Genomic DNA, 71,430 nt, shown 5'->3' with positions numbered 1-71,430 from the left:
GTTCTTTCCAGGCATATATTGAACGTCACTAAAAATCATCAAGTATTAGGCCACAAGGAAATTTTCAACAAATAACAAAAAGCAGAAATCCCATCATCTTAGTTTGTTTGGCTTGCCTTAACAAAATACCATAGACTGGGTGGCTTGTAAACAACAGAAATTTATTTCTCACAGTTCTGGAGGCTGAGAAGTCCAAGATCAACGCACTGGCTGATTCAGTGTGTGGTGAGAGATGGCTGTCTTTTCACTGTATCCTCACATGGCAGAAGGGATCTCTTAGGGTCCCTTTCATAAGGGCACTAATCCCATTCATGAGGGCTCCACCCTCATGACTGAATCACCTCCCAAAGGCCCCCCGCCCCCCGCCGCCAAATGCTATCACATTAGAGATTAGATTTCAACACATGCATTTGAGGAGGGACACAAACATTCAATTCAAGCACCCATATGCCAAATTTATCTACCATAATATAATAAAATTGAAAATTAACCATAAAAGGATAGAAAACCAAATCTACCACTTGAGAATTCAGAACTACCCTTCTAAATATCTCTTTAGTTAAAGAGGAAAACAAAACTGTTTTCAAAAAACCTCATTTTTGGAAATGAACAGTGAGAGTGCTCCCTATTAAGACCTGTGGGATGTGGCCAATGTGGTATTCAGAGGAAAATGTACAGTAGCCTTAAGTACATGTATTAGAAAACAAAAAGGGGGCTGCCCCAGTGGCGCAAGCAGTTAAGTGTGTGCGCTCCGCTGTGGCAGCCCAGGGTTCGCCGGTTCGGATCCCAGGTGTGCACCAATGCACAGCTTGTCAAGCCCTGCTGTGGCGGCATCCCATATAAAGTGGAGGAAGATGGGCACGGATGTTAGCCCAGGGCCAGTCTTCCTCAGAAAAAAAAGAGGAGGATTGGCATCAGACCTTAGCTCAGGGCTGATCTTCCTCACAAAAAAAAAAAAGAAAGGATTAAGTCTAAATAAACAACACGTTAACTCAAGAAGCTAGACAAAAGAACAAAATGAACCAGGGGCTCGCAGGAGAAGTAGGACTTTGACAAAACAGGGTAGGAAGGGAATGGCTTTCTAGACAGAGGAAACAAAAGCCTAAAGGTAGAAAAGCGTTCAACATTTTGGGGAGCAAGTGTAGTTGGTTGATGGGTTGGGTATAAATAGGTGCATAGTAGCAGATAATGCTGGAAAGATCAGCTAAAGCCAAACTAAGGCAGGGCCTGAAAGCTGACCCTGTGAGTTTGTTCTTGATCCTGAAAGTAATGGCAAGTGGGGATGTTGGAAGGTGGTTCCACAGGCAGTGTGCTAAATGGTTTTGGAATTACTTTGATCTTGTGCCACGGCCTCTGAACATGACCATTATAAATTCTTCTGTGTTTTGCATTGACAAACAGCAAAGGGCATGATCCTGAAAACAAGTTTTACTGTGTTTCCTGTTCGACCAATGTTATATTTGGGGCACTGCCACCGGCTTCTCAAAGCTGGCTGCTACCCTGGGACCCTAGCAGCCGACCTGTTCAATGGTCACTCACTTATTATCTGCCCTGATTTGTGAAATTATTTTTCTCTGGCAAGGCTCTGGTTTCACTGGCCACGGGTTTTTACACCTGACACCTGTGTAGGAAAGAGCCCGCTGTAAGCCCGAGTTCTGATCTTGACTCCTCCTGGCTCCCCAGGTGACCGCAAGCAAGTCCCTTTCTCAGCTGTGAAGTGAGAAGAGCTGGACTAGAAGACAAAGCCTGAGAAGACGCCTGCCTAGAAGAACGACCAACTCCCTTCCACTCAGTCAGACAGTGTCTTAATGGAATATCAGGTAGGGGCGGAAGAGGAGCAGGCTGGAGGATCTGTGTGTTGCAAATTTGGAAAGAAATTGGGATTTGGGTTAAATTGCTGCGCTTGAGGTTTCACCTCCTGGCATCCTGGCACGTCATTTTGTGGCCATTTCCTTGTGTGTAAGTCAGGGGTAATGACCCTTCCTGCCTCGCCGGGTAACTATAGGAAAAAATAACACCAGGAGATACTTGGCAGGCGCAGCTGGTCAGTGTCAGAGGTGCCCAACCTTGACTCCAGCCCTGAATCTCCAGTCTTTCACGATAACAGAGTGAACAAGCCGGGGAGCTGTACCAATGCCCTAGAAGCAGAAACTATTATCATTTGAACCACGCAGGCTGCCGCAGACATGGTTCCCCTGCATGGTGACAAACGCAGTTCACCTTGTAGAGAGGGAGAAAGAGGATAAAGTGCTCAACCCAAACAATTCTCTAATCTGCCCATCCTCAGAGCAGAGCCCTGGGGATGCCAGTCTTTCTAGAAAATCCCACCATGAGCACGCCTGTGGGCAGTCAGGATCCTACCATCTTCAGCATCCTTGGATGACTGGGTCATTTCCACCTAATTCCTCTGTGTGTCTGAGAAGTAAAACCCAGCCCAGTTTCCTCTAACTGGAGTGATGCTTTTACATCCCCGGACAGAGCAGTTCCAGGCAAAATGAGAAGCCATCAGCAACTCTCGGGAGTGGTCTCAAAGTCTTATAGTCCAACCAAGCCTCTCTTGTATAAATCCCCCCCTGGCTGCCTCTCTCTGCAATGTCCACAGCTGGCAGGGGGCCAAGTCCATACAAGGTAGAGGGCGCTCTAAGGCAAATGAGTTCATTTTGCAAATCAAACATATTTTAAAATCTATTTAACATTAAGTGGTCCGGGAAATACAAACTCAGGTCCCTGCCCTCCCAGAGCCTACAACTGAACAAGAGAGATGGATCTGCAAACAGCCAGCTGTAGTACAAGACAGAATCACAGGATACGGTTTAGATGCAGAGCCAGTGCTAGGGCACCCCACGAGGGGGAACATGACTGACTCGGAGTTAGATGGGGCTCCATGGAAGGATGTGGGATCTTGAAGGAAGGCCATTGGTGGATGGGAGGGGCAGGAGAGCACAGGGTGCACTTCTCTGGAAGGAATGGCCCCAGTCTGACCCAGACGTGGGGGAACGCAGGGTGGGTTTGAGGAACAGGAGTCGCCCATGGGGCTGTGGTGGGGGGTGTGGGAAGGGAGGAGTCCAGATAAGGCTGGAAAGACAGCATGGCCAGAGAGTGATGCCCATGTGGGATGGGCAAGAGGCGAACAAATGGTCAGATGACGAGTGTTAGTGGAATTGAGAGGAGGGAGGGCAGGCATCCCTGAAGCCAGCACCATCTTGATCTCCAGACTACGCAGGCTCTTTCTGGTTCAACGCCTACCATGCTGCTAACCCCATGGTGGATATGCCTGAAAGCCCCGGGCCAGACTATCCGAGTGACCTCGGGAAGAACATATGGCTTGTCCAAGTCTCAGTTTCTTCATGTGTAAAATGCAATAAATAAGAGTATCTGCCTCCTAGAATTGTCTAGACAATTAAATGATCCATGTATGTAACACATTTTTCCCTAAACATGACCTATAATTTTAATTTTTATTATTCACCCTGTCTGATGACCCAAGGAAACATGGCCAAAGACTTCATTTGTTCATTCATGACTGTTTCCTGGACATCTGTGAAGTTTAGAGAGTTGTGCTTGATGCTATGGAAGACACAAGGATCACTAGGACAAGAGACACTCACAATCTGTTAGGAGAGGGAAAATAGCATCAGCGCTACCTATGATATAAGGAAGTGTCAGGAAAGTCTGATCTGGGGTATAAAGTACCCTGGGAACTGACATCTGAGCCTAGTCTTGAAACTTGAAGGGTGCATAAGGCTCACAGGCTGCGAGGGGAATCAGATTAAGATGCTTCCTCCTTCCAGTGCCAAAGGGGACTGGAGGCCCTGCGATGTGAACAATTACCAGGTTGTATGAGTTTGCTAGGGCTGCCGAAACAGAGTACCACAGACTGGTCGCTTAAACAACAGAAATTTATTTCCTCGAAGTTCTGGAGGCTAGAAATCCAAGAGCAGGGCTGGTGTCTTCTGAAAGCCTCCCTCCTAGGCCTGTAGATGGCCATCTTCTTCCTGTGTCTTCACGTGGTCTTTCTTCTGTCTGTGTCTGAGTCCTAACCTCTTCTTACAGGGACACAAATCATTGGACAGGGGCCCACCCATGTAACCTCACTTTACTCTAATTACCCCTTGAAATGCCCTACCTCCAAATACAATCATATTCTGAGATACTGGGGGTTAGGACTTCAACATATGAATTTGAGGGGGACACAATTCAGCCCACAACAAAGGTTGAATTTGGAATGGTGAAAAGCCTGGTCATCATTGAGAAGTCACACAGCGTTTTAGCCTTTAGATAAGAGGGACACCTCAGCCCACAGGAAGGTGGAAGGAGGGGCCAAGACACCACAACATCCCTGTGGGGGCTCCCAGCACCGAGGGGAATGAGGGCTGAGTGACATACAGTGACACTGTGCCCGGAAGACAAAAGTCACTCTCTCTCTACGGCAAGATGAGGCTCTCAACGCTGGTCACACATTAGCATCACCTGGGTGGCTAGTAAAAAAAAACCATGAATGTCTGGCCCCGCTCTGAGACTCTGGTTCAATGGCTCTGCAGTGTAACCCTGACCTCAGCAGTTTTCAAAGCACCCAGGTGATTCTAAGGGGCAGCCAGGACTGAGAGCCCCTGGGCTAGAGGATGTTCAAGCTCCCTTCCAGCCCCAGGCCATGATTCAAGCCCAGATTTGGGTTCTCCATTCTCTGGGCCTTTCGAATCGTTGTAAATGCTTTCATTTAACAAAATGTCCATTTACAGTATATTAATTACTCTTTATATTTGCACAGCCCATGACTGCTTGACCAAGTAATTGTATGAGCATTAACTCATTCAACCCTCATTACAGCTCTTTGGGGCAGGTAGTGAGATCTCACTATTCCTCTTCCCCTTTTATTTTCCAGAGCGCTTCCCACCCTCCAACATGCCCTGTCATCGGCTTATTTGTTTTGGTTTTCCCCATATAAGAATGTAAGCTTCACCAGGGTAAGGATTGTTGTCCCTTGTGTTCACTGCTGGCACATAGCCGGCACTCAGTAAATATTGGTTGAATGAATAAATGAATGAATCATAGAAGAGTAAACTAAAGCCCAGAGAGGTTAGGAGACCTGCCTGAGGTCACCCAGCAAGTAAATGGAATAGCCGTTGAACTGCATCTTCTCTGTGTGTGTTCTTTCTACTCTCGCTCTGCTCCAGGTTTCCAAGGGTGACGGTGACATTAGGGTGGACCCAGGAGGTACCAGGGGAGAGGGAATTCAGCAGCTGAGATAGCTGCAAATGGGCTAACGGCTGCCAGGAAGTGTTTCTAGAATTATTCTACATAAAAGCACAGGTTTCTTGCCAAGGTGAGGAAGCACAGCTTCTGCGGATTGCCAAAGGGCTTAATTTACAGCCTCTCATTTTCATTCTGGGAACAGAAGTTTCTCCCTTGTAACTACCCGCAAATGATTTGTGCTAACACTCTGAAACTGAATGGTGGGGTTCCTAAAAATGTAGTACAAAAATGAGGAAGCTGCCAGGTAATTACCTGGGCTGGCTGTTTACATGGGCAGTCCCGACAATCAAACTTACCATGGAGCTAGAAGAGACCAAACAGCCCCACCTGCCATCTTACAGATGAGAAAACAGAGGCCCCGTGAGACCAGGTGACTTGCAGGGGGCCACAGACCCCTGACTCAGCCCCCATCACTCTCTTCTTCCTCACCCTCCATCTTCCAGAGGTGAAATGGGAATTAACCCGAATGCAGGACAACAGCTCATGGGAAGGGGCACTGCCTCCTCTGGATCTCATCCCTGGGCACCACACAGTCCACATTTATCTGGGGAACAGCCATGTGAAAAATCGCACCACGTGCTGTGATCCATAAGAACCACGACTTGTGAGTCTCTTGGCCTCTGCTGCTGCCTCCACCTCCTTCGTTAGGAGGCAAGGAATTGATTTCAAAATCCATTGGCCCCGGTATGTTTGCTTCCTTTTTTTTTGTACTGGATTAATCAGTGTGGACTCAAGTCTGTCTGGATTCACGATTCCCTATGCTGGTCTCCCCGCTGAAACTGCATTCTAATCCTACATGACATTTGTCCTGTCTCCCCAGCAACCATCTCCAAAGCCATAAACAGCAGATTAAGTCTTTGAGGGGAGAAGTGAGAGGCTGCACAGTCCCGGCCAGGAGATAAAAACCCAGGTTCACAGCAACACCTTCTGCTAACAAGAAGGGGAGGGATCACTAGTTGCATTTGAGTATTTTCCATGCAGAATGAGTAGTTTTTTGTTATTTTTAAATCTCTCAGCACCTAAGAATCCATATGGTACATCTGAAACAGTGGTGGTTTGTTGGGTAATTTTATAAGCAATTTTCATTGACTTATAAAACTGTTTTATATAAACATTATCTTTACAGGAAAAAGAACATGAAAAATCACACTTTATTTACATTTAACCAAATTCCCTTCAAATCTTAATCAGTATACGGACATGTGTTTTATATAGTCGTCAGAGTTTGCACGTGCCGTTTTCACGTTCTGTTTGTACACTCATTTATTTATTTGGTGAGGAAGATTAGCCCTGAGCTAACATCTGTTGCCAGTCTTCCTCTTTTTCCTAAGGAAGATTGGCCCTGAGCTAACATCTGTGCCCATCTTCCATCTACTTTTTACGGGACGCCGCCACAGCATGGCCTGACAAGCGATGCGTTGGTTCGTGCCTGGGATCCGAACCTGTGAACCCGGGGCCGCGGAAGCGGGGCGTGCGCACTTAACCGCTACGCCACCAGGCTGGCCCCTATTTGTACACTCTTATGCTAAAACACTCTTGTGTCTCCTCTCCTTTCAATATCCTGCTTTACTTCTGACACTTCTGGTCACCAAATGTGTGTGGGGGGTGGGGGGGTGTTCTCACACCCAGCGATTCTGAGACACCAGTTGGGTGTCCTACAATTTAACTCAATTCTGACACTCTCTACCTGGAGTTGGCATCAGATCCCACAGGTTAGGAGCGCAGTCCCACAAGACTGCACTCCTCTTCAGACACCAATCAAACGTCCAGGTTACCTGTGCTTCTGACCAACCCGGTATAAATCAGGGGTTCCCACGATCCCCTCCTTGGGCTCGATTGATCTGCTAGAGCCACTCACAGAACTCAGGACAGCAGTTTACTCACTAGATTACCAGGTTATTACAAAGGATATTAAAGGAAACGGATGGAGAGCCAGATGAAGAGATACATAGGGCAAGGTCCAGAAGGTTCTTGACCATAGAAGCTTCTGTCCCCATGGAGTTTGGGGTGCACCACCTCCCCCTCTGCGCCAACGTGTGGCCATATTCTTGTTCACCAACCCGGAAGCTCTCTGAACCCCATCCTTCTCAGTTTATGGCTGCTTCATTATATAGGCATGATTGAGTGAATCATTGGCCATTGGTGATTGATTCAACCTCCAGCCCCGCTCCCCTCCCCAGAGTGTGGGGGAGGGGTGGCACTGAAAGTTCCAACCCTCTAATCACTTGATTGGTTCTGGCAACTGGCTCCCATCCTTAGGTTATCTAGGGGCTTTCCAAAAATCACCTAATTGACATAAACTCAGGTGTGGTTGAAATGGGCTTGTTATGAATAACAGAAGACAGCTATTTCACTTTCATCACTCCAAAGCTATTTTAGGAACTGAGGACAAAAACCAAATATTATAACAAAAGATGCCCTTATTGCTCTAATCACTTAGGAATTACAGGGGAGCTGTGAGCCAGGAACCTTGGATGAAGACCAAAATATACATTTCTTAGTATAAATCACAATATCACATACACACCTCTCCACCAGCGGGAAACGCCTGAGTATTTGTATGTGTGGTGCCTCTAATATGAAACACAATTGGCTTGGCCTTTCTCCATTGCTTGGAATTGTGGTCATTTCTAGTTTTTACATGCAGAATATCACCTGACAATCTTTTTTTTTTTTTTTTGTGAGGAAGATCAGCCCTGAGCTAACATCCATGCTAATCCCCCTCTTTTTGCTGAGGAAGACCGGCTCTGAGCTAACATCTATTGCCAATCCTCCTCCTTTTTTTTTTCCCCAAAGCCCCAGTAGATAGTTGTATGTCATAGCTGCACATCCTTCTAGTTGCTGTATGTGGGACGTGGCCTCAGCATGGCCGGAGAAGCGGTGCGTCGGTGCGCGCCTGGGATCCGAACCCGGGCCGCCAGTAGCGGAGCTCGAGCACTTAACTGCTAAGCCACGGGGCAGCCCCTCACCTGAAAATCTTGTTCTCTATTGCCTGATGTTGATACTGAACCACTTAATCTCAAGTTCATGTGTCCGAGGCAGAGCAAGCCAATTACTAAGACATCCGAGCTTGGAGATGGAGATTTATTGGAATTGGCCAAGATGGTGGGAATATAGTTTCTCTCAAATCCGCCTTAACAAGAGAGGAAAGCAGGGGGTTTTATAGAGCTAGGGGGTGTGGCAGGAGTTTCAGAGAAACAAAGGGGAAATCTCTGTTTCTTTCGCTCCCAATAAGACGCTGGGCCATCTGACTTCTGGCTGTCAAGGGCAACTAGGGATTGGTTATCTGCTGATCCTTGAGTTACCCCTCAGATTAAACAAGAAAACAGCAAATTGACAAGATGAACTTCTTTTCACTACAAGGTCAAAAGGTAATCTTACTGAATATTTACAGTAACCCTAAGGTACCCGGCTTCAATGTGGCACCTTAGATGACCTCTTCCTGGTTTGCCGAGGAATAAATCAAGGCCAGTGGGTCAGGTGGGTTCTGGACTGGGAGCTAGGGGACCTCTGCCTTTACCCGGCAATGAGTCACAGGCACGTTTCCCTGCCTCCCTGGGCTCAGACTCTGTGGGGGTAAAATCTGGGGGAGACCTGAAGGTTTCCAGGTTTCATCCAGCTCCAGCCAGAAGGAGGATCTGTGCTTCTGGTCATGGAAGGCTCCGCTGCGCAGGGCATGAATCGACTCGTCAGCAACAAATGGCCACCACATGGCCTTCTTTGAATCTTCCTCTCCGTCAGCAATTCCTGTCTGCCCTTCCTCCAGAATATATCTCAAACCTGACCACTTCTCTCCACTTCCACTGCCACCCCCCTATTCCACACCTTCTCCTACCTGGGCTCCCTTGATCCGTTCTTCTCAGCCAGCGAGAGTGATCTACTAAAAACATAGGTCAGATCAGGTCATTGCCTTTCTTAAAACCCTCCCATGGCTTTCCACAGTCCTTGGAAGGAAATGTGGACTCCTCACTCTGACCTTTAAGACCTCACAAGGTCTGATCTCTGCCTGCCTCTCACCTCATCCTGTCCACTCTGCCCTCAACTCCCACGCCGTTCAACCCCTCTGGCCTTACGGGCTTTCCCTCAGTCTGGAATGCTCCCCAGCTCCAGCCCCGCCGCACCTGCCTGCTTGTCCTCCAGGTCTCAGTTCACCTGGCTTCTCCTGGCAGATGGTCCTCACCCTTCTCCCCCTTTCTGAAGGAGCCCCTGTTCTCCCACTGACAATGATTAATGACAGCACGTTCTCATTTCCTTCATAGAACTTTTCACAGATTGCCTTTCTCTTGTGTTACCATCTTTTGTGCTTGGGTATCAGCTGTTCCCCCCTCCCCCACTGGAAGATGAGGTCTACGGGTAGGACAGGGCCCCCATTGATTCCGCCCCACCTCACAGATTGCCTGGCCTGGACTGAACATTCGGGAGAACTTAATGAATGAATAAACTGAGATGAAGGTTACCTTGAGCCGTTTTATGCTTCTGCCTCCCTGGGCTTGGCTCGTGTATCTGACCCTGGCCAACTCTTTATGGAGGAGGCTGATGAGAGGAAGAGGGCCCTTCCCAGATCCCTCATGGTAGGTGTGTGCAAACTCATTCTGACTTGGCAGGTGTCCTGTGGCTTGATCAGCCTGGGTTAACGGAGAAAGCAGAAGGTGGGGTAAAGCCATGGAAGGCAGAAGGCTGAAGACCACCGAATCCCACACAAGGGGACCTACCCAGAGATGCCAAGGTCCTCTCTGTGTCAGCATATTCCCTTCCCCAGCCTCTACCATTTAGCATAACTCTCCCATTAATCCAGCATTTTGCAAGCATTATCTCATTTTTAATCCTCAGCACAACTAGACTGAGGTAAGTATATTAGCTTCATTCAACTGCAAGAAACTGAATCTCAGAGAGGTTTAAAAAAACTGCTCCTGGGCCGGCCCTGTGGCTTGGTGGTTAAGTGCGCGCGCTGCGATGCTGGTGGCCCGGGTTCGGATCCCGGGTGCGCATTGAGGCACCACTTCTCCGTTCATCCTGAGGCCGAGTCCCGCATACAGCAACTAGAAGGATGTGCAGCTACAACATACAACTATCCACTGGGGCTTTGGGGGGAAAAAATAAAATAAATAAAATTAAAAAAAAAAAAACAAAAAACTGCTCCTACCTTGCAATTAGTAAGCAACAGATCCAAGATTGGAACCTGAGACCACCTGACTGCTGAGCCCTTTACCCCGTGTACAACCTAGCAAGAGCTTCTGGAAGCATCCTGAAGTGGCCCCATAGTGCAACGTTCCTCCAAACTCAGGTCTCAGGGCCAGAGCACTCTCACTGGGCTCTCTTCCCTTCCTTCATGGCTCCGGCTTTGTGGACAAGTCTGCCTCTCCCACCACAGGAAAGCTCTTTGAAGCCAAGGATTGTGTCTCATGTCTTTGGTGAAGCAGTAGAATCACAGAATTATACTTCCTAATCCATGGGTGTTAATAAATATCACCTTAGAGTTTCCTATAAAGACACAGTGGACTCTTAGCTCTCAGCCAACTTGGAAGTTATCAAGGCTTTGACAGCATCTCACAGGCACCCAGGCAAAGCAATGGACCCATAACCCAACAGTTTCTGGAAATAATTTGAAAACAGAATGAGGAAACCTAGCTGAACTCCTGGTTCTGTTACTAACCTGCTGTATGATTTAGGGCAACTCACCTCTGCTTCCTGAGCCTCAGTTTCCCTGTTTGTACGAGGGGAGGGGTTAGGATTCCCGTAAGACCTCTTCCCTCTCTCTGTAAATATTGACTGAGGACCTATTCTGGGCCAGAGAGAGTGCTGGGCTCCGGGGATACAGCGGTAAACCAGTCTGATGGAGGAGACGGTCCTTAATTCCACAGGGCGGAGATTTTGACACTTGCCATCTGTCAAACCTCCCGGTGTTAACACCCTGTGATTGTCTAAACCGCAGCCTGCCCTCAAACCCTTCAATCAGATTAGCATAATCCTATTTTAAAGACACCTACACAAATCCCCTGCAGCTCACATCCGGCCTGGTGTGTTTGTGAGGCCCCTTCCTCCTCTCTCGCCCTCGGAGGGGTTTGACCTGGAAGATGTGGTTTGGCGGCTGAGCGCCCGGGGATGCTAGAACCGGAATCCCAAAAAGGACCCAGGTCTGGAAGAGGCACGAGGACACCACGGGGAGGCGCCGCCACCCCAGTGTACCGACTCTGGCGCCCCCGCCGGGCGGCCCCCCGAGGCGGGGGGACCGAGGGGGCGAGCTCGGCCCCTCCCCGGAATCACCTGCGCCGGGCGGGGCGGGGCCAGGGGCGTGGCCCCAGGCGGCGAGAGCCCGGAGGCTGCGGTGGCGCCGGCTGGAGGCTGAGCGGGCGGCGGCCGGCGCGCGGGGCTCGGCCAGGCAGGTAAGGGGCGCGGGACGCCCGGGTCGCCCGGGTCTGCGGGGAGCACGGGCGGCCCGGCTCAGGCGGGGCGGCTCGCTGTCCACCTGCCGGCTGCGCTCGGCACAGGAGAGCCCGGGGTTGGGGGCAGGAGGGGTTCCCAGTGTCGTCCCACCTTCGTTGGAGGAAGTGCCTGGGGTCTGCGCGCGAGGGCAGTGGTCGGGGGTGGTGGCAAGGAGGTCGCTCATCCCCAGTGGGGTTTGGGGATGGGCATAGGGCTTGCGTCAAGGTGCCCAGAGTGCCAAACAAGCTCACGTGAGCGCGGAGAAGTGCCCTGGGAACCAGCCTGCATTTGAGGGTGGATATTCGGGGCATCCTGAAGGCAGGTCGTTTCCTTGTCCCACCCCCCACCAAGCCTGCCCTCCGGCGGAGGGCCCGAGACTCCCCGAAGAAAAGGGAGCTGACCCGGCCAGCCTGGTGGTACAAGGGACTTTGAACCACTCAGGACCTGGGTTTGCTTCATCTGTGAAATGGGCGTCTCGACGGGTCGGCCCAGTGCGAAGGCCCCTCCCGGAGGAAGATGTGCGATTCAGTGAAAGGAAACCCCACACCAAGGGGAGGAACCCAGGATTCTAGCTCAGATCCGCAAATTCAGTAGACGCGTTTGGAGCAGCTCCCCGGTGGCTCACTGGACTAGCTGCTCCAGAGGAAAGACACAGGGACCCCTCCAGTTCTGTGGTCTGGGTATCCCGGAGGGAGGAGATGGGTGTGTCACATACAAGGGCTGGCTTAGGGGACCAAGGGAGCCCTCTAGTCGTTGGAGTCCCTGCCTTGCCCCTTAGGGTGGTCTGATTTAGCCTTGGGCAGGACCCTTCATTTCTCTATGGTTCAGTTTGATGTGCTCTTTATTTTTTTGTGAGGAAGATCAGCCCTGAGCTAACATCCGTCGCCAATTCTCCTCTTTTTTGCTGAGAAAGATTGGCCCTGGGCTAACATCCATGCCCAACTTCCTCTACTTTATATGGGACCCGGCGACAGCATGGCTTGACAAGCGGTGCGTCGGTTCGTGCCTGGGATCCGAACCTGCGAACCCCCGGCCACCAAATCAGAGCTCGCGCACTTAACCACTGTGCCACCCAGCCAGCCCATGATATACTCTTTAAATGAAGCAATTTCTCTAACAGATTAAGTCAGATAATCCATATAAAGTACTTAGTTCAGTGTCTGTATATAGCAGGCACTCAATAAATAAAAAATTTCCGCTAGACTAGCTCCTCGAGGGCAGGGACCAATGTCTGTTTGGTTCACCATTATGTGGTGCCTGGCTATAGTAGGTCTCACTATGTATTTGTTGAATGAATGAAGGATGAATGAGTACGTAGTACAATGCTTGGCATGTGGTAAGTAGTCAACAAAGTAGTGAATTCAGAGATGGCTAGATCCTAACAGATGGGTATGGATATAGGCAACAGTGGTCTAGGTGGATGGAATAAGCCCAGAGTAACAGATTTGGGGCATGATAGGCATAGCCAGAGCACAGAGGTGGGGCACAACACCCACGATCTTGGAATCCTGAATCCCAGCAGCCACATGGGAGTAGGTGAACAAGCTGGAACTCCAGGGAGGTCGTATACCTTTTTCACGTCCTCTGAGAATCTGCCTCAAAGTTAGAGGGGAAAGGAGAGGAAAGAGAGAGGTGCCAAGAGACAGCAAGGGACCATGGGTGCCTGATGGGAGCGGAAGATGAAAAGGGGCTCCCGGCACCCCTTCGTGGAGGTGGGGCATTCTTCACCTTGTCCCTGCTGGTCTCTGGGCTGGCTGGTGGTGAGGTAGTTGAAGGGGGAAGCATGTTGCCAAGCGAGTGGACCCCTAGGTGTGTGTGTGGTGAGCCAGGCACAGGGTGAGCTGGGCTAGAGGAACGTGCTGGGTCTCTGGGGGGATCTCTGTAGTGGTTTCATATTGACAGCTTATCCCCTTGGCCAGTGCCTGTGCTCCACATCACCACTGTGGACTGACCACTCCTCCCTCAGCCCTGGAGGGAGCTGTGTCCTGGAGGTGCAGCCACTCTGAGCAAAGTTAGGGGCCTTAGCTTTTCTGCCTTCCTGGCAGGCGCCTTGCTGGGTTTCCGTCTCCCTGGGGTGACCAGGAATACGTGAGAAGCAAAGGTCTGAAGTGGAGGTGAGAGATTTAGGGGGAACATATCGACAGGAGACAGGAGTACCCCTCAAAAGAGCCAAGTTTGAGGCTTCTCGGTGTAGCACTTTCCATAATTGCTCATAATCATTCGTTTAATTTGCAATGTGCCCTTGACAAACCAGTCCCCGAGACCCCCCAGGAGACCCGAGAGGAGGAAAGCGGAAAGCAATGTCCACGCTGATCCCCATCTCATTGCTCCTGGGACACGGGGTCACAGAGTATTAGAGCCACGGGACCCCTAATGGTAATAGAGGCAAGGAAACTAGGGTCCTGAGAGAATGAGATATGCTCAGTCACGGAGAGTTTGGGGAGACCCCGGGTCTCCATTGTAGTGACAATGGCTTTTGTCACTACAGTGGGCTGTGACATTCTCTGGGAATTGAAAATACAGCAACACTTCCTTTTATTTTCCAATCTTCCAGTAAAACGGAATGAAACGTTAAAAGAAGAAAGGTAAAGTGGATTGTAAATTGCCCGATAAACCCTTTTAATTTTTAAAAAACCTCGTGTACGATGAAAATAAAGACTGCAAATTACATATGTCCACTCAGTTTCTTAAAGATATATGTTTGATACTGAAGAAAAACAATCCACAATAGGAACCTCTCTAACCAAGACTAAACTACTGCTGGCCAGAAGCGCCTGTATTAAGATGCACGGGGCGCGTGCTGCCGTCCGAGGGAGTCCGAAGGCGGCCTGGAAGCAGCAGCGTGTTTATTTCTCCTGGACGACCTCCAAGCCCCCTGCGTGCTGCCCCTATCAGTTTCCCCATCTCCATCCAGCCAGCTTCCTGATGCAGTCAGCATCTCGGCTTCCGGCATCCCACTCTGCTTTGGGATGTGGCAGGATGGATCCCTCTTTGTTTTCTCTCAAACGAATTCCTTATCAGCACTATAGATCCTAGGAAGACAGGAAGCGAGGAGGGGGACCGAGCCAAGCCAAGGCAAGAGCCAGCCGTGGATTCCTGAGCAGAGCTGGGGTGTAGGTAAAGCTGGGGGTGGCGGGGGGGTGGAGGGGCCTGGCAGCGGGGCTGGAACCTCTACTGTGGTTTGAAACTCCCTGGGGTGGTGGCTGGAGTTTGGCCTAAGGAAGGAAAAGAGGGCGTGCCAGTCTATAAGACAGAGAAGCCTGTTCTTCAGCCCGCTTCCAGGCTTGTTCTGAGGGGCCTCCTGCCTGTGCTGGATACTCCTGAGCTCAGTGGGACTGCCAGATCCTATGGTACCTGCCCGGGGCCTCGAGGAGGTGGAGTGGGTGGTGTTAGAAGCATTGGCATCTCAGGGGTCCGTGCAGCCTTGGGCAGAAGTACCAGCAGTGAGGATGGGGCTAAAAGCAGGGACTTAGGCCTCTGCTTTTGAGCTGTGGGATCTTGTTCAAGCCACATCACCTCTCTGAGCCTGTTTCCTAATTTATTACAGAGGATACTATCCACAGCAATCACTTATAAACGCTAGTTTCCCTTCCTCTTGAGAGAAACTTGTATCTGGGGATCTGTTGAGCAAGAACCTCCGGATTTTTAAATTCCTCCACAATTCACCCATCATTCATTCATTCATTCAGTCAGCCCACTTCTTCAGGGCTAACACCTGCCTCGGGGCCCACACTGGGAATTCAGAGAAGCTCTTTTTGCTGCTGTGTGTCTGGTTTCCTGCAGACCCTTAGCACAGTATGGCCTTGCTTTGAAGCTTCCGTCTATTCCCCCAGCTGGGGTTATCTCTTCAATCTGTTGCACAATAAAAAGCAGTTGTGTAACTTGTTCCCCTACTGCCTTAACCAATCCCATGACCCTCCTCCAGCCTTCCTAAGGTGTCAGCCTGCAGGTCACAGAGGGAAATAAGGGGTTAACTCCTGTTTACTGAGAACTTGCTAGAGCCCACACAGTGCTAAATGCTCCACATGCCTCAGTCTCTTTAACACCCACAGCATCTCAGGAAGTGACTAGTATTATTCTCTAGTTCCTTACTAAGGTTCAGAGACATAAGCAACTTGCTGGTTGTCACAGAGCTAACCAGAGACCCATTGTCACTTCCCTGGGCCCTAGGCATCTTTGCCTTTGTGGGCCCCTTCCTCTATAAAAAATGTTAAGAATTATGTTTATGACTGCATTGGTGTATTAAAACATTTTATTCAACCTAAAGGTCCTTTTTTCTTCTGATCTTGAAAGAAATGAAAACGTTTTGTAGGCCCCTAAAAGTATCGTGGGCCCTGGGCACTTTGTCTCCTGTGGGCAGTGGAGACGTCGGCCCTGGAGCTAAGGAGAAACAGGGCTGAGATTCCAGCCCACGCCCATGGCGGTGGAAGTTCTGACCTCCTCACCGTACTGCCCTTTAGCAATTAAAAAGAAAGAACCAGCAAAGAACTGGGGTAGAGGGACTAGTTATCTGAAATCTTAACTCTGTAGTGGTGTTAGTAGTTCTCTCTGGTAAATGGAGCTGTTTTGTCCCCCCGACCCCACTTGCTGCTTTTCGACCGAAACTTTTCTAAGAGCCAAGCCCACTCTATCCTCTTTCTCCAGAATTCTAGATGCCCCACTTCGGCATTCTCTCCAGTCATAGATCTTAAGGGTAACTGGTTTGCCCAGAGGACAAAAGGAGATTCATTTATCTTATAGATGCAGCTCCAGGGTCCTACCTGATCCCCAGTAACAATATCATTGGTCATAACAATAATAACAATAGTGAACTTTTTTGTACTGATGTCTTAATAGTTTATAACATTGTGAAATTTTAGTTGTACCTTATTGTTTGTCAGTCACCATATAAATACCTCCCTTCACCCCTTGTGCCCACCCCCCAACCCCCTTGCCTCTGGTAACCACCAAACAGTTCTCTCTGTCCGTGTGTTAGTTTATCTTCCACATATGAGTGAAATCATGCAGTGTTTGTCTTTCTCTCTCTAGCTTATTTTACTTAACATAATACCCTCCAGGTCCATCCATGTTGTTGCAAATGGGACGATTTTGTTTTTTTTTATGGCTGAGTAGTATTCCATTGTATATATATACCACATCTTCTTGATCCAATCATCAGTGGAGGGACACTTGGGTTGCTTCCACTTCTTTTCTATAGTGAATAATGCTGCAATAAACATAGGGGTGCATAAGCCTCTTTGGATTGTTGATTTTTTTTTTTTTTTTTTTTTTTAGATTTTATTTATTTTATTTTTCCCCCCAAAGCCCCAGTGGATAGTTGTGTGTCGTAGCTGCACATCCTTCTAGTTGCTGCATGTGGGACTCGGCCTCAGGATGAACGGAGAAGTGGTGCCTCGATGCGCACCCGGGATCCGAACCCGGGCCGCCAGCATCGCAGCGCGCGCACTTAACCACCAAGCCACAGGGCCGGCCCTGGATTGTTGATTTCAGGTTCATTGGATAGATACCCAGTACTGGGATAGCTGGATCATAAGGTATTTCTATTTTTAATTTTTTGAGGAATCTCCATACAGGTTTACATAGAGGCTGCACCAGTTTGCATTCCCACCAGCAGTGAATTAGGGTTCCCGTTTCTCCACAACCTCTGCAGCATTTGTTGTTTTTTGTCTTGGTGATTATAGCCATCCTAACGGGTGTAAGGTGATATCTTAATGTAGTTTTGATTTCCATTTCCCTGATGATTAGTGATGTTGAACATGTTTTCCTATGCCTATTGGCCATCTGTATATCTTCCTTGGGAAAGTATCTGTTCATATCCTCTGCCCATTTTTTGATCGGGTTGTTTGTTTTTTTGTTGTTAGTTGTGTGAGTTCTTTATATATTATGGAGATTAACCCCTTGTCAGATATATGATTTGCAAATATTTTCTCCCAGCTGGTGGGTTAAATAGTGAACATTTTTGAGAGCTCTCAGTGTGCCAGGCATTACACCAATCACCTGGCATTCATTGTCTCCTGAAAGCCTCAGTAATACGGTGGATAGATACTATTATCATTTACATTCTGCAGGTGAAGAAACTGAGGCGTAGACAGACTAAGTGTGGGCCGGCCCCGTGGCTTAGCGATTAAGTGCGCGCGCTCTGCTGCTGGCGGCCTGAGTTCAGATCCCGGGCGCACACCGACGCACCACTTCTCCGGCCATGCTGAGGCCGTGTCCCACATACAGCAACTAGAAGGATGTGCAACTATGACATACAACTATCTACTGGGGCTTTGGGGAGAAAGGGGGAAAAAAGGGAGGAGGATTGGCAATAGATGTTAGCTCAGGGCCGGTCTTCCTCAGCAAAAAGAGGAGGATTAGCATGGGTGTTAGCTCAGGGCTGATCTTCCTCACAAAAAAAAAAAAAAGAAAGAAAGACTGAGTTGCCCCAGTGGTGCCAGGATTGGGACTGGAGCCTGTTAGTTTGTTGTCAGAGCATAACCTCCATGAAGGCAAGGACTGTTTCCCACTGTCTCCCCGTCACCCAGCACAAGACCTTGGTACCTACAAGCTTTCAGTGTGGAATAATGACTGACCCCAGAGCCTGAACCAAGCCCTCCACTTTCCTGCCCTTTAGGGAAGCTTACCTGCTTCAGGTCCCTGTTCCCGGTCTTGAGACAATCACTACCTGCCCCTGTAGTGCAGAAATTGGCAGCTACAGCCTGGGGTTAGTCTGGGGCAGCTCAGAGCCCTATTGGAGTGAGGAATTGATCAAGACTGGCAAAGCCTCGGGGCCGGCCCCGTGGTGTACTGGTTAAGTGCACGTGCTCCACTGCTGGCAGCCCAGGTTCGGATCCCGGGCGTGCACCAATGCACTGCTTGTCAGGCCATGCTGTGGCGGCGTCCCACATAAAGTGGAGGAAGGTGGGCACGGATGTGAGCCCAGGGCCAGTCTTCCTCACAAAAAACAAAAAGACAGGCAAAGCCTCAGGCATTCACTCTTCCATCAGTGCCCCTCCATCCTCCTCCCCCACCCCCAGCCTGTGGAATCCCACTAGAGTCTCCCTCCTGCCAAGGCTGCTTCTCCCTGGGAACTCAAAGGTGCAGCCTGCCAGTCATACAGGCAAAGTGCCAGCCAGAAGGAGGTGGCCACAGGTGTCTGTGTGGCTTTCTGCCCTGGGGCTCGTCTTTTTGCTCACTTTATGCCTTTGGTCCTTCCCCAGAGCACATTACCAGACAGAAAATTGGTATTCCTGGGGAACTTGAACTCACCCACCAAAATAATTAGACACTTGAGAAATACAATTACTATAAAAGAAAGACAATAAATCAAGCTACATATGCCATCAGAAGTGGAATTATTGAAGCAGATGGACCAAGATTTTAAAGTAAAGCATGATAATTAAACTTAAGGAGAAAAAGGAAGAAATTCATAAAATAATGCAAGAACAAGAAGTCATAGGGGAGAACCAAATCAAAACATTAGCTAGAAAAGTATAATATTTTTTTAAAAGAACACAATAGATGGTGTAAATATCACGATGGTTACAGTTGAAGAATTAACTAGTAAAGAGGAAGATGAGATTGAGAACTGTCCCAGAAAGCAGCAAGAAAAGATAGAGAGATAACAAATAAAAAAGAAAAGCTAAGAGATACAGAGAGGAGAAGTAGGAATCCCAAAAGGAAAGAAAAATAAAAATGGAGAATAAAAAATATTGAAGAAATAATGGAGATTAAATGTTCCAGAATTAAAAAAGAATGAACGCTGTCAACTTAAAAAGCAAGTTCACCTGTTATTTTATCCTCAAAATGAGTTTATTTGGGAATAGCCAGAAGAATTGCAATTGGGGATGTGAATGCTGTGGCAAACCATAGGCAAATCCAGAAAACAAAGCAGGGGAGCGGCTTTTATAGAGAAAGGGGGGGGAGTAGGGAGGGGCTGTTCTAAAGGAAAGTCCATTGGGGGAAAGTAGCAGTTCAGGGCAGCAATGGCTTCTCATTGGCTGGGCTGTGGTGTTTCTCATTGGCTGAGCTGTGGTGTTTCTCATTGGCTGGGCTGTGGTGTTTCTCATTGGCTGGGCTGTGGTGTTTCTCATTGGCTGGGCTGTGGTGTTTCTCATTGGCTGAGCTGTGGTGTTTCTCATTGGCTGAGCTGTGGTGTTTCTCATTGGCTGAGCTGTGGTGTTTCTCATTGGCTGGGCTGTGGTGTTTCTCATTGGCTGGGCTGTGGTGTTTCTCATTGGCTGAGCTGTGGTGTTTCTCATTGGCTGGGCTGTTGCCCTGTGGGGAGAGAAATCTTCCTTCAGGAGTAAAGTAGTTTTACTTCCTATCTGAGATGCAAGCCTATGTCTCTTCCTGTTTGGTGTAATTGATAGTGTATGATAGGGTGTGAGAGCTCCCCCTACAGGCCATCCTGACTCCAATTTAGTTAAGGTTTCTTTTATTAATTTCCACAACTCAGATCGAAAGAACTTGTAGAGTAGCCGATAGTAGAAATAAGGAAAATTCCACGGACAGATATTGCAGTGAAATTGAGAATATGAAAGACAAAGAGGAAGAGAGCAGAGAGAAACATGGGAACAAGAATGAGTTTGACACTATACTTCTCAGTAACCACACTTGATAAAGGAAGTCAAAGAGTAATGTTACTAAGAATAGAAAGAAAAGAACCCTTTCAATCCATAATTTTAAAGCCAGCCAAATTGTCATTCAAACATGAGGTCATAATAAAAATATTCTTAGGCAAATAAAGCCACAGAAGGTGGAATATACAAAGACCCACGTTGAAAATATTTGTGGAGGAAGTACTTAAATAATAAAAGAAACAAATCCAGGAGATCCTGCAAGAGCTATGGGAAAGTCAGGGTGTATGGGTCAGAGATCAGTCTAAGAAACAGAAGCAGAATTCAGCATTTTAGGTAGGAGAAGATTTTTTATGTACCTAATTCTTTAAAAATATTGGAAAGGCTGGAGGCTCCCAAAACACTGCAGAAGTGGCCAGATGGCGCCTGTCATAGGAAAGTGGGAGAATCAAGGCTGCTCGGAACTGTTGGATTTAAGGGCACACGACTGTGGCCCTTGATCCAGGGATCCAGAAGCTGATATGCTGTAATTGCCTGGATACTGGGACTCAGAGTCTGGCTACCAGTGTCGCTGCAACACTGACTCGTCTTTTAAACAGAGGGCCAGCCTTGGGCTCAGACACTTTGGAAGGTAACACTGTCTAGCTAAAATTTAATGACATTGATCTGCTTCATCTGATTTGTTGTTACCTTCTATTGATGGCAAGTGACGTTGGTTTTCCATTTTCAGTAGTGATAGAAAATTTCTGTTTAGAATAAACCGATAAATGTTTTAAAGGAAGAGTGGGTCCAGGGATCTCAAATCAAAGCCATCATGATTGGTGCAAATAGTTATTAAAAGAGGTCAGAGGTGGAAGAGGTGATCTGGGGAGGAGGGGACAGTTGGGTCTCATGATAGAGGAAGGTTAGACTGGCGTAGAGTTGGGAAGAGAGCACTGGAGTGAAGGCCAGTGTGCTGGTTCTCTGTTGCTGTGTAACCAACCGCTCCAAAACTGAGTGGCTTAAAACAACAATTTATTATTGTTTTCTCTCATGGCTCTATAGGTTGACTGGGCTTAGCTGGGAGGTTCTCACTGGGGTCTCTCACGTGGTTTTGGTCATCTAAAGGCTCAATTGGCTTGGGTATTCAAGGTGGCTCACTTGCATGGCTGCCTATTGATGCTTTCAGTTGGCAGCAGAACTGAGGCTGTCAACTAGTGCATCTACCTGTGGCCTCTCCAGGTGCTTCTGACAGCGTGGCAGCTGGGTTCTGAGAGCGAAGTTCCTGGGAGCAAGCGTTCTGAGGCAGGAAGCAGAAGCTGCCACTTAAGGGCTATACATGTGTCACTTCCAGCATGACTGCCAGTGTCACGTCTGCCATATTCTAGTGGTCCAAACAGTCATTGGGCCCACCTAGAGTCAAGGGAGTGGAGAAATAGATTCAACCTCTTGATGAGGGGACTGGCCAGGTCACATTGCAGAAGAGCACGAGGGATAGGAAATGTGAGGACAGCTCCCAGTGCTGGGAAGCACTGGGATTTAGGAGACAGAGTCGCTCATTCTGCCTAGGATGGGGGATGAAGGGAGGAGACAGGTGCTGGTGGATGAGACCGAGAAGAGTTCATAGAAGACCTTGGTTGCCGAGACAAAGAATTAGGGCTTTATTCTGTAGCCAGTCAGAGGTGATTGATGGTATCAGAACGATGGAGAGAGACCATGCAGAAAGTAAGGTCTCAGAGCTTGTATAATTCTAATTCCTTTTCCAACAAGTGGGAAGAAGGCTGGTGGCTTCTGTTCTTCACAGTAGCGTATCAGTAGACGATTATTGTATGCTGGGTGCATGGCCAGGCCAGGCACTCTGGAAGTAAGTCTACGGTTCATAAACCACTGGACTATCCTGGAAATTCCAGTATTCTACATTCATTCCATAGCTTCCAGATCTCCTCTTTGACTCCTCCTGGCCCCCAAATCCTTTGCTAGGACAAGTGTCTGGTTTGTAACTAAAAAATCATGGTCCAGGTCCAGGTCCAAGTCCAAGCAATGTCAGAGCCCAGCGGAGGGTGTGACTTGTCCCTGGGTCTGCATGGAGCTGAGCAGTGGGCTCTGATGGCCATCACCAGAGTTCAGGGAGCCAGAGCCCAGAGAGTTGTATACGTTCAAAGCCAACCCATTCTAGGGTATCTGCTCCACGCAGCCTATACGTGTGTGTGAATTCATTTATTTATTCATTCAAATGACTTCTAAATGGCTGACCTTGTGCTGAGTGCTGGCAATATGGCTTTGACTAAGACAGATTTTGTCTCCCATGGAGCTCCTGGAATAGAAGGGAAGACAGACCTATCTACTGATTACAACGGTTTCATGTGATAAGTGCCGTAACCAAGGTACCTATGAGATGCTGCAAAGATTCTCAGAGAGACTGTCCTGCTTGAGATTGGCGGGGGGGCCTTGGGCAGGTCTTGGAGGAGAAGGACACCAGCATGTGTCGGTGCCCGCTGTGCATCGGGCACTCTGCTCGGGGTGCGGCCTGCGTTGCTAAGTGACTTACGCATGCAAAGCCCTTACACGTGCCTGGTTTATACAGTAAGGCTAAGTGACTGGCACTTAGTATTAACAATTATTTTCTCATTTGACTGTTGAAACCAGGAATGAGACAGAAATCCAAGCCCAGTTTACTGATGAGGAAACAGGCTCAGAGAGATTAAGTCACAAGCCCAAGTCACTCAGCAAAGCCAGAATTCAAGCCCACGTCTAACTCTAAAACCTGTACCTCTGTCCACTCCACCAGTTCACAGGGAGAGGAGGGCATTCCAGGAGAGGGGACAAACCCTGTCGAGAGGTGGGGGATCTATAGTCCCAAAGAGCTGAGGTGTGTGTGGTGTGTGGGTGGTGCCAAGAAGGGATGGGTGCCAAGTGTGTGGGTGCCAAGAAGGGATGGGAGAGGAGGCAGGAGACAGGGGTGAGGGGCTTTGAATGCCAGGCCAGGGTGGGCGGAGCAGGCTTAATTCCATCTGCAAAGAGAACCAACCGAGGGTTCCACGGCTCCCCAGCCCACATGGGCATCTCTCCTCCCAGGTCACTCTCCCATGAAAACTTGTCACCCAATGCCCACGTCCTTCCAGGCGGGGCTGGGCCTGGAACGCAGATCACCTGACTCCCAGCCCAGCGCTCACTCCTCGCCCAGCTTCCTCCTCACTGTGGCCTCTCTTTCAGCCTGTGATGTTTGCTCAGAACCTGAGCCCCAGGGCAGAGAGCACAGAAATATTTATTTATGCCGCTGCCAACCCTGCCTCCTGCAGGCCCCCAAGGGGCACCTCACAGAGAAGTTCAGTTATATAATCCTGAGTTGACACAGCACGAAGGAGAAGGAAATAGATTATAATTATTCTTTTTTTCTCAGTTTTGGACACATTTTGAAAACTGGATAGCTTGACATTTTCCTCTCTTCTTCCTCCATCACCTTATTGACCTGAGGTCCCCAGGGATCTTGGTGGTTCTAGATCAGTCGCTGATTTTAGCCTTAATTGTGGTAAGACTGGGGGTTTGGGGAGATCTTCCTAGAGGCAGGGGAGGGGAGAGAAATGAAATATATTAAAGGGCTGGTTTGTGCCAAATGCTTCACCAGGGGCTTTATAGTCATTATCTCATTTTACCCAAACAGTAACCCTATCAAGGAAGTCCCATTTATTACCTCCATTTTAGAGAAAAGGAATGGACACACAGAGAGGTTAGGTAACTTTCCAAAGGGCAACCAGCAAAGCCAGGTCAGCCTGGCTCTGACGCTCTGAGTTTTCAAACACCTCACATGGAATCCATAGTATAGGGATTCTTGAGAGAGCAGGGCATGCTAGCTTCTCCCTATGGAGGAAGTTCCTCCACAGTTTTATCCTAATACATCCCTCACATCTAGTCTCCACTCTGGCCTTCCCTGGACGCTTGGCTCCACTGTGCTGGGACCCTCACTGTCCCATCCCCTCACCAAATCTTACATTTCCCTTCCCGAGTGTGCTCATCCCCACCCCCTGCCTCCCAGTCTCTACTTCGACTGTTTTTCCCAGCTAGAATGCTGTTCCTTCGCCACCCTACAGAATCCCAGTAAAACAAGTAATAATGCTAATACTCATTCACTGAGCAGAAGCTGTGAAGTGGAGTGCTTGAAAGCATGAGCTCTGGAGTGTTCTGCCTGAGTTCCACCCAGTTCCACCACTTTCGCTGGCTGTGTGACCTCAGGCAAGTTACTTAACCTCTCTGGACCTCAGTTTCTTCACCCGTAAGATAGAGATAATGATACCACATAGGGTTGTTCTAGGATGACATGAGTTATAAAAGTAAAAACTATACAAATAAAAAGTTTTTTATAAAGTTTTTAGAAAAGTGTTTGGCACATATTAAATTATTAATATTAATTTAATTAATATAATTAATTAAACATATAAATTATTCTTAACTGTTTATTCTTATCATCAAGCCCTCAAAATGTGGAGCAGACTCTCAGTCAGATTCCCTGGGTTCACAACCTTCCTCAATTGGTGACTTTGGAAAAGTTATTTAACCTCTCTGGGCCTCAGTTTCCTCACACCAAAATTTTAACCGGTAATTTGCTTTCCACTTACGGTGGATGAGACAAATAAATACAAATTACTTAGTAGAGGGCCTGGCACTGAGACCCACAGGAATACGAGCTATCATTAAATTGCTGGGATACAGACCCTGGTCACTCACCCCACAGCCCACGAGTGTAATGACCACGTGGTGCCACTCAAGGCAGCCTGCCCCGCATCCCCGGCCCCCTGCTCAGCACCTCTCCCTCTCCGGGCTCCACGGCACCCTCGGCCTGTCCTGTGTCTTGGTGTCACGTCGGCATCACGGTGGCAGCCACACGTGGACAAGCACAAGCCCGATGACCTGTGCTTAATCCTCGCCCGACGCCCAGTTCGGCCAGCAATTATTGCACACCCACTGCTCCTTCATTTAGCTGGTCGCATGTGTCATTCAACGCCCGTGTGTTCACACTTACAGTGTTCCAGGCACTGGGGATTCAAAAGGTGAATAAAAACCAACACAGCCCCCTGCACTCGTGGAGCTCAGAGTCTGGTGTGGGACACAACCGTTCATCAAATGGAAGATGTGAACTATCACCAGTGGTGAGAGAGGGACACAGAGCTGTGAGAGTGCACAGCACACGGATTTGAAGTGACGTTTGTGTTAAGGTATCATAAGTGTCAGTAGGTGTGGAAAGGTGCATGCAAAGGCCCTGTGGCAGGCATGGGAAGGATGGACAGGGCTGAGCTCCGACAGGGAGGAGACTGGAGGTCTACAGGATCCAGATCCTGTGGGGACTTGACCACACTTTCAGGACTGAATAGCCACATGTGGCCGGTGGCTCCCATAGTGGCGAGCCCAGGTCTAAACACTGCTGGGCGGTAAGAGGCCTGCTAAGGAGTTTGGACTTCATTCACCTTAGCTGATGAGAGGCCACTGGAGGTCTAGGTAGAGGTGAGCGGGGTCGGATTTGTTGCTAGAAGGTTCTCTGTGGTGGCTGTGCAGCTGATGGGTTTGAGAGTGGAGAGGTCTTTTCCATCTTCTCCACTCTGCGCTGGAAAGGTCGCACTCAGCACATACCCACTCCACCGGGCTGTGGTGTGAGCAGGGTGGAGACGGACGCCCCGTCTCTGACTAGGAATCCCCCCGTTTTGGTGAACTCCGGAGCCCAAGGCCGCCGCCCGGCAATCAGCCACTCCTTCCTCTGTGACTCTGAGCTTCTCTTTCCCGAGGCATGCAGTGGTCCCCAAACACAGCAGGCTTTGGCTGAACGCGGCTTCTGCTGTGGTTTGCGGGTAAACAGATGTGGCCCTGGGCAGCTCGGCGAGGAAACGAAGTACCTATTAGTGACTTGAGCAACAGCCCAGGCTGGCCGAGCTCTCGGCCGGGCCGGCTGGGGACACACCAGCTCACAGAGGCACACGCTCACATGCTCTCGTCCCCGCCCATGAGCCCACCACCCCAGGAGTACGCGGGTGCCCCTGGTGGGCTCAGGGCCCTGGCACGCCCCTCACACCTTCCCCCGCACCGCTTGCCTGCCCACTTTTGTATTTCCTCAGACCCCGGACTCATGCTTGCCTCGCACGTTCTGCTCCCCCTAAAAGTCTCTTCCGTGTTTCCTCTGACTCTTCCAGGAGGGCAGGGTGGGTGCTGGGGAGCCCCTGATTTGGGAAGCAGAAGACTGGTCCCAACCCTGCTCTGGGAGCTCTGTGACTTTGGGCAAGTTACTTGGCCTCTCTGTGCCTCGGTTTCCTGGGGTGTAAAGCAGAATGGATGTGATGAGGATTAAAGGAGATTATGAATGTGAGGGCCCAAGTACAGTGCTTGGCACAGAGGAGGTCCCAAGGGAGCAGTTATGACTGCGTGGTAAGGGCTCACTGTCCCCCAGCCCAGCTCCCTGAGAGCCAGGCACAGCTCACGCACCCGGGGCCCCTGGATTCTCCCAGCCTCCACACCTGTGGTGCTCCTGGGCCCCATCAGCCTCGGGCGACGTGGCTCATACCATGTTGAAACTAGGAGGTTTGGCAAAAATGGGCCCCTGGGCTCAGCTCTGCGGGGTGTGAGGCATCAGCGTCCAGGGCTCTGAGATCCACGGGGATTCAGAGACAACACCAGGGACCCAGCGGACCTTCGAGATGGCACCTGGGCCACGTCCGCTGTGGGAACCCTGAACCAATACCAGGGCCAACTTATCCACTAGACACAGCAGAAACAAGGCCCACAATACTTGTAAGGATTCCCAAAATGTTTTAATTTCTTTTGAAATCAGGAGGAAAACCCAACTTTTAGGGCAGAAGAAAGTGTTTCCATTTTTCTCTCACATCAGAAAAAATAAAATATTTAGAGCCCATGAAAATTTATTATGTGGGGGGGCAAAAGTCATGACGTGGCCCTGACCAATTCTTCATTTATTCAAACATATTTATTGGGCAGGGTAATTTCTATCAGTTCTTATTCGATCCTTGCAGTCTTGTCTAGCTGCACACATACCTCTCTTTAACTCAGAGGAGGAAAATGAGGCTCCTGGAGGGTAAATAATTTGCCCACAACAGCGAGTTTAGAGGAAACAGAGGTGGGATTTGAACCCAGCTCCATCTATCTGAGTCCAAATCCCTTTCTTCACTTTGTTGTTAGCACTATCGAGTCGATTTCAACTCCTAGTGACCCTGTGGACAGCAGAGCGGAACCCTGCCCGCTCTTTTTGTGCCATCCTCTCACCTTCCGGTGCTATATCAGAAGCTGCTATTCGTAGAGTGTTTGTGGCCAACTTTTTCAGAGTGGGTGGCCAGGTCCTTCTTCCTAGTCTGTCTTAGTCTGGAAGCTCTGCTGAAACCTGTCCACCATGGGTGACCCTGCTGGTATTTGAAATCCTGGTGGCAGAGCCTTCAGCATCACAGCAACACGCAGCCGCCACAGTATGACAACCAACAGCCGGGTGGTAAGAGCGCTGAATATTAACCACTGGACCACCAGGGCTGGCTTTTTCTTTGCTACACCACACTATTTGTAAGTCATCATTTTATTTAATTTAGTCCTTACAGCATAAGGGTGGGACAATCACCCCCATTTTAAAGCTGTGGAAACTGAGGCCTGGAGAGGAGAACGAGGTACCTTGCTCACAGTCCCATGGCAAGTCAATGAGGGAGTTGGGAACCAGGCCGTCCTCCTGAACCCCTCTCTACTGCCCCCCTGCCCTGTCCAAAGCCTTTCCTGCACCACGTGGCCCCCATCTCCATCCTCCGCCCTCACTGTGGCCTCCTTCACCACAGCCACCCCACAGGGATGGCTCCCCTGCCTTTCTTCCCACCTCTTTTTTGTCCACTTTCCCAGCCCAGAGAGGGGCTGCTTGGATCTGTGCAACATCCACATCCCACCTCTTCACAAAGCTGGAGGCTGGCACTGCCGCCTGAGAGGGAGGGGAGAAAAGAGAGGCAGCAGGCCAAAGCCAGAGTGAGGGTTTACATGAAACCACAGGTCCCCCAGACAAACGCCCCTCTGTACCTCGGGGCCTGTTGTGACTGGCCACCAGCCAGCACTCACCGTGGGCAGCTTGAACGGCCCTCCTGTCCTCTCTGCGGGCCAGCGCCTGCCAGGCCTGAGCTCGGGCAGGAAAGGGGAGGGGTGTTCCTTCTGGAATGGAGAGTGTGGGAGGCAAGCAAGCCTTGGGGAGAGTGAGGGGCCACATCCTGAACCAAACCGGGAGGCTGGGAGAGTCACAGATGGAAGGACCCAGCTGTGCATTTTTCAGGAGAGCAAACTGAAGTCCAGACAGGACAAGTGACTTGCCCAGGGTCACACAGCGAGTAAGTAACAGAGGTAAGACTCGAACCCAGGCCTCCTAACCTCCAGCCAGGGTTCTTGCCTCCACGGCAGGCCTCTCTGTCGGGATTTGGTGGTGACCCTGTTAAATAGGTGAGGTAGAGCTCTACAGACCAGGACATTGAGACTCAAAGAAAATATCACAGGTTAAGACTACGGAGGACTCATTTTCCTAGAATTCCATGTTAAAGTGCAGGTGCCTCAGACAGAGTTTGCATCCTTAATTCATTAATTACAAACAGTTTGAGGTTAGCCCAGCCCTGGAAAAGGTGGGGGGAGAGGTAGAGAATCAACAGCGAGAGCACTGAAGGGTCAGCGTTGGGGTAAACTCAGATATTGGAGTTTGTAAGAGGCACTGGCCTTGGTTCCTAAAAAAAATAATAATAAGAGCACTTGGGGTCAGGACCCCTGGTCCCAAGGAGATTGCTGACACTCATTTGGGTCTGATTTTTTTCCCTGTACTCCTTTCCAATTTTTTTTCCAGAAGTTTCCAGCTGCCTGTCCATGGTGTACAAAACTCATTTACATCTACATATCCTTGCTTTACCAGGTGGCCATTAGAAGTAACTCAGGAAGCTCAGCCTGTGCCTTTTAGAAACTTATCGCAGTTGCGTCAGCAGGGTGGTGAAGGCAGAGCTAAGGGGAGGGCGTGGCCCCGTGGGGTCTCACCTATCGCTCACCAGCCCCCGTTTCTGTAGGTTTGGTTCGGTTCTTGCGACTGATCTTGTTTTGAATGAATGAGAAAGGAGTTCTTGAAAACGTACCAAATGAGCTTCCAATAAACCTTCCTCTCTCTGGGTGCCCCTGGGTGCCTTGCTGGCCCTCAGTTTCCCCACTTGTAAGAAGAGGGCCATGGACACATTAGTTTTCAGACTGGTTCCGCAGAATCCTGTGATCACAAGGAGTTGCCGCCACAGAGGGCGTGGGGACTGGTGAAGGAGAAGTGGTGGGGGTGGAGTAGAAGGGAGGAGGCTGGTTCCTTAAGTCTTCTGGAGGAGCTTAGTTTATCATCAATTCATCCCCCAAACTCTCCAACAGAAGACTAGATCTCCTTTCAGTCTGGACACACACAGCATCTACCAGTGGCAGTTTTTCTTGGCTGCAGAATCCCTGTGTGCCTCCCTCCGCCCCCGAGTTGGACTGGTTACCCCACTGGCTGCTGCAGGGCACCGCCCCAGGCACCCCCTGTCCCTGGATCCCGAGCTTCTCATGCTCAGTTTACTCTTTAGCGGGGCCTATCCTCCAGGAGCTGCCCAGGAAAAGGTGCACGGGGTGGGGTGGATTTTTTTTGAAGCCTTGCATGCCCGAAAATGTTCTTCTACCCTCACACTCAGTATTTAGTTTGGCTCACTGTACACTTCTAGGCTGGAATTATTTCCCCTCAGAATTTTGGAGAGTTGTCTCAGAGCTTCTAGTGCTGCTGCTGTCAAATCCACTGCCATTCTGATTTCATCTGATTGTTGATCCTTTTATTTGTATTTGACTCTATTTAAAAAAAAAATTAATGGACGTGTGTAGGATATTCTCTTTATATATATAGTAAGATGAGTCATATTATGGGTCTTTTTCTTTTTCTTTGTGAGGAAGATTAGCCCTGGGCTAACATCCAAACCCATCTTCTTCTACTTTATATGGGATGCCACCACAGCATGGCTTGACAAGCAGTGCATCCATCCATGCCCAGGATCCGAACCTGTGAACCCCGGGCCGTGGAAGCAAAGCGTGCGAACTTAACCACTATGCTGCCGAGCTGGACCCTTATTGTGGGTCTCTTTTATTCATTGTTCTGGGGACTCAGAGGGTCCTCTCATTCTGAAAATTCTGTCCTTCACTTCTGAGAAATTTTCAGATATCCCCTGCTTAAAAATTTCCTCCCTTGCCTCGATTTTCTCTGCTTAACCACTTCTGGAATTCTTATTATGAGGATGTTGGTCCTCCTGGATTAGTCTGTTCTTGCCTCTTTTCTCTCTCAGTCTTTTTTGTTCCACTTGATGAGACATTTTCTCAACTATTTTCTAACCCTTCTATTGAATTTTTTATCTCTTTTGTCAAATTTTTATTTCCTAGCACCCTTCTTATTCTCAGAATATTCTTATAGCATCCTGTTCTTGTTTTGTAGATGTAGCAGCTTGTCTCTGAGGATGCTGAAGTTTTCTTCTGCCCTTTGTATTGCCTGTTTGCTTTAAATGCCTCCCTCTGCTCATTTGTTTTGTTTGTTTGTTCATCATTGTTTGAGCTTTTACCCCCGAAGGTCTGTTGACTTTGGCTATCTGTTCCTATTTAAGAGTAAGGCACTGAAAAGCTCATTGTAAAAAGAAGTTTGTGGGAAACTCTGGGTGTGGGGGCGGGCTTGTCAACTAGTGGCCTCTCCATAAGCTGATTGGCAGGAATCTGGTCATTTCATTGGAGGATCCTCTACTATCAATCAGTATCTGTACTTTTGTTCTATTGGCTGGTCAGTCTCCCCAGAGCCTCCTCTCTAATTTCCTGCCTGGAGGTTGGAGCCTGGCTCTGGGAGTTCTGGCAGCCCAGGAGGTTAAGGGGACTGGCTGAGCCCCACAATGCAGGATTTAGACTTTCCTTCAACTCCATTTTCAGCCAGAGATTAACCACCACCTACTGGCTTTTCCCTGAGTCTCAATGTCAAATGTGCCTATGGATTGCCTTGGGATCTAGCTAAAGCCATATTCTCATTCAGCAGGTCTGAGTGGACCCTCAGATTCTGCATTCCTGACAAGGTCCCCGGAGCTGCCACTGCTGCTGATCCAAGGACCACACTCTGGATGGCCAAGGTCTGGAGTAGTGCTGTCGAAGAGAACGTTATGCAAAGGTGGACACGTTCTAGACCTGTGCTGACCAATACGGGAGCCATAAGCCTTAGTGCATGTTAAGCACTTGAAATGTGGCTAATGAGACTGGGGCACTGAACTTTTAATTTGATTTAATTTTACTTTATTGTCATTTAAATGTAGATGGCCAACATGCGGCTATCATCTTGGGCAGTGCAGGTCTTCCTCCTGATTCACTCTCTGCAGAGGGTGAATTTACCAGCTTCTGCAGGGTGGAGGAGGCCTATGGCAGGGAGGATAGAGGGAGGGAGGGATGGAGATGTTGACCTCAACAAAGAAAACAGCCAGTTATTTTACCAGCAAAATGGGTTTATTCGGGAATAGCAGAGGAATTGCAATTCGGGCCAAGCCAGCTATAGCAAAAAGCATAGGCAAGTCCAGCAAACAAAGGAGAGGAATGTTACTTTATAGACAAAAAGGAGGGAGATGGGAGGGATTGCTTTGAATGAAAATCCATTGGTGGGAAGCGAGAGTTTCTCATGGGCTGAGTTGCTAGGCAAGGAGGCAGTCTTTCCTCCTGCTGGGATAGTAATTCACTATTACTATAGTAATAGTGGGGGGGGTGCCTGTAATTGACATGGAGTTGTGGTGGATGAGGGCTCCCCCTTCTGGCCTGCAGCCCTCATCTTAAATGGAGTTTCCTTGACTCTGTTTCCCCGAGGAGATGGAGGGGATGGTGTTGAGCTGCTCCTTTTACAAACTTTCATCTTCCTCTTTTCAGCCCCACATGGAATCTTGACTCTTGGCGGCACCTATGGCCACCCATCCCTGAGTCTTCCTGGGCTTTCTTCAGTGCGATCAGCTTTTACTGGTTTCCGCAGTCTGCAGGTTTGAGCCTCAGCCTTTTCCAGGCTGCTGAGTCACACTCAGCCATCAGCTTTTCCAGCTTTCGCACCTGGATTGGCTTCTCTCCAGTGTGGTTGTCTTCTCTCCTGTTCCCTTTGGCCTTGTGGGTTTATGCGTCTTGATTCCTTTACTTTCATTCATGAGCGGTTTCAGGAGGAAGCAGAGATGAATATTTGTGTTCCATCTGCTTGTGTTTCACCAGAGGTCCCTCCTGCATTTTTTAAAAGAAAAAGATCCCAAACTGTATTTCTCCCAAGATGAGGCAAACCCAAATTTATCCTTTTTACCTGGAGTTTTCCTGCAGGCCGGGAGATTTGTTGTACCTGGGAGCCCAGAGACCCCATCCTTAAATCACTGCAGAGCCTGAGAGCTGCTGGAAGAGGTCAAAGGCTGGGGCTGGCACGGTGGCATAGTAGCCCAGCCTGGTGGCGTAGTAGTTAAGTTTGTGCTCCCCTTCACTGGCCCTGGGTTCGCAGGTACAGATCCCAGGCGCGGACCTACGCACCGCTTATCAAGCCATGATGTGGCAGGCGTCCCACATACGAAGTAGAGGAATATGGGCACAGATGTTACAAGCCCAGGGCCAATCTTCCTCACCAAAAAAAAAAAAAAAAAAAAAAGAGGTCAAAGGCGCTACCTGTCTGGGGAGAGGGAGAGCCTGGCTGACCCAGTCGGTGTAGTTTCTCTATTCTGTAAGGGGATTGATGGGCCCAGGCAGGGGCCAGACAGCTGAAGGGCATCCTTGCAAACCAGAGCTGGGCAGGGAATGGACTTACAAAACTAAAGATGTTCTAAGCCCTTGGCAGGGAGGAGATTTGGAAAGGAAAAATTGAGAATGGTTACCAGTTAACTGGGCAAATAAATCACACAGATGGGATGGGATCCTGGCTGGCAGGGGCTGGAGCGGGGTGGTCCTTCAGGACGAGATGAACTGCAGATGTATTTGTAGTTAGGTGGAGGTAGGTGCTGAGACTTATGTGAAATCAGCTTGTGTGGCAGGGAAGGAATCAGGCCTGCCCTGTTGCCTCCTGAGCCCACTCCCCACACCCTGGCCCAGCTGGCCCAGTGTCCCCAGGACTCTTCCTCTGCTCCTCTCTCACGGTACTTCTCGTCGTGTGCTCGTGCCTACCACTCCTTGGACGTGTCTGATCAACCTCTGCATCCCCCGCAGCGCCTGGCCTCTGGGATATGTCTGTTCAGGCAGGGCAGGGCACGGAGGCAGGAGTGGACTGAGTACAGACCTAGAGGTCAGACAGATAAGAGTCTAAATTCTATATTTTAGGCTCAGTAATGGCCCCTCCAAAGATATCCACATCCTAATCCCCCAAACCTGTGACTGTGTTACCTTACATGGCAAAAACAACTTTGCAGATGTGATTAATTTAAGGATTTTGAGAGGGGAGATTATCCTGGATTACCTGGGTGGGGCCAATGTAATCACAGGGTCCTTATAGGAGGGATGTGGGAGAGTCAGAGAGAGAGAAAAAGACGTGATGACAGAAGCAGAGGTCAGAGAGAGAGATAGGAAGTTGCTACACTATTAGTCTGAAGATGGAGGAAGGGGCCACAGGCCAAGGAGTGCAGGTGGCCTGCAGAAGCTAGAAAAGGCAAGGAAACAGTTTCCCCTAGAGCCTCCAAGAGGAACACGGCCCTGCCAACACCTTGATTTTAGCCCAGTGAGACTGATTTTAGACTTCTGACCTCTAGAACGGTAAGAAAATAAATTTGCGTTGTTTTAAGCCATTAAGTTTGTGATAATTTGCTACAGCAGCCGTAGGAAACTAATGCATGCTAGCTCTGCCATGTCTTAGCACTGAGGCCTTGGGCGATTTACTGAAGCTCTCTGGGCCTCAGTTCTTTTATCTGGAAAATAGAGATAATATATGTGAGGAAATATATGTATGAAGTACTTAGCATGGTACACGGTACATGGTACATGGCACTTGATAAATGGCAGCTGTCGTGTCTGTGGTTCTCATCAACATCGTCGTCGTTATTGGTTGTCTATCCACAGGTGTAAGTACAGACTGGACATTTCCTTTCTTGTCTAGACCTTTTTGAATAGAAAGGATAGGAAACTGTTAAGAGACAGGCCTATCACTCTGCTCTGGTAGTTTTCAACCAGGGGTGATTTGCCTCCCAGAAGACATTTGGAAATGTCTGGAGACATTTTTGGTTGTCATAACTGGGGATGCTACTGGCATCTGGTGGGTAGAGGCCAAGGATGCTGCTAACCATCCTGCAATGCACAGGACAGGCCCCCAAGCAAAGAATTATCTGGCCCAAATGTAGATAGTCCCGAGAGTGAGGAACTCTGCCATGCTCTGAGGGTTTGTTGTACCTCTTGGGCTCAAAATATCAACAGGTAGAGAGAAGAGCGAGCAGACTCGTGACCCAGCAGTGATATCTGTGGACCCTCAGAGTGTCCCCAGGAATATCACTTACCTTCTGGGAGGCTTGGCAGCCATGGACAGTTTCAAAGTAGAAGATCTGAGTTAGAGACTCAGCTCCTCCGCTCACTTGCTGTAAGACTCTGGGCACGTCGTTTAACCTCTCTGAGCCTCCGTTTCCTGTCAGCAAAGTGGAAACAAAAACTCTCGCCGTGTTGTATTGGTTAAATGATAAAACGTACCTGGAAGCACAGTGCCCGGCCCTTTGTTAGTGTCTCCTTAAATGCTGGCTCCCTTCCCTTCCTGACTAGAATCTCGGGGTGGAATTCTTTTCCTCTGACATATTCACTTAGGGGCATAAACTCTTTAACCTTGTGTCTTGTTTCCCCTTGGGGACAGTGGGACACCTGGAGATTTACGTGGGAGCTCAGGTGTAGTTTGAGGACCCTTGGGAGCTGGGCCCTGGGCTTGGGCCCAAAGACCAAGGAGCAAAGGGAAGCCACAGGGCACATTCCAGATCTTGGTCAGTCTCAACCAGGACGCCCACAGGTCTCTTCCTCTACCGACTCCTGGCACGGCCTGTGCTGCCCTTTTGGCACTAGGCAAAAATCTGCCTTGTGACCAGTTTCATCTGGGATTTCTATTTATAACTCTTGGTACGTGGAACTTACCAGGTTTGCAGGTCTTGGGTTGGAAACTCTTTGAGGCATCTTTCTTTACAACATGGGCCACAAAAGTCAAAAATGATGTTCAAGCCAGCATTTGACAGAGTAGATTAAATTAAATAAGATTTAATAAATGTGGTGGGCCTGGAACCCAGACTTCCAGATCCAAAGGCCACTGCTTTTCCCAAAGGACTTCAGTACGGTATTGATCAGGCATCTCTCTGTGATCAGTGCTGGGCTGGGCATGAGGGGGGATGATCCTCATAAATATCAATTCAAAGAAAGATTCTTTTTTTTTTTTTTTAATTTTTTGTTTATTGCAGTAACATTGGTTTATAACATTGTATAAATTTCAGGTGTACATCATTATACTTCTATTTCTGCATAGATTACATCATGTTCACCACCCAAATACTAATTACAACCCATGACCACACACATGTGCCGAATTATCCCTTTAGCCCTCCTCCCTCCCCCCTGAAAGAAAGATTCTTGAAGGAAACAATTCCATTTCTCATTCTCTTTGTCTGAGCTCTTGGGACGTGATCCCCCTCAGCCCTTCTTTGAATCCTCTCAGTGCTCTGTACGTGGTGGGTGCTGGTTGAATGAGTGACAGGGCAATGGGCAGAAGAACAGGTGAAAGGATGAATGTGCGTGCACTGGATGGGTGGGTGGGTGCGTGAGTGGACGAGAGGATGAAAGGATGGGTGGATAAATGAAAGAGAAAATGTGCTTCCTAATTTCTGGGAACCAACCACAAGAAACATGTATTCAGTGTGTAATTGTGTACGGCCCCAAGTTCAGGGGAGCGTTAAGCCAATTCAGACACCCACCTTTGGGAGTTGTGACAAACAATGGGACAGAGCCAAGCTGACAGGGCAGACGGGGAAGGGGGAGGTGATGTGGAACCCAACAGGAATGGAGAGTGTGAGAGAGAGCCACTTAAGATTCAGACAGGGGCCGGCCCCGTGGCGTAGTGGTTAAGTGTGCGCGCTCCGCTGCTGGCAGCCCGGGTTCGGCTCCTGGGCACGCACCGACGCACCACTTGTCAGGCCATGCTGTGGTGGCGTCCCATATAAAGTGGAGGAAGATGGGCAGAGATGTTAGACCAGGGCCAATCTTCCTCAGCAAAAAGAGGAGGATTGGCATGGATGTTAGCTCAGGGCTGATCTTCCTCACACACACACACACACAAAAAGATTCAGGCAGACATGGGTTACTATGTGCCCCACAGTGTTTGAAGGTTCGTTCCTAAGGATCTAGTATGCACTGCTGCTGCCGAGCCAGAACTCTTCTGTAGAGTTCTCGGTTTGTTCTAGTCTCGCCTGCCTTCCAGGAAGGATTCCTGCCTTCCAGCAGGAATTGCACACTTTGACTTCCTCTCCTAACATCCCCCGAGTCAATATCTATAAGGAAGGATGAACTTTTGGAAGACACTCGTTCCTGAGTTAAGCTATGAATGGCTGTTCTGTGCAATAGAACCACAGATTGGAAAGGGCCTTGGAGATCATCTCCAAACAGGGCCATTTTACAGATGGGAAAACCAAGGTCCAGAGAGGGGAGAGGACTTTCCAAAGTCATGTGGCAATGAGTGGCATGTGGGAACTCTGGTCTCCTGATTCTCACCCCATGTTGTAAACCTATGGCTTGCTCTTCCTCTGCCGCCCAGCGGCCCCCATGCCCTACCGGTCCCATTAGGATTTCTGCATCCCTGGGAGAGGTTTCACTATTTCCTCTGTCTCTGCCCTCAGTGGAGATGGAGGAGGTTGAACTCTCCAGAAGTTCTGGTGAATCCCTCCTCAAATCCCCTCCTTGGGACACCACGCTTAATGGCTGGCTCCCTGACCTCCCTGTTCATACCTGAGTTCGACCTAATGCAGCAAACACTGGACCAGGTGGAGAACTGGGAGCTCAAGCTTCAAGAAGAGCAGGAAGAACACAGACTGGGGACAGAAGGGAAAGGAAGAGAGGGCCTGCAAACTGACACTTACCAATTTACCCACCATCCACCAGGCACCAACCCCACGAGATAGGCAGTGTTAGCCCCGCTTTACAAATGAAAACACTGAGGCCTAGAGAAGTGGCTCAGCTTACAGAGCTGGTCAGTGGTGAGGCCAAGATTGAAATCCAGGTCTACCTGACCCCAAAGCCCTGCTGGCTGTGAGCTCCTTGACCCCATGCTTTACCACAATACCATCGAGAATTCTCAGGAGCCACCCAGGAAGAGCCAGAATTGCTCTCCTGAGGACCCAAATCAACAAGGTCAAGGCTAGCGGGGATCATTGCAAAGCCTGCACTTCAGTTCAAAAAGACATTTGCACAAGAGCGTAATGGAGACCTGGTTAAAGGACAGCAGCTCATCTAACATTGTCACCATTCCTAATGCGCTTGCCATCGCCTTGTATTTCCATGGCACTTTGCAGTTGAGAAAGCCCTTTCACTACCAATCTTAGGGCTTTGATTGACCGTAAACAAGCATAAGAATAAGTCTGAAAAGGGTTCAGGGTATATCAACAGGGTGTGTACGAGCACTGTGCTGTGGCTGCCTGTAAAGCTAATGAGCTTTTTGTTTGCATTCACCCAGCGTAATAGCAATCGATTTTGTGCACAGCCACTGTGCTAAATATATTACATATTTTATCTCATTTAATTCTCACAACAACCCTGTGGAGTTTATAATTCCATTTTACAGGTCAGAAAACTAAGAAGTGAAGAAGGTTGACCAAGGTCACACAGCTAGTAAATAGTAGAATTCAGGCTCAGGTCTGATAAGTATCAAGAAAAGTGTCATTCTGGACATTGCAGGCCCCCTCTGCAGTCGTGTCCGGTTTGGGGGGCTGTGTTTAAGGGAGACATTGACACGTAGAGAAATGAGAGACCCATGAGGGACACCATCACCCTAAAGATTGTTTGAAGGAGCTGAGAATATTTATCCTGGAGAAGAAAATCATCAGAGAACACACAATTGCTGTTTTCAAGTTCAGAAATCTCCTCTACTTAGAAACAGGTTGGGTTCACGGGACATTTAACATTTTCAACCATTTGTTGGTTAGGTTCAAAGGGGCATACCGTAGCCAACTGCTATCGCCACCTATTGGTGGGAGGTAAAAATGATGTGCTAATGTCAGCCCCCATAGCTGTTCCATCCATGAAAGTTTGAGTTTAACTTTTTATTCATAGAAGTGCTTTTATTTTTTTTATTATTTTTTTTTAAGAAACTTCTTTTTTGTTGTTGTTTTTTGTGTGTGTGTGTGTGTGTGTGTGTGTGTGAGGAAGATCAGCCCTGAGCTAACATCCATGCTAATCCTCCTCTTTTTGCTGAGGAAGACCGGCTCTGAGCTAACATCTATTGCCAATCCTCCTCCTTTTTGTTTTCCCCGAAGCCCCAGTAGATAGCTATATGTCATAGTTGCACAACCTTCTAGTTGCTGTATGTGGGACGTGGCCTCAGCATGGCCGGAGAAGCAGTGCATCGGTGTGCGCCCTGGATCCGAACCCTGGGCCGCCAATAGCAGAGCACGCGCACTCAACCGCTAATCCACTGGGCCAGCCCATGTAGAAGTGCTTTTAAACCTGACACAGGTTGTCCTGTGTAAGAAGTAGCAGATTACCTTTGTGGGAAGAGCATTAGGACCCATGGGTGAAAATTACAAGGAGTGAGATTTTGGTTCCACCATGAAGGTTAATTTTCTGATAAAACATCCCCAGAACTCAAGGGTCTGCTTGGGAGTAGTGAGGTTCATGTCTGTGGAAGAGACTAAGTCCTGCTGAATCTCCCATCTCTCAGGCGATTGGGAGAAATCAATCCCAATGTTTTGGTGGGTCGAGGGCATTCCTGGGTTACCTACTCTGAGTTATGGTTGGCCATTTGAGTAGGGGTCGGCCAGGGTTGGTTTGTAGTGTCTTTGTTGTCTTATCCAGGGAGGACCTTTTAGGCCAGGCCAGAGGGAAGGAGGGTACCCCTGGGGCAGGGCAGTGGGGGAGATATTTTGGACGGGTGGGATCTGGCAACATTTATCTTCTAGATATGGCTTTTGCACTTGACCAAGGGATAGTCAGAGGGGCGCTCGGTGAGTAAACAGTCATGACCCTCCATCACTTCCCAAACTGACCTCCCACACAGGGATACTTGTAAACAACCCAAGGGAACAACAGCTCCTTATAGATTCTGTAAATGTGATTAAGGCTCTGCTGAAGACAGAGGTTCAGAGTGTGGCCAAGGGCAGGGACCAGTCAGGTGGGACTAGTCGAGGGCAAAGGCTCTAGCTCTCTCTGCTGAGCCCCAGCCTGTGTGGGTTATCTCATCAAAGCCCTACATTGATTTGGGTCCTGGGTGCTAGGTTGTTTGTACCTTATGCATTCACTGGGAGGCAATCTGATAAGGGTTTATGGAGAAGAGGCTGTGAAATAGGACAGACTCTGGCTTAAATCCTAGCACGGCTACATATTAGCCTTGTGAGCTTAGATTGATTTCTTCTTTGCTCTGCCTCAGTTTCTTCATCTGTAGAATGGGTACCATGATTGCAGTCTCCTTACCAGATAGGCATGAGGATTAAATGAGACCTCCCACATAAAGCACTGAGTGCCGTGCCTGGCACATAGTATATTATTATTACTATTATTAAATTAACTTCTGTCAGTGAAAACCAGCCTCACCCTCCCTATACTTTCCCTCCTTTTCCATGGCCATGGACCCTGGTCACAGGCACATTTGATGCTGCAATACCCCTGCTGGTCCTCACTTGGTTAACAAGAATCGCCAGGGGCCCACGCATGAAAGCACCCACATCCTTGGCCGTCGATGTTCCACCAGCCTCCCTCCCACCTTCTCTGGTGGGGCAGGAACAGAGATGTAATTGAGAGCCCTCAGTCCCGAGGTGAAGCAAGCTGTGCTCTGGGATTGCTCACTGTTCTCTCAGAAAGAAGAGTAGCTGGGTCCATCTGAAAGAGGGTCGCGCCTGGAACTCAGCTCCCAGGAGGTCACCCTGAAGGACCTGCAGAGGAGCCTGTGTCCTGGTGGCCTTAGGCGGCTGGTTTACTGGTCAGTGTGTGTGTGTGCATATTTCTGTAGTAACTGGTCATGGGTCCCCAAGAGGTGTCCAGAGGCAAGGGGTACGGTGGGAAGGACACAGGCCTTAAAGTTTGCGAGGCCAGCTTCCGGGCTGGATGCGCATGGAAAGTTAGCTTTAGATCCCCAAGTCTCGGGTTCTCATTTGAAACAAGAGGAGGGGAAACCTATTTTACATGGCATTTGCTAATTAAATCAGAGCGTGGATTAAACATGTCCGGCACAAGGTCTTGGCATGTGGCAGGCACTTGGATGGTGGCTTCTATCGTTTTTGTGCTTGTTGGTGTTGTGGGGGATGTGTCCACGGGTAGGGTTCAGCTTATCCAGGAATTATGCTATGTCTCTCTCACTAAGTGACCCTTGATCAGCGGCCACCTATTTGCCTGTCTTCCGTTTTTAAAAGAAATTGTGAGAAGGCATTATTGGCAAGTCTTCTCAGCTTGATATTGGTAGAGATAGAAGTAGGGGTTTAGGCAAATGCATAAAACCTTTATGTGCTGGGATGGGGAACGTGTGTGGGCAGGTTTCTCTCCTTGGGAGTGGGAGTAGGGGGTGGGGGGTTGGGGAAGACTTGCATTCCAAATTCTCATAATGTCTCATCATTTCTGTAGAAAGAATTTTTTCTTGTTTTGTACTCCAGATTCACCTGTCTCTAACTTCGTTCAGCAAATATTTACTAATAACCACTCTAGTACTAAGAGCTACCATTTACTGAGCACTTAAAAGCACTTTCCATACTTAACCTCTAACCCTCAGCTCCTTTGAGAAAAAGCTGCCTCATTTTACAAACGAGCAAACCCAACTGGGAGAAATTCCATTACTCACTCAAGTATTTCCCCTGGCGGAGGTGAGAGGACCAGACACTTTATCTGGGGGAGGTAGAAGCACATGAAAGAGAACCCGAGGCAGCCTCTACCCTCCAGGACCGGACAGTGAATGTGGCGAGTTAACTCCAGGCGAAGCAAGTGAGACACATGGTGTGGTGGTGTTTCTTTGCAGAGCGCTCCTGTGGGGTGTAGAAGACAGAATGGCTAATTCTGTCTGGGTGGGAGTCGTCCTGGGGGTGACTGAGCTGTCTCGAAGGATGTGTTCATTTTGGAAGGGGAGCGGGCAGGGGAGCGTGGCCAACCCAGGCCTGTTTATGGCTGTCTGGAGACGGAAGCCCAGCCAGGAAGAAAAGGTGGCCGGTATGGGGAGGTCAGGCAGAGCCATGCGGGGCTCCTTGAGGGAACCTTCCTCAGGAAGAGAGGACATACAAGAGCTGGGGGTTTTAGGCAGGGCCCCAAGGCTTAAAGAAGGGCAGAGAAAGCGAAGGCAGAGCCCATCCTACGGATCAACGGGGCCTGGCCACAGAGGGTCATTCTGAGGCTGAGGCCCCCATGGGGTGGGCAGGGTGGGCACAGCCACCAGAGCCCCCAGCCTGGGTGCAGAAGACCTGACCCCAATGGAGGGGTGCTGACGCCTGTTTCCATCAGGAGCTGGGAGGGTGGGGTCGCTGCAGCCCAGAGGTGGGGAGTCTCGGGAGAGGCCCACTGTGGGGACCTGGAGAGGCCAAAGCCTGGGGCAGCCAAGACCAGGAATGCCGGGGGCGGGTGGAGTGGCCCGTTGTCACAGCAGTTTGGCAGAGGTTGGTGCGAGGAGCCAAGGGGCTGGAAACAGAGGGTGGAAACAGCCTGTGAAGGGCTTTCACTGCCAGATGTAGAAGTGTGGGCACTGGGGAGGTAATTGTTTTTGAGCCCAAGAATGCCATGGTCAAACCTACAGTCTCTTTCTCACTAGAATGTGAGCTTCTGGAGGCAAGGAGTTTGTCTTTCATTTCACTAATGTACTTTTCACTAGCGTATTTATTTAATAAATATGTAGAACCACAATATATACAATGTTTATGGATATACACAATGTTTATGGGTATGTAGATATATAGTAAACTTTTTAAAACTTTGATGAAAAGAATACACACTAATGGCCAAGGTAGTGGTGACTTTGAGGGAGGGAGGAAATGGGATTGAAATAAGATAGAAAAGGAACTTTAACTGAGTCTGACGCTTTTTTTTTTAATAAGGAAGGACTGAAGAAAACATGATTGTAAACAGTTGTTCAATCTGAGTGATGGGTACATGGGCTCCTATTATATTACTCTTCATAATTAAAAAATATTTCTTACTTTTAAGAAGAAAACAAATTCACACACACATATTTTATTAGATGTATCAAATATCTCTTCTCCAGAAGATGGAGCGACCTCAGTGAGGCCTTATAGCTTCTTAGGATTACAGATAGGCCTGGATAATTCTCTTGGTAGAGAACCTTCGCAGGCCTCCAGATTGTCAGCAGCTGTAGCCAACGTGCTGCTCTGATGGAGAGAAGCCAAGCCTGGTTTGTTTCCCTTCTTTTCTTGATGCCTGTAGTTCAGAGCAATTATTTATAATCTCATTGTGCTTAGAATATAATTCTTGGGGGAGGATCTCAACCCTTGTTTCTGGTGGCATGATGTCGTATTAACGGCATACCTCCTGGCTCACTCCTCAAGGGTAAGATTATGGGATTGTGGGTTTTGATTCCTACTTGTGTCAGGGAAAGAAGATATACTGTGCACTCAGAGAATATGTTTGAGTCCAAGCTCCACATCTTCCTAGCTGTGTGACTTTGGTCGATTCACTCAACCACTCTGAGCCTCAGTTTGCTAAGCAGCAAAATGTGATGACTGAGAGGATTAGATGAGCTGATAGAGTGTGTGGAGGCACCGATGACAGAGCCTGGTGCACCATAGATGCTCAACCCGCATTAACTCTCTTCCCATTGAGGGTCTTGTGCAACCTGACCTTTGTTCTCTCCCCTCCCACCCGCAACCATGCTCATCCTTCAAGGCCCATTGAAATTTATCTCCTCCTTAAAATCATTCTTCATAACTCAATAGCTCATGCCACTGACTGCTTAATAATCATAGTTGATTTTTTCATCTGATTATTTTTTTTTTGCCTCCTTAGATGGTAAAGCTTTTGAAAGCAGGAACACCATTTCAGGCATCATTAAGGGGTGGTGCAAGTCCCACTAGCATGGGTATTAATTTCTGCTAGGTAAACGTGGGGCTCCACATAGCTTTGGGGGCTTCAGTTTCATCAGTAAAATGGCAATAATAACCCCCCTCAGTTTCTAGAAGATCCATTGAGACAATTTCTGGAAAACATAGTTAGGAGGAGTTTAATAAATATTGTTGAATGACTTTAACTTGCTTTGAAAAATGAAGTTCTTTACAAATGTCAGACGTTATTTTTGTGTGTGTGTGAGGAAGATCAGCCCTGAGCTAACATCCATGCCAATCCTCCTCTTTTTTTTGCTGAGGAAGACTGGCCCTGGGCTAACATCTCTGCCTATCTTCCTCCACTTTATATGGGACGCCGCCACAGCATGGCTTGACAAGCGATGTGTTGGTGCGCGCCCGGGATCCGAACCTGGGCCGCCAGCAGCGGAGCGTGCGCACTTAACTGCTACACCATGGGCCAGCCCCAGACATTACTTTTAATTCCCCCTAGTATATGGTAGAAGCCCTTGTATTTACTCGCTGCTAAGAGAAACCACGTGCTTAAATATTCTCCAGTCGTCCAGATGAAGACCAAAAGAGGCCTCATATAGGGATTACAAAGCTTCCTCTAGTTTTAAACAAAATTTTCTCTTTGTTCTCACCAGGATCGAGATGACCACAGCCACCCCTTTGGGGGGGACCACCTTCTTCTCATTGAATGTGACCACCAGAGGAGAAGATTTCCTGTACAAGAGTAAGGTCAACTTGGCTTGGCAGCCAGGGGAGGGATGGCGGGACAAGTACCGTGGTCAGCTGCTGGTGTTGAGGTCGAGAGTATGGGCACGGAAGACAGAGTGCCTGGGTCTCAGTCTCAGTTCTGCCACTTGCCAACTGCATGACCTCAGCACGTGACTTCACTGCTCTGTGCCTGTTTTATCATCTATAAGATGGGGATGTTAGTAAAGCTACCACACAACACGTCAGGTGTCAAGACTAAGAGATAATCCATGTAAAGAGCTTGGAGGGGCTGGCCCTGTGGCCTAGTGGTTAAGTTCAGTGCGCATCACTTCAGTGGCCCAGGTTTGGTGGCCAACCTGTGGCAGTCACTCACATACAAAATAGAGGAAGATTGGCACAGATGTTAGCTCAGGGCCAATCTTCCTCAGCAAAAAAAAAAAAAAGTACCTAATGATTATTACTATTACTATTATTTTCATTAGGAAGTTTTGGGGTCTAGAGGGCAATGGGAATTTGACTCTCTTGTAAGATGTCCCTAAATGAGTCACCTTAAAATGTAGCTACTTTCAGGACCGGCCCCATGGCGTAGCAGTTAAGCGCACACACTCCTCTGCTGGCGGCCTGGGTTTGGATCCCAGGCGCGCACCGACGCACCGCTTGTCAAGCCATGCTGTGGTGGCGTCCCATATAAAGGCAGGAAGATGGGCACAGATGTTAGCCCAAGGCCAGTCTTCCTCAGCAAAAAGAGGAGGATTGGCATGGATGTTAGCTCAGGGCTGATCTTCCTCAAAAAAATAAAATAGAATGTAGCTACTTTCATACTATGTTTGTAAGGCAAACACATCCCATCAATTTACAAAGGAGTAAATGAATGTAGGTGAGAAGAGTTAGTCCTGTAGAGACATTTGCCAGGAACAAGGGGTCCCCAGAAGGAAAAATTTGAGGACTACTCTTCAGAGAACCAATTGATTGTATTAGGGGAAGTCTGGGTCCATTTTAGTCATTTCAGTTGATTTGGTATATACCTCTGCAAATGGACCAGGCCTCCTGACACCTGTGGAGGGCTCCCCCAGTGATACACCGCTCCAGGCCGGGGTACTGGCAGGAAGCTGGATTAATGGCAGGATGTGTCTCTTCTGTGGATAGGGTCCCGCACGTTAGCCTGCTGCTTGCTGGGTGGGGAGACCTGGAGAGGCCTGCTGAGTATGTCTCAAAACAGTTCTGAAGAGAAATGCGGAATAGACAGAAACACTGTCAACAAGATGGGACTAATTCTGTCTTCATTTAACTAAAAGTAATGCTTCTCACCTAGGTGATTTTGCCCCTGTAGATAGGGTTACCAGATTTAGCAAATAAAAATACAAGACACGCAGTTAGATTTGAATTTAAGATAAACGATCATTTTTTAGTATAAGGATGTGCCATGCAATATTTGAGACATACTAATAAATTATTCATTATTTGTCATAAATTCTAATTTAAACAGGTATCCTGTACTTTATCCCACAACCTGACCACCAGGGGACATTTGGAAATGTCTGGAGACATTTTTGGTTATCACAACGTTGGGGGAGGGGAGGAGAAGTGCTCCTGGCATGGGTAGAGGCCAGGGATGCTGCTAAAAATCCTACAAGGTACAGGACAGTCCCCACAACAAAGAATGATCCAGACAAGGTTGTGAAAAACCTGCGTGAAAGTATCATCACTGGACTCCCCAGGAAGGAAAGAAACACAAGTTACTCCATGATGGATTCCCTACCCATTCCTACTTTTCCTCCCAGTCTTTCTTTCTATGAATGTTTGCACATAGTTGTTTTTTTTTTTAATAGACCTTTTTTAAAAGCATTGTATAATTCAAAAAGTGCACAAATCAAAAGTGCACAGCTGGATGAATTTTCACAAAATGAACACATCTGTGTAACCTGTCTCTGGATCAGGAAACAGACCACCACCAGTATCCCAGAATTCTCAGTGCCTGTTGCAATCACTATTCCCCCGCCCTCACCCCAGGGAACACACTTGTTCTGACTTCTACCACCAGAGATTAGTTCTGCCTGGTTTTGAACTTTCAGTGAATGGAATCATACCGTACATACTCTTTTACTCAGCATTATGTTTGTGTGTACATATTTTAACGGTTGCACTGTAATGTGTATATATGTAGATATGGGTGTGTATATAATATATTCTATTTTCTACACATCATTTAAATTACAGTATAATATTTCATAGGATAATTGGGCCATACCTTGTGGAACCATTCCCATATTTAGAATATAAATAATGTTGTAATAAACATCTTCGTTCATACAGCTTTTTCTGTATTTAGGATTATTCCCTAATAAACTCCCCAGAATCAAATAGGTTGGTTTAAAGTGTGAACCTTTAATGGTTCTTGATATTTTCAATGTCACTTCTGCCAAGGATGTTGATCTTGAACCTAAAATTAGAGTTAGACATTGGGATTGGGAGCTGATACTGAAATTAGAATCTGAGATATTAAGCTATAAGGACATTCATCATAGCCTTGTTTTTGATAGTGTAAAATTGAAAATAACATAAATATCCTCAATAGGGAATTGGTAAACAAATTATGGCCCAACCAAACAATGGCATACTATACAGCCATCAAAAGTCGTGAAGAAAAATGTGTGATTACATGGAAAGATGATTAAGATATTGTTATAAAATGGTATATGGAACATGGTTCCATTTTTATCAAGTGCATATTTTTCCATATTTATGAATATTTCCTTAAGATGGATTTTCAGGCATAGGATTAATAAATTATTCAGAAAAGATGGATAGTTAATATGCATATATGCATATACATGATTATATTGGTGAACGTATATATGTGAAGATGATCAGTGGTTCTTGGGGCAAGGAGGTCATTATCCTCCCCTTCCCTTTTTTTGCTTGTATTTATATTTTCAGAATTAACTACAGAAGTCACATATTACTTTTGTATTATCATAAAGAGGGAAGGATGTTTTGCTTGCTTGTTTCACAAGAGAAGTTTGAAGGTTGGGGCTGATGAGAACAGGACTGGGCCTAAGGCAGAATTTTGGCAGATGATGTGCTAAGGACATGGCCCTCCAAGCCTGGTTGGAGGTAGAGGTGCACTGCCACTCTAGATGGGACTCTGTCCTCTGTTGGGACACTGCATTCTCTCCTCCTCCCCCAGCCCCAGTGGGGATATCCGGTGCCACAGTAGGGGTCCGTCTCTCAGTCTCTAAATGCTTCTCTGCATTTCAGTCTGCGCATCTGCCATCTCCACTCCTGTCCTCCTCGTAGGTTCCGGAGCCATCGTTGCTGCCATTGTGGTGGTTGTCATCATCATCTTCACTGTGGTTCTAATCCTGCTGAAGATCTACAACAGGTACGGGATGCCCTGGGCTTTGGACGGTCTGGTCCCTTCAGTAATGTCAGAATGAAAGGGAACTAACATTTGTGGGTGCCTGTCATGTGCTCAGCTGTATCCATGAGTCTGTCATCAAATGCTCTAACCTTTGGTGGGTCCTTTATTTGTGTGTGAGGAAGATCAGCCCTGAGCTAACATCCATGCCAATCCTCCTATTTTTGCTGAGTAAGATTGGCCCTGGGCTAACATCTGTGCCCATTTTCCTCTACTTTATATGTGGGGTGCCTGGCACAGCATGACTTGATGAGTGGTGTGTAGGTCCACGCCTGGGATCCGAACCTGCGAACCCTGGGCCGCCGAAGCAGAGCGCACGAACTTAACCGCTACGCCACCGGCCCTGGTGGGTCCTTTTTTGATATCTGTTCTGCTGTAGGAACATCACAGTGACCAAATATTTTTGTATTTGGAGAAATAGTTTTTAAATATAATAGTGATAATGACAATGATAATGGCCTTGAGCACGGTGGTAAACAAGTGTATGTAATTTACAGACAATAGAGGAATGTTTCAATCCTTTTCTCTTGGGGAGCCCTCTGCTAGTTGTATTGAATGTATTTCAGGTGACAAATATTGGAATGCACATACCCCCAGCTCCACTTTCTGGGACCAAATAAGAAGAAATAAAATCGTAAAATGTGATAGCATAAGGAATAAATATTGTGTTATCACCTTCTGTGTTAGCACCTCTAAGTCACAACTTTGCTAGGAGGTTATTCTTTTCAGGGGAGAAATCAAAATAAAAAGACTATAAATACAAAAACTATAAATACAACCATATCACAGAAGACTTAGAAACCATTAAGAAAAAGGATATCTTAGAACTGTGTGTATTGATGAGGAAAGCTGTTTCCAATATATGATAGAAGTTTACAAAATAACATGTACATTATGATCCTACAGGATTATACACACACCTAAGGAATGTTCAAATGACACACAGCAATGTGTTAACAACCAGTGTGTCTGCACGATGGGATTACTAGTTGGTTAGTTGGTTGGTTAGTTTTTGTAGGGGCAGGGGATGTGCTTCTTTATTTTTTAGAAGTAAACATGCATTGTTTCTATAGTAATATTAATATTATTTATAAAGGTAGCTAACGTATATTGATCTCTTACTATGTGCCAGGCATGGTTCTAAGCTCCTCACATGTGTCAACTCATTTCATCCCGACAACAACCCCACAAGGTGGGAACTTCTATATCCCCAATTTTATGGGTGTAAAACGGCACAGAAAGATTAAGTAACATGCCCAAGGTCGCGCAGCCCTCGTTGGCAGAGTTGAGAGTCAAAGCCAGTCCATCTGGTTTCAAAGAAAATAAATACTCCCATCACTACCTATAATAATAATAATAATAATGATAATAATAATAACATTTAATGAATTATTTTTAAAAATCTTTGGGGTATTACAATTTGAGTCCATCCCAAACATGGGATCAAACCACGTCTGCCCTTTATTCCTCTCCATCATTGCTGGAGCTCCGAGCCTCTTTTGTAGGTTGTAATTTGGATAGAGACTCACTCACCCGTCCTGTTTACCATGATGCCTGGGCTGGGAATTGAGAAATCTGGGTTCAGTCATTGGTCTGTCAAAAGCAGGCCAGTCATTTAACCTCTCTGTGCCTCAATTTTGTCATCTTGAAAATGGAAGAGCCACCAAGTGTGATAATTGTGTTATGGTTACATGGAGGATGCCCTTGTTTTTAGGAGTATTGAGGGGTGAAGTGGCCTGATGTCTGCAGCTAACTCACAAATGGTTCATGATTTAAAAAAAACTCTGGGGGCCAGACTGGTGGTGCAGCAGTTAAGTGTGCGCACTCCACTTTGGCGGTCCGGGGTTCGCAGGTTCAGGTCCCGGGCGCGGACCGACACACCGCTTGTCAAGCCACACTGTGGCGGCATCCCATATGAAGTGGAGGAAGATGGGCACAGATGTTAGCCCAGGGCCAGTCTTCCTCAGCAAAAAAAGAGGAGGATTGGCAAGAGATGTTAGCTCAGGGCTGATCTTCCTCACAAAAAAAATAAAAATAAAAATAAAACTCTGTGTGTGTGTATGTGTGTGTGTGTAAGTGGAGAAAGAGAGAGGGAAAAAAGCCAACGTGGCAAATTGTTAACAATCGGTGAATTGTTCGGTGAAGGGTATTTGGGTATTAATTGTACTACTCCTGCAACTTTTCTGAGGACTTGAAATTTTAAAAAAAGAATTATGATAGGTCACCAAGATGAAGTCTCATGTAGACATTAGTGTTAATGATTGTTGTTAGTTATTGAATTTAATGGCATATGAAACAAAAGGATTTTAGTTTTAAGTACATTCTCTCCTCAACTATGTAAAAAGTTCTTAAATATTTCTGGCAATAAACTTAGCAAGTGTAATGAAGCTGCAAATTTTAATTCACACAACTTTGAACAGAAAAAATGTAATGCCTTCATTTTGTCTTTAATAGAGCTACATATCTGACACTTTACTGATTCGTTAATAGGAAAAAATAAATCAAATATCTACTCTAGGTTAAACAAAAAATTAAAGGGTCAGACTAGCTGATATCTAAGGTCCCTTCCAGTTGTAAGGTTCTGTGGCTGGCAATTAAGCAATGTGATTTAATGAGGATCTACATTAATCTCCTCGCCAGAGCCATAATCACAGAGCCCGTTCCCCAGGGCATACAAGGGGGAGGACTCAGGCGTGTGTGCGTGTCTCATTCCAGGAAAATGAGGACAAGACGGGAGCTGGAGCCCAAGGCCCCCAAGCCAGCCTCCCCTTCTGCCCTGGACCCAAACAGCAACAGCAGCCAGCACCCTGCAACTGTGACCTTCAGCCCTGTTGACGTCCACGTGGAGACTCGGTGACCCCACCCTAGTGCTATCTCGGCCACTGTCCAAGGAGCCTTCTCCAGTCAAGACCAAGAAGCACATTCTCTGGCAGCTTCACTATGAGCCCCTTCTGGTCAGGTCGACAGGGGCATCTCTTACGCAATTCCTGATGCTCCAGGCAACCCCCATCATGCCCTGCCCCTCCCCAACTACGTCCACATCCCTGCTGCCACCCTTCCAAAAAGCTGTGGAACTTTCTTTTGTCATCTGATGCCATAGAGCTATGTTGGGAATCCACTGATGTGGGTTTGGCTCTCTTCCCCCAAACACGATAGCTAGACAGACAGAGAGACAGACAGACAGACATAGCCCAGGAGTCTTCTGGTCAGGAGTCGGGAGTCACAACAGAGTCTGCCACTGGGGTCACATCAGAGTAACGGCCATATGCACAGCTTTGCAGAGCAAAATATTCAATCCCATAATCAGGCACAGGGCAACTAACTTGGACTAACTAGAAAACCAACTTGTGTTTCAGTACTAGGTGACCGCCAGCTAGCTCATGACAATTAGTCAGCACATTTTTCCCTCTTGAAGAAAGGTTATGGGAAAAACTGAATTCTTCTCAAAGGTTTCTACTTCATTAGTAAACAGAGTAGAAAGAAAGGGGGCCTTTGAGGAATAATGGCCTCTAGGACAAAAGCTTGTTGCAGTGTCCATGGGCCTGGAACGAGCCTGGTGGCTGGTCAGGGCCCCTCCTCTCCCTCTGGGGCTGGACTAACCCTGACTCGTTCTCATTTCTTTGCTCCCCTCTATTTAGATTCTGAGCAATCCTCACTCTCCAGTTAACACCTTACCTCCGAGGAGCAGTATTTCGAGACTGATTAGATTACAACTGTATTTATGTTACCTAAGCCCTTTCTGGTCACCTTGCAGAGATTCAGGACATATTCAGAGTACCACAGTCACAAACCGTTTCTCTGTACAGAGCTGATCTCTTTGACTTCTCAGCCTGGAGAACAATTTATCGAGGGGGAAAGCATTTTAGAATTAAGCAGAACTGCTTTCTAAGCTCTACCTCCTGGTTATGTTGCCTTGGAAAAGTGACTCGACCTCTCCATATTCTGTTTCCTAACCATGAAGTGGGAATGGTAACATCTGCCTCGGGGTTACTGTAACAAGTCAAAGACGTCGGAAAGCAGCTCCCATAGTGCCGGGCACCCAGCAGACGCTTAGTAAATGGGAGCTGGCGTTATTACAATATTTCTTCAATTGCAAGACGTACATTTGTTCACATTTTAATGATTCTGAAATCACAATGTCTTAAAGTTGATAAGTCCATTAATGTAGTTGTATTTTTTCCCCTCCATCTCAAAAAGCTATTTTTAATCAATCGTGCATCTTACAATTGAAGGCATCTTGGAAACAAGGTAATAAATCTTTAATCTGTTACAGAAAGTGACACATTCTAACATTTCACCTCAAATTCTAGAAGCCTCTCCCTTTTGGGATCAGAAATCCCTTTTGAGGGGAAAATGAGAGTCAGGGAGGTAAGAGGACTGACCCAGGATCACACAGCTCCTGTCATCCCACTATGAAAACACTCACTTGAATATGTCTGGAGAAATACTGGCAAATTCTTCCTCCCTGGACATCTTTTCTCCCACTGTGTTTAAATATCCACTAAATACCAGGCACTTTGCAAGGCACTTTCATATAAGTTATCTCATAGGATTCATTTTTCCTGATAAACCTGGGAGGTATTATTTTTTCCATTTGCAGATGAGAATTTCAAACTCAAAGAGAAAAAGTACTTGCGGAAAGTCACACAGCTAGTAAGTTGCAGAGACAAGACTCAAAGCCAGGTCTCTCTGACTCCAAAGTCTACCATTTTGTTGTATGACACTTTTTTCCGCTATTCTGGCTCAACGAACTTGGATTCATTTGTGGGCTGAGCAAGAGGACAGGCTTATCCATGTGTGTGAGTGGAAGTTAGGGGTCTAGCTTCCAAAACAAAAGTGGGGACAGCCACTTTGGTAGCCTCCTTTGGGCTTCCATGATTGTAGCCAAAGTAGCCCTTTCTAAACCCATCCAAGCTCTAAGGATTCCTGCTTTGTTCCCCCTACCATTTAGGCCCAAGGAGCAAGGAGTGGGACGACACTGAACCAGGGCAAAGCCATTTCTTTAAGGCCTCAAGCTCCAAAGAGTTATGTTTCCCAAATGTATTCTGCTTTAAAAAAAAAAAAAATTGTTTGGAATGTTTCAGCCCTAAAACCAGACTCTTCTGCCCACACTGGAATCTTCCTGGAATTACTAGAGGAATTTTCCTCTAGTAAATGTTCTTTTGCTAAATGAAGGCTTGTAAACGGAGGAAAGAGGGGGAGGTAGAGAGGTGAAGGGGAGGCAAATAAAAGGGTTTTAGTGTTTTGTTTTTAACTAATGAAGCTAACTCAGTAAACATCCTTTAAGGGCTCCTACGTGCAAGTTGAGGTGCTACTAAACACACTAAGTCATGGTCCCTTCTCCCGAGGAGTCTCAGCTGGTCTCCGGTGACAGGGATCTTGCAGCACGGTGCCTTCCCTAACTGAGCAGATGCTGCCTCACTTGGCCACTGAATCAATAAAAGATGTTAAAGGCTTAAAGGAAAATGTCTGAAAATAAAAAGATTTAAATCAAACATTTGTTGAGTTGATTTCAATTAAGTTTAGAGCTAACAAATACCTTTTTTAAAGACTTCCTTTCCCTGACAAGGTAAATGGTCCTGTGGAGGAAGCCTGAGTCTTTTCAAATGTTGCGTTCTCGCTTCTAAAGGGTGGTGGAAAAGGTGGGCTGCCGTCAACAGACCTTCCTGTGAGTTAGAAAACTTGTTAACTTGATAAAATATGACAAAAGGAAATCCCATTTCACGGCCTACAGTTAAACACCAGAGTCACTGAGATGCCAAGGCTTGGGGACCCCTGGGATTGTAGGAGACATTAGACTGGAACCCAGCTCACCAATAATGATGTTTACCATTAACGAAGCTCCTACTGTGTGCCAGGTATATGATGGGCCCTTTATATCCACCAGCTCCTTTAACCATTACAACTCGAATGTGTAGAAGCCATCATTATTTCTATTTTCTGGATGAGGAAACAGGTGCAGGGAGGTAACTTGTCCTTAGGTGATGCAGTGGACATTTGTCATTCTTTTGGTGACCACTGTCGTGTTTGAGGAGTCCTCGACTTTAAGAGGCAGAATTATCTCCTGCTATAAAAGCAGGAAAGGCCAGACACTCATTTTCCCAGAGTCCTTTGCAGCTAGGGTGAGGGTGCCTGACCTAGGCTCTGCCAATCAGACAGTCCTGCCATGGACTTTGAATCCAGAAGTTGGTGACATCAAAAAACAGGAACTGTACAGAACTTGCTCTGGTGGCAGGTATGTTGGCACCCTCCATTTCAAGAGGCAGTGACGTTGGGGGTTCTAGCAGTAATGGTGGGGTCATTCTTGAGTCCAGACCCAGTGACTATGGAGTTGGCAATGTGAGCTATGCCTGACAACAACAGTAACGGTGTCTGTACCAAACCAGTTCTTCAGTATGATCTTCTGCATTGTACCTGGCAGCATACCTCTGAGCCTGGTTCTGGCCTTCTGGAGATTCCAGCAACTACGTGGTTCCCTTTTCTGCTTAAATCAGCAGTCACTTCCTGCTGCTTGTAGCTAATAACTCTATGGCTGTGGGGGACTTGCTCATGGCCACTCATCTGGGAAGTGGCTGGCACTGGTACCCAGGTCTCCAAAGCTCTTGCTTCTCGGTGAGGCGAAGTGATCAAAGAATCCACAAAGTGCTGTGGAATCATAGAGAAGATAGAGTTGGCTTCAATTACACATACCCCAGAGACTTTGTGAATGTTAATGAGGGAGTATTTTAAAAGAATCTGGAAGAATGGGTAGGATTTTTTTTAAGTAAAGTTTTTCTATTGAAGTACAACACACGTGTGTGTGCAGCTCAAAAAATGTTCAGAAACTGAGCACACTTGTGTAACCAGCATGAAAATGAAGAAATAAAGCATTAACAGCATCCCAGAAGCCTCCCTTTTCCTCTTCCTATCCTGCTCACCTCCCACAAAGGGTAAACACTATCCTTACTTTTACCACCATAGAACAATTTTGTCCATAACTAGAATTATAGTGTACACTCCTTTGCTTCTGGCTTCTTTGGCACAACACGGTGTTCGTAATATTTGTTCGTATTGTCACCTGTAATTGAAGATCATTCATTCTCATTGTGGTAGTATTTCATAATGTGACTATAACTACATTTTATTTATTCATTCTACTGTTTGATGTACATAAAAGTTGTTTCCAATTTGGGTCTGTGACAAGAAGTACTGCTATGAACAATTTGGTGATCATATATATATTTCTGTTGGGAATATTTCCAGTAGAGTAATTGCTAGGTCACAGGGTATGTGTCTATTCAGCCTTAGTCAATAGTGCCAAACAGTTTTCCCAAGAGTTGTACCAATTTACATCCCCACAGCAGTAGATAAGAGCTCCGCTGGAATCCACTGGAATCAAATACTAGGATATTTTCTGATTCTTTAATTTCAGTCATTCTGATGTGTGTGCAGTGGTCTCTCATTGTGGTTTTAATTTGTATTCCCTGATGATTAATGGAACTGATCCCTTTTTCATATATTTATTGGCCATTTATTTATTTATTTATTTTTGTGTGTGAGGAAGATCAGACCTGAGCTAACATCTGCCAATCCTCCTCTTTTTTTGCTGAGGAAGACTGGCCCTGTGCTAACATCTCTGCCCATCTTCCTCCACTTTATATGGGATCCCGCCACAGCATGGCTTGCCAAGCGGTGCGTCGGTGCACGCCCGGGATCCGAACCGGTGAAACTCGGGCCGCCGCAGTGGAGCAAGCGCACTTAACCGCTTGCGCCACCAGGCCGGCCCCTATTTATTGGCCATTTAGATCTCATCTTTTATGAAGTTAATTTTCCATTTCTGTCCATTTTTTGTATTTGGTTGTCTTCCTTTTTCATTATTGACTTGTAGGAGTTTTACATACATTTTGGGTATAAGTCCTTTGTCATCCTGTGGCTTGCCTTTATGTAAATAACAGCTTTATTGAGATATAATTCACATTCCATCAAGTTCACCCTTTTAAAGTATACAATGCAGTAATTTTTAGTATATTCACAGATTTGTGCAGCCATCACCACTATCAAATTCCAGAAAATGTTCATCACCCCCAAAAGAAGCTCCATGCCCATTAGCAGACACTTCCCACTGCCCCCTCTCCCCAGCCCCTGGCAACCACTAATCTACTTTTTGTCTCTATGGACTCGCCTATTCTGGACATGTCATATAAATGGAGTCATGCAATATGAGGCCTTTTATGACTGGTTCTTTCACTTAGCTTAATGTTTTCAAAGTTCATCAATGTTGTAGTATGAAACAGTATCCATTCCTTTTTATGGCGGAGTAATATTCCATTATATGGGTATACCACATTTTGTTTTTCCATTCATCAGCTGTAGGACATTTGATTTTCTACTCTTTTGTTATTATGAATAATGCTGCTGTGAACATTTGTGTACAAGTTTGGTGTAGACATAAGTTTTCAATTCTCTTGGTCATGTACCTTAGGAGTGGAATTGCTGCATCATGTGATAACTCTGTTTAATCTTTTGAGGAAATGCCAAACTGTTTTCTGAAGTGGCTGCACCATTTTACATTTCCACCAGCAACGTATGAGGGTTCCAAGTTCTCCACATCCTTGCTAACATTTTATTGTCCATCTCTTTGATTATAGCCATCCTGCAGCCATGGTTATGAAGTGATATCTCACTGTGGTTTCAATTTGAATTTCCCTAATGACTAATGATGTTGAGTATCTTTTCATGTGCATATTGGCCATTTTTATACCATTTTTGAAGAAATGTCAATTCAAATTCTTTGCCTCTTTTTAAATTGGGTCATTTGGGTTTGGTTTTTTTTTTTGGTGAGGAAGGTTGGCTCTGAGCTAACATCTGTGCCAATCTTCCTTTATTTTTGTATGTGGGACGCCACCACGGCACGGCTTGATGAGTGGTGTGTAGGTCGGTGCCCAGGATCCAAACCTGGGAACCCTGGACCGCCAAAACAAAGCATGCGAACCCAGCCACTATGCCACCAGGTCAGCCCCTGGGGTTTTATTTTATTGTTGAGTTATAAGAGTTCTTTATCTATTCTGGCCCCTTAATCAGGTATATGATTTGTAAACATTCTCTCCCATTCTGTGGGCTCTCTTTTCACTGTCTTGATGGTGTCTTTTGCAGCACAAAAGTTCTTAATTTTGATGAAGCCCAATTTACCTATTTTTTTCTTTTGTCACTTGCACTTTTGTTATCATATCTAAGAAACTATTGCCTAACCCAAGGTCATGAAGATTTACTCCTTTGTTTTCTTGTAAAAGTTTTATCATTTTAGCTCTTACATTCAGGTATATGACCCACTTTGAATTGATTTTTGTATATGGTGTGAGATAGGGGTCCAACTTCATTCTTTTGCATGTGGATATCCAATTGTCCCAGCACAATTTGTTGAAAAGATTATTTTTCCCCCATTGAATTGTCTTAGTACCCTTATCAAAAATTAATTGACCATAAATTAATTTATGTCCAGATTATTTAAGTCCAGAGTTTATTCTGGACTCTGAATTCTATTCCATTGATTTATATTTCTAGTCTTATGCCAGTACCACAGTGTCTAGATATGTAGTAAGTTTTGAAATCTGGAAGTGTGAGTCCTCCAACTTTGTCCAGTCCTCCATCTTTTTTTTTTCTTTTTCAAGATATTTTGGCTATTCTTGATTCCTTACATCTCCATATGAATTTTAAGATTAGCTTGTCAATTCTGCAAAAAAAGGCAGCTGATATTTTGATAGGGATTGCATTGAACCTGTAGATCATTTTGGTGACTACTGCCATCTTAATAATATTAAGTCTTCTGATTCATGAACATGGAATGTCTTTCCATTTATTTTGGTCTTCTTTAATTTTTTTCAATGAAATTTTGTAATTTTCATTGTGCAAGTCTTGTACTTTTTTTGTTAAATTTATTCCTAAGTATTTTATTCTTTTTGATGCTATTATAAATGGAATTGTTTTCTTAATTTCCTTTTCGGGTTGTTCATTGTTAGTACATAGAAATGCAACCGATTTTTGTGTGTACATTTTGTATCCTGCAACTTTGCTGAATCTGTTTATTAGCTCTAACAGTTTTTTTGCATAAGATCTTAAGAGTTTCTACGTATAAGATCATGTCATCTGTGAAAAGAGATAATTTTACTTCTTCCTTTACAATTTGGATGCTTTTTATTTCTTTTTCTTGCCTAATTGCTCTGGCTAGAACTTCCAGTACTATTTTGAATAGAAGTGGTAGGAGCAGACATTTGTCTTCTTCTTGATCTTAGGGAGAAGTAACCAGTCTTTCACCATTAAGTATGATGTTATCTGTAGGTTTTTCACAGATGGCCTTTGTTAGGTTGAGGTAATTCACTTCTATTCCTAGCTTAAGTGTTTTTATCAGAAAAGGGAGTTGGGGGGCCGGCCCGGTGGCGTAGCAGTTAGGTTTGTGCGCTCTGCTTTGGCAGCCCAGGGTTCACCAGTTCAGATCCTGGGCGCAGACCTACTCACCGCTCATCAAGCCATGCTGAGGCGGCATCCTACATAGAGCAGCTGGGAGGATGTCCAACTATGACATACAACTATCTACTGGGGTTTGGGGGAGAAAAAAGGAAAAAAGGAGGAAGATTGGCAACAGATGTTAGCTCAGAGCCAATCTTCCTCAAAAAAAAAAAGAGAAAAGAAAAGGGAGTTGGATTTTATCAAATTATTTTTCTGCATCTGTAAGGTGATCATATTGCTTCTGTCCTTTATTCTATTAATATGGTATATTACATTGGTAGATTTTCATATGTTAAACCAACTTTGCATTCCTGGGATAAATCTCACTTAGTCTTGGTGTGAGATTCTTTTTATATGTTGGTGTGAGATTCTTTTTATACATTCTGTTTATATGTTGCATGTATATATACATACATATATCCATGTATATATGGATACAAAAAGACCAGTATCTTTTTGCAGTATTTTGCTGAGGATTTTTGCATCCATATTGTAAGAGATATTGGTCTCTAATTTTATTTTCTTGTGATGTCTTTGTCTGGTTTTGGTATCAGAGTAATACTAGCCTCATAGAATGAGTTGCAAAGTGTTTCCTCTTCTATTTTTTGGAAAGGTTGGTGTTAATTCCTTAAACATTTGGTAGAATTTACAGTAAAGCCATCTGACTACTTGGGTCTAGGCTTTTCTTTGTTGGAAGTTTTTTGTTTTTTGTTTTTATTACTAATTCAATCACTTTACTTGTTATAGGTGATTTTCTATTTCTTCTTCAGTCAGTTTTGGTAATTCGTGTCTTTTTAGGATTTGTCCATTTCATTTAGGTTAGCTAGTTTGTTGGCATACAATTTTTTGTAGTATTTCCTTATAATTCTTTTTATTTCCGAAAGATCAGTGGTGATGTTTCCTCTTTCATTCCTGATTTTAGTAATTTGAGTCTTTTCTCTCGTTTTTCTTGGTTAGTCCAGCTAAAGGTTTGTCAATTTTATTGATTGTTATAAAGAACCACCTTTTGGTTTCATTGATTTTCTCTATTATTTTTCTACTCTGTGTCTGCCTTTCTAAATCTCTTAATGGTATGTTTTAATGAAAACAAGTTTTTACCTGCATTTTAATTTATTAATGTTTTCCTTTGCAATTAGTGCTCTTTGTATCCTGTTTAAGATATCCTTGCCTATCTAAAGATTATGAAGATTTTTCTCCTGTTTTCTTCCAAAAGTCTTATTGTTTTACTTTTTATATTTAAATACGCAATACATCTAAAATTGATTTTGGTATGTGTATGAGGTAAGGGTCAAGATTCATTTTTTTCCTTATAGATATCCAATTGACCCAGCACTATTTTTTGAGAAAACCATCCTGTCCCTGCTTTACTGCATTGTCAACTTTCTCATAAATTGAGTGACTGAATATGTATGGCTTGGGTAGAAATTTTATAGGTAGGAATTGTGGCAAAGACAGGTCAGGAGGGAGGAAGAAAAGCAAGAGTGGAACTTTGGAGTCAACGAAGAATGTTCAGTTCACTTGCTCCTTCTTTCTTGCTTACATTCATAAGTGCATACCAGCCACTGGAGATACAACAGTGAGCAAGAGACATATGGTCCCTGACCTCATAGAACTTATTGTATAGCAGGGAAGACAAACAATTAAACAAACAACTACAATATAGAATAGTGATTTTTGTGATAGGAAAGAGTTCAGGGTGTTATATAAGCCTCTTGCACCTAGCTCAGCCCAGAGGTTGGGAAGAAGGCTCCCCAGAAGAAATAACATCTAAAGTAAGAGTAAAAATTGAGTAGGAGTCAGGGGGAAAATGGGAAGAGAGGAAGAGAGATAAAAAAGAGAGCCCTGCTGGAGAGAGAAGCTTCAGTTTAGCAGATGTCCAAGGGAGGAGTGGGAAATGGGCTGGGAAGAAGAGAGGCTCCAGTATGAAGGATCTTCAGTGCTTGGCTATTTTATTTTATTTATTTATTTATTTCCCCCCAAAGCCCCAGTAGATAGTTGTATGTCATAGCTGCACATCCTTCTAGTTGCTGTATGTGGGACGCGGCCTCAGCATGGCCGGAGAAGTGGCGCGTGGGTGCGCGCCCGGGATCCGAACCCGGGCCACCAGTAGCGGAGTGTGGGCACCTAACTGCTAAGCCACGGGGCCAGCCCAGTGCTTGGCTATTTTAAAGGCAGTAGGGAGCCACTGAAGGTGCCTGAGCATTGAAGTGACAAGATCAGATCTGTGCTTTAAGGAGATTCATCCTGCTACAACATGCAGAATGGATTGGTGTGGGAGAGACCGGAGGCTGGGAGAACAATTTAGAGTCTATTGCAAGAAGTAACAGGCGCGTCTGTGTATCTGTTAGTTTTAAAACGCCTTTTCTAAAAAACCCTCTAATTGTCGAGTTTTGTTCTTTTTCTTTTTTTAAGTAGCTATTTGTGGGTGTGCAGTAACCCAACAAAAATGTCTCCAGGAATCATCTCAGGCCCACTGGATGGGAGCACACAGTGGGGGCATTGTCTCAGCTCTGTAGCCCTTTGTCCCAGGACACCCATTCCCTGCACAGAAAATTTCCTGGCAAAGAAGCAAACTTCTGTGGTTCAGCAGATACTACTGTCCTGGACTCTGTCTGCACACGTTTGGGAGAAGCAGGTAGAAACAAGACTGACCTTCAGGTCTCTAGCAATATGAAACACTCTGTCCGATTACAGCCCCAGTATTAGCGGAGAGGGTCCCTTCTGAATGGCTCAAACTCAATCTCTGAAATGAATTTTACCTGTGCCCCAGGATGCTCTTCAAGAATGCTGCAGTGCCTTCATTCATGTCAGAGAAATGTAACAACCAATTTATTCATTCTTTCCAGCTTTCCACTTCTTGCCTTGGGAGTCACATAGGAGTAAACAGAGATTAAAAACATCAATGTATGAGTATTCGCAACCTTGAATGGAAGGATCTGTGAACTGGGCAGTTTGCTCCACATGGTATAGCACGGAGGGGAGAAGTGGGTGGTGTTTGTTTTGTTCTGTTTGTTTGCTTCTCCCCGCTACCCGGCCCCCAGCAGAGAGTTCTACCATTCTCTTCTGTTCGTGGCACCCTGCATCTTGACCACACAAAGCCCCCTCTTGTTTAATGATTTTTTCCACTTCACCCTGAATCCCCACTCCTACTTTTCTTCTCCACCATAGACACTCCCTTTAATCTATCTAATTTGTCTCATATTAAAAACAAACAAAAACTTTTCATTAACCACATAGGCCTCTTCAGGCACTGTACCACACCTCTGCTTTTCTTGACAGCAAAATTCTTCAAAAGTGCCATCTCAGGAAAGGTCTTGGGAACAATGTGGGCGAAGAAAGAATGGAATGGGAGAGAGGCCCATAGGAGTGGACAGAGGGCATGAGTGGAGTGAAGCAGACCCCGCACAGGTATAGAGTTGAGGCTCAAGTGGAGTCACTGTCTCTGTCCCACTGGTTAGCACAATGGCCAGAGGCCTGGGGCCCCCCCACTGGGTGGCTCTGGGACAGCTGTCCTGGGCACGGTGGTGGCTGGACACAGTGGTCATGGCGACCTGCACAAGGACCTGAGTGAGGATTTCTGTGGCCACAGTCACAGGCACTCACATGTGGATTTCTACCATGGACACAGCCATGCCTGTGGCTGTGGCCACCACTCAGGAGAGCATCTGGCATGGGCATACCCCTGGTCACGACCATGGTCATTCACTTGAGGATCTGCACCATGGCCACTCCCATGAGAGCCTCTACTACGGAGGACATGGACATGACCATGAGCACAGCCATGGAGGCTGTGGGGAGTCAGGGGCTCCTGGCATCAAGAAGGACCTGGACTCAGGAGGCCACAGTGCTCACCTCCCCAGCTCCATTTTTCATCCTCTTTCTTGTTTCTGTGGAGTCAAACTCCTGGCACCGTTTTCTGTTCCAGATCTTGCTCAGTTTTGCCCCGGAGTGGGTGCCTGGGAGATGCCTTCCTGCACCTCATCCCACCTGCCCTAGAACCTCATCCCACCAGCCTCTGGAGCTCTGTGGGAGGGCCCCGTTCTGTCCGTGGGATTGTGGGTCCTCAGTGGAACTGTTGCTTCTCTCGTGGTGGAGAAATTTGTGATACACGTGACCGGAGGACATACACACGCTCACGGTCACACACGGAAGTCACGGACATGGAAGACAAGAGCGTCCTTCAAAGTTGAAGCAGAGCTCAGAGGAAGAAGAGAAGGAAGCCGGGGGCTCGTGGAAGAGAGAGGAGGGAGCACAGAACCCAAAGACGGGCCGTGGAGACCTCAGAATTCTGAAGAGGAAAAACCAGGTTCAGACCTGCACGTGTCAGCGAACCTGAATCTGGCTGCTGACCTGGCATGCAGTTTCACGGACGGTCTGGACGTTGGTACTTCCTTTCAAAGGGACCAGGGGCTGGGGATCCTGACCACAATGACCATCCTGCTACATGAAGTGAGTGCATCCTGGTCCAGTCAGGCAGTAGGCGCACTGGCAGGCACAGCCTGTGCCCTCCTAACTCAAGGAAGGGCAGTGGGCAGTGAAGTGCAGGTGGTGCAGGTCCCAGCTGGGACCAGCTGGGTTCTGCCATGCACTGCAGGCGGCTTTATCCAGGTAGCAACAGAGTCCGTGCTGCCTGAGCTGTCACTTCTGGAGGTGCTGGGGCTGCGGAAGCAAGTTGTCATGACGGTGCTGATTGCCCACCGGGAGTGAGAGGTGGGATTGACAGCCCCCCACCTTGCCCCAAACCTCTAGCCTGTAACTCCTCCAGGTCAGGGGTCTGTGGAGGTTGGGCCCTGGCCAGGGACATCTGCCAAAGAAGGAGTTGTATCCTAGGGAAGTGGCGACTTGTTATGAGGGCCATCCAGGTTTGGCAGCCTTACAGGGGCTGTAGAGGTGAGAAAGAGAGGGACCATAGTGTTGGGCATGGGCTGATCATGTTGGTGGGCTTGGGGGGCTAAGTGGGGCCAAAAAGAAGGCTGGAAGAGGGAGGAGCAATGGCAACCCACTCCATGTCTCCACCCCACCTGTTCTCAGAAGACTAAGCTGCCACACACAGGCTTCTCCAAGGTCCACCTCCTCCTCCCCCACCTGTTGGTGGAGGCTTCAGGAAAGAGCAGAATTTGGACAGAGCAGGAAGCAGGAGGAGTTGAGGAGAAACATCAATTAAACTTTAATGAGACCGGGTAGCATAGCAGTTAAGTTCGTGCTCCGCTTTGGCGGCCTGGGGTTTGCAGGTTTGAATCCCGGGTGCAGACCTACGCACTGCTCATCAAGCCATGCTGTGGCGGCGTCCCATATACAAAAAAAAATAGAGGAAAATGGGCTTGGATGTTAGCTCAGGGCCATTCTTCCTCACCAAAATAATAATAATAATAATAAAGTTCTTTAAAAAAACAAAAAAACTTCAATCATGTGTCCTGATTTGAGAGTGAATGGAGGGAGGGAGGAGTTACCTGCTCATCTCATGGCCTGGTTTTTGTGTGTGTTTCTGTTCTTTTTATATCACTGTTTGAATCGAGAGAGAAGGGTCGTGACCAGAAATAAAGTCCTTGGATCTTCCACTTCATTTAAAAAAAAAAAAAGTCCCTACTACCTTTATCCACTTTTCCTCTTCCTAGTCTCTCTAGAGCCCTCTCCACTGAGGCTTTCCACACCACCACTGCACTAAACTATCCTTGCTGAATCTATTCAGTCCTCCTGGCTCATCTTAGCCTATCACTCCTTCCTTCTGGAAATATTTTCTTGCTTGGCCTCTAGGAGCCCACCCTCTCTTGGTTCTCTTCCATCCTCAGTGGCCATTCCTTTTCAGTTTCCTTTGGTGGCTCCTCATCACATTCCCTACTTCTTCTTCTTCTTCTTCTTCTTTTTTTTTTTTTTTGCTGAAGAAGATTCGTCCTGCTGACCTTCCTCTTTTTGTATGTGAGCCACTGCCACAGCATGGCCACTGACTAGTGGTGTAGGTCCACGCCCAGAAACCAAACCTGGGCCGCGAAAGTGGACCAGAACTTAACCATTTAACCACCAGAACTTAACGCACCAAACTTAACGCACCCACTGGGCCACTGGGGCTGGCCCCATCACCTTCCCTACCTCTAAATAAGAGTGCCTCAGGGCTTGGGCTCAGACTTCTTTGCTGTCTGCGCTCTCTCTCTTGGTGACTTCATCTAATCCCGTGATTTTTTTTTTCTTTTTTTTTTTGTGAGGAAGATCAGCCCTGAGCTAACATCCATGCCAATCCTCCGAGTTTTTGCTGAGGAAAGACTGGCCCTGGGCTAGTGTTCTGTGCCTACATCTGTGCCTATCTTCCTCCACTTTATATGGGACACCGCCACAGCATGGCCTGACAAGTGGTGCCTCAGTGTGCACCCAGGATCCGAACCCAGGCCGCCAATGGCAGAGCACACACACTTAAGCGCTACACCACGGTGCCGGCCCCTCCCATGATTTAAATACCATCTATATGCTGCAACTCCCAAATGTGTATCATTAGACCTCTCCCCCGAATTCTAGACATGAGTGGCCAACAGACCACTTGGTATCTCTACTCGGATGTCTAACAGGCATCTCAAACATAGCCCAAAGGAAACGCTTGGTTTTTTCTACCTAAACCTACTCCTCCCCCATTCTTTCCCACCCACAGAAAAGTAACTCCATTATTCCAATAGCTCAAGCCAAAACTCTCAGCAACATCCTTGATTCCAATATTTCCCTCATACCCATCCATTAATAAATTATCTGCTCTATTTTTAAATTCTATATCTTCTCATAGTTTGCAACTTGTGTTTTTGTTCTCTTTGTGGTATCTTTTGATGAACAAATGTTTTTAATTGAATATAGTCAAATTTACAAATTTGTTTCTTTTATGATTAGCACTTTTTAAAATATCTTGTTTAAAGAAGTATTCTCTAGCCCTAGTCCTTAAAGATATTCTCTTGAAGCTTTTCTTTTTTCCTTTGAAGATTTGCCTTTCAAATCTCTTATACCACCCTATTCTAAATCACTGTCACCGTTGGCCTGGGTCACTGTAATAGCCTCCTAACTGCTCTCCCAGCTTCTAGTTGCCTTTGCACAGTAACCATGGTGATCCTTTAAAAATGAGCCAGATCATTTCACTCCTCTGCTAAAAAGCCTCTAATAGATTCTCATATCATTCTAAGCAAAATTGTAAATGCTTACCACAGCCTGCGAGGCCCTGTGTGATCCCACCCACCACAATTTCCCTCACTTCCTATAACTCCCTCTCTCACTCCACTCCAGCCACACACTGGCCTCCTTAATGTTTCTAAAACATGCCAAAAACACTCCCGCCTCAGGACCTTTGTACCTACTGTTCTCTTTGCCTGGAATTCTCTTCCCCCCACAACCGTGCTCCTCCTCTTAAAAGTAGGCCTCGGCTCAAAGGTCACCTTATCAGAGAGGACTTCCCTGGCTACCATTTATAAAATAGCACATCTCCCCCATTGACAATCTCCATCCTACCTTCCTCATTTATTTTTCCTTGTTATCTGTCTCCTTCTAGTAGAATATAAATTCCAGAAAAACTAGAATTTCATTTTGTTTGCTGCTATAACCCCAGTGTCAAGAGTGGTGAGTAAGTAATACTCATGCATAGTAAGTATTAAAAAATATATACTTATTGAATACATGATTGAATGAATGTCTCTTGAAAAATATACAGTGTTAAGAATAAATGTTTTGAATTTTCACAAATTTCACATAAATGTGATATAAATATTCTGTTTCTTACTTTTCTCACTGAAGGTATTTTTAAAGATCTGGCCATACTGCTGAATGATTTACATTATTCATTATTTCTGACCACTGCATAGAGTTCCATCAATGCCACATTTTTCTCATGGATCTCCTTAATGGTGGACACTTAGTTTGCTTCCAGCTCCCACTACATACACAACATGAAATAAACTTTCTCAAGCATATACCCTTATGGATCTGTGAGAGAGGTCTGTCTGTATTTTGTGGGGGAACTGGGATGGTTTATGTACTCAGGAGTAGAATTGCTGAGTCATAGGACAAACACAGATATACTTAATTTGACTAAGTACAGCCAAAAGGCCTTCCAGGGAAAAAGTACACGTAATTTATACTTCCATCAGCAATTTGTGGAAAATCCTGTTTCCTCCCTTCCCTACCAGCCCTCTGAATGACCTTGAGTTTCTCATTTTTGGCAGTATTATGGATATAAAATATTATCCAATTGTTTTGATTTGGATTTCTCTGATTACCAGGGAAGAGCACAAAGAGTTTTAGTTCTAGAATCTGTAATTTTTTTTTTTGGATGGGGAGATCACAATTTATTTAGACACTAATAAAGTTTATTAAGTCATTTATTCACCTTTACTCCTCCATCTCATTGCTTTCTCCTGGACTCAGTTCTTCTTCTTTTTTTTTTTTTTGTGAGGAAAATCAGCCCTGAGCTAACATCCGATGCCAATCTTCCTCTTTTTGCTGAGGAAGACTGGCCCTGGGCTAACATCCATGCCCATCTTCCTCTACTTTATATGGGACGCCGCCACAGCACGGCTTGCCAAGCGGTGCCTTGGTGCGCACCCGGGATCTGAACCTGTGAACCCTTGGGCCCCCGAAGCGGAGTGCACGCACTTAGCCACTGCGCCACCAGGGTTGGCCCCTGGACTCAGTTCTCTTCTTGCTTTATATTAACTTCAGGAGTGATTTCAAAGAAGGTCTTATGTGGCAACACTTCTGAGGCCTTGAATAAATATTTATTTTCCTCAGGTACTTAAATGACAGTATAGCTAGAGATAAAATTCTGGTTTTAAAGTTCTTTTCCTTCAATGCTTTGAAAATATTACTCCATTGTCTTTTTGTGTTCAAGCTCTTAAGTTCTTTTGTCAACAATCTAACCACATTGCCAGGAGTTTTTCTCCCCCATATTGTGTTATATTTGTAAAACACCAAATAAAATGTGTAACATTTAAAAAAATAGCTCTTGGGGCCGGCCCCATGGCATAGCGCTTAAGTGCGCGTGCTCCCCTGCTGGCAGCCCGGGTTCAGATCCTGGGCATGCACCAATGTACCGCTCATCAGGCTGTGCTGCAGTGGCGTCCCATATAAAGTGGAGGAAGATGGGCACGGATGTTAGCCCAGGGCCAGTCTTCCTCAGCAAAAAGAGGAGGATTGGCATGGATGTTAGCTCAGGGCTGATCTTCCTCATAAAAAAAAAAAAAGAAAAAGAAAATTAAAAAATAAAAAATGGCTCTGAACACTCCCCAACTCCACTCAAGAGTTGGAGCATTACCAATACTGCTTAATAATTTACCTCTATGTTCTTTATCGCATCCTCCATCCTGCCCTCCCAGAGGGTACCACTTTCTTAAATGTTCCTCATTTTAAAAATAATTTTATCATAAATGTATGCTTCCCTAAAATAATACATTATTTAGTTTTGCTAGTTTTTTTTCAGCTTTTAATAAACGAGCTCATACCATGCATAGTCTTCTGCAACTTTTTTCCGTTCAATTTTATATTTCTAAGTTTCATCTATTTTGTCGCATGTAGCTGTACTTAATTCTATTTCCTTCTGCATATTCCACTTTTACAATATTATTGTAATTGTACAATATTATTTTGTACAAAATTGTATAATATTGTAATTGTGCAATATTATTACAATATCACAATCTATCCACTATCCAAGTGATAGACGTTTCCATTCTATCCAGTAGGAAGAATATTGCTACGAATATTTTATACATGTTCTTTGATATATCCTTGCAAGAATTTGGAGTGGCAATGCTGGGTCATAAAGTTTGCACATCTGTCATTTTTTGTGTGTGTGTGTGAGGAAGATTAGCCCTGAGCTAACATCTGTTGCCAATCCTCCTCTTTTTGCTCAGGAAGATTGGCCCTGGGCTAACATCCATGCCCATCTTCCTCTACTTTATATGCAGGATGCCTGCCACAGCATGGCTTGATGAACAGTGTGTAGGTCCACACCAGGGATCCAAACCTGTGAACGCTGGGCCGCTGAAGCAGAGCGTGCGAACTTAACCACTATGCCACCGGGCCGGCCCCTGCACATCTTTAATTTTATTCGATAATGCCAAATTGTTTTCCAAAGTGTTTGTTCCAATTTACTCTCCCACAAGCAATATATGAGAGTTCTGGTTGATCCACATCTTCAACAACACTTTGTATTAGCAGACTTCCTAATTTTGAATAGTTTAGTAGATGTAAATTAGTATCTTGTGATCTTAATTTGTATTTCCCAGATTACTAGAGAAGTTGAGCATCTTGTCACTTGTTGATAGGTTCTTCTGTGAAACTCCAGGTCAAGTCTTTGCCCATCCTTCCATCAGGTTGTATGTCTTTTTCTTATTTGTTTGTGATAGTGATACCAAACCTCTTAATCTCAAGTTCATGTGCCTGATGCACAGTAAACTAATCACTGAGACATCAGAGCTTGGAGATGGAGAAAGTTTCATTCAAATTGGCCAAAATGAGAAGGTGAGAGCATGAGTTCTCTCAAATCCACCTTAACAAGAGAAGAAAGCAGGGGGTTTTATAGAGCTAGGGGGTGTGGCAGGAGGAGTTTCACAAAAACAAAGGAGTAATCTGTGTTCCTTTCACTCCCAATAGTCTGGGCAATCTGACTTCTGGGCAGCTGGGGGCTGGTTATCTGGTGATCCTTGAAGGCATTCTCTTTCTTCTGTAAAAGCAGCTCATAAATCCTTGTGACCCTTGAGTTACCCCTCAGGTTAAACAAGAAAACAGCAAATTGACAAGATTAACTTCTTTTCATAACAAGGTCGAAAGGTAATCTTATTCAATATTTACAGTGACCCTCAGGTACGTGGCTTCAATAGTTTTAAAAGAATATATTCTAGATACTAACCTTTTCTCGGCTATGGTAAAATTGTTGCAAATGTCTTCTCCCAGTTTGCAACGTGTCTTTTTACTCTCTTTGTGGTATCTTCTTTTTTTTGTGTGTGAGGAAGATCGGCCCTGAGCTAACATCTGCCAATCCTCCTCTTTTTGCTGAGGAAGACTGGCCCCGAGCTAACATCCGTGCCCATCTTCCTCCACTTTATGTGGGACGCCGCCACAGCATGGCTTAACAAGCGGTGCGTCGGTGCCAGCCTGGAATCCGAACCAGCGAACCCCGGGCCCTGCAGCGGAGCACGCGCACTTAACAGCTTTCACCACTGGGCCGGCCCCAATTTGCTGTTTTCTTGTTTAACCTGAGGGGTGACTCAAGGGTCACAAAGATTTATGAGCTTGTTTTGCAGAAAAAAAGAATGCCTTCAAGGAAGTTATGATCACCAGATAACCAGCCCCCAGCTGCCTTTGACTCCCAGAAGTCAGACTGCCCAAGGGCTTATCTGGAGTGAAAGAAGCATAGATTACGCCTCTGTTTCTCCAAAACTCCTCCTGCCAAGCCCCTTAGCTCTATAAAATCTCCTGCTTTCTTCCTTTGTTAAGGTGGATTTGAGAGAACCCATCCTCCCGCCTTCTCATTTTGGCTAATTTGAATAAACCTTTCTCCATCTCCAAGTCATTGTCTCAGTGATTGGCTTACTGTGCATCAGGCACACAAACTTGAGATTAAGAGGTTCAGTATCAGGTTTCTTCTGAAGCCTCTCTCCTTGGCCTGTAGATGGCCATCTTCTCCCTGAGTCTTCACACAGCCTTCTCTCTGTATGTGTCTGTGTCCTAATTTCCTCCTTTTATATGGACACAAGTCAGATTGGTGTCCCTAATATTGGATTAGGACCCACCCAATGAGCTCATTTTCATTTAATTACCTCTTTAAAGACCCGATCTCCAGGGCTGGCCCCGTGGCTTAGCGGTTAAGTGCACGTGCTCCGCTGCTGGCGGCCGGGGTTCAGATCCCGGGCGTGCACCGACGCACCACTTCTCTGGCCATGCTGAGGTCATGTCCCACGTACAGCACCTAGAAGGATGTGCAGCTATGACGTACAACTATCTACTGGGGCTTTGGGGGGAAAAATAAATAAATAAAATTATAAAAAAAAAAAGACCCATAATGTATTTGGAAATACATTATGAGGTACTGGGGGTTAAAACTTCAACATATGATTTGGGAGGGGGGACACAATTCAGCCCGTAACAACCTACTAGGTATTATTGTGAGGATTGGATTATCTAATGTGTTTAAAGCATTAACATAAAGCCTGACATAATATGTGCCCTCCAATGGTAAATGCTTTTATTATGAGGTCCTACATAAAACAAAGATACTGTCATCTAAACACAAGAGAACAGAGACAGGAAAAGGGAATTCTCCCAATTATGGCTCCTCATTCTTCACTTGATGGGCATTACTCTTGCTCTTTCAGCCCTTATTTTTTTTGTTTGTTTTTTGTTTTTGTGAGGAAAATCCGCCCTGAGCTAACTATCCATGCCAATCTTCCTCTTTTTGCTGAGGAAGACTGGCCCTGAGCTAACATCCGTGCCCATCTTCCTCCACTTTATGTGGGAGGCCACCACAGCATGGCCTGACAAGCGGTGCGTTGGCACATGCCCAGGATCCAAACCTGGGCCACCAGCAGCGGAGCGCGCACACTTAAGTGCTACCCCACGGTGCCGACCCCTCGGCCCTTATTTTAAAAATATGCCAACACAATGCTTGAATATAATATCTGTGGGGGACCTTCTATGGGATGGAAAGCAAAGCAGTCAGTTACATTTTTCTTTCATGCCTATTGCTATTATCTTTCTGGCTATATTATAAGCTCCCTGAGGACTGTCTTAAACTTCCTTTGTATATCTAAGAACACCATGCTAAGCACATAGCAAGGGCTCAGGAAAAAACAATCAATCAAACCACATGTCCTTGTGAGAGTTTACAGTAGTCCCCTCGTAGCCACAGTTTCACTTTCCATGGTTTCTGTTACCTGTGGTCAACTGTGGTCTGAAAATATTAAATGGAAAATTCCAGAAATAAACAGTTCATAAGTTTTCAGTTGTATGTCCTTCTGCGTAGTGTGATGAAATCTCATGCAGTGTGGCTCCTTCCTGCCTGGGAGGTGAATTGTCCCTTTGTCCACCATATCTATCCACCCATTAGTCACTTAGTAGTCATCTGGGTTATTAGATTGTCTGCCGCAATATCACAGTGCTTGTGTTCAAGTAACCCTTATTTTACTTAACAACGGCCTCAAAGCACCAGAGTAGTGATGCTGGCAAGTTGGATATGGCAAAGAAAAGCCATAAAGTGATTCCTGTAAGTGAAAAGGTGAACGTTCTCAACTTAATAAGGAAAGAAAAAAAAATTGTATGCTGAGGTTGCTAAGATGTACCATAACTTTTACCACAATATATTGTTATAATTGTTCTATTTTATTATTATTGTTTTTAATCTCTTACTATGCCTAAT

The 71,430-nt window shown here is 46.4% G+C and overlaps 1 protein-coding gene and 1 pseudogene across 3 annotated transcripts; both read left to right on the top strand.

Moving 5' to 3' along the window:
* The first annotated feature begins 11,313 nt into the window (after positions 1-11,313).
* Positions 11,314-53,068, top strand: NCMAP (non-compact myelin associated protein). Of its 3 annotated transcripts, XM_087446559.1 has the most exons (5): positions 22,426-22,579; positions 25,192-25,194; positions 44,083-44,171; positions 47,453-47,537; positions 50,289-53,068. In XM_087446559.1, the coding sequence occupies exons 1-5, from the start codon at positions 22,461-22,463 to the stop codon at positions 50,428-50,430; spliced, it is 438 nt and encodes a 145-aa protein (XP_087302685.1). In that variant the 5' UTR covers positions 22,426-22,460; the 3' UTR covers positions 50,431-53,068. The 3 variants fall into 3 exon arrangements, with proteins under 3 accessions (XP_087302684.1, XP_087302683.1, XP_087302685.1); XM_087446558.1 differs by lacking the exons at positions 22,426-22,579; positions 25,192-25,194 and adding an exon at positions 11,314-11,636; XM_087446557.1 differs by lacking the exons at positions 22,426-22,579; positions 25,192-25,194 and adding an exon at positions 11,314-11,636 and having other exon boundaries at positions 47,414-47,537.
* An 8,449-nt stretch (positions 53,069-61,517) lies between these two features.
* On the top strand, positions 61,518-62,762 carry LOC101393449 (zinc transporter SLC39A7 pseudogene; annotated as a pseudogene).
* Positions 62,763-71,430: the final 8,668 nt, after the last annotated feature.

This window comes from Ceratotherium simum, chromosome 22 (genome assembly GCF_057802395.1).
Source record: "Ceratotherium simum simum isolate JZ-2026a chromosome 22, ASM5780239v1, whole genome shotgun sequence".
Lineage (NCBI taxonomy): Eukaryota > Metazoa > Chordata > Mammalia > Perissodactyla > Rhinocerotidae > Ceratotherium > Ceratotherium simum.
Note: the sequence above shows the minus strand (reverse complement) of the source record. Positions and strands in the feature narration are given on the sequence as shown.

Excerpts from the sequence above, each read along its gene's own strand:
- NCMAP (XM_087446557.1), top strand. The coding sequence starts at position 11,356 with ATGCTAGAACCGGAATCCCAAAAAGGACCCAGGTCTGGAAGAGGCACG. Across the intron at positions 44,172-47,413 it reads AGAAGATTTCCTGTACAAGA|TCTGCGCATCTGCCATCTCC; the intron begins GTAAGGTCAACT and ends TCTGCATTTCAG. Across the intron at positions 47,538-50,288 it reads CTGCTGAAGATCTACAACAG|GAAAATGAGGACAAGACGGG; the intron begins GTACGGGATGCC and ends GTCTCATTCCAG.